General features: G+C 43.2%; 4 protein-coding genes across 5 annotated transcripts; 2 read left to right on the top strand and 2 right to left on the bottom strand.

Annotated features, from left to right (window-relative positions):
* Nucleotides 1-4194: 4194 nt before the first annotated feature.
* On the top strand, nucleotides 4195-6887 carry LOC123448787 (tubulin alpha-2 chain). The gene is made up of 4 exons (XM_045125799.1): nucleotides 4195-4481; nucleotides 5234-5468; nucleotides 5558-5928; nucleotides 6052-6887. Exons 1-4 carry the CDS (start codon nucleotides 4389-4391, stop codon nucleotides 6706-6708), a joined length of 1356 nt encoding a protein of 451 aa, XP_044981734.1. The 5' UTR covers nucleotides 4195-4388; the 3' UTR covers nucleotides 6709-6887.
* A 31486-nt stretch (nucleotides 6888-38373) lies between these two features.
* LOC123417736 (heat stress transcription factor A-4d-like) lies at nucleotides 38374-40436 on the top strand. Its single transcript, XM_045106921.1, has 3 exons — nucleotides 38374-38537; nucleotides 38642-39017; nucleotides 39192-40436. Exons 2-3 carry the CDS (start codon nucleotides 38799-38801, stop codon nucleotides 40266-40268), a joined length of 1296 nt encoding a protein of 431 aa, XP_044962856.1. The 5' UTR covers nucleotides 38374-38537; nucleotides 38642-38798; the 3' UTR covers nucleotides 40269-40436.
* A 398-nt stretch (nucleotides 40437-40834) lies between these two features.
* On the bottom strand, nucleotides 40835-45852 carry LOC123448780 (serine/threonine protein kinase OSK1). The gene is made up of 11 exons (XM_045125786.1): nucleotides 45717-45852; nucleotides 45044-45225; nucleotides 43666-43850; nucleotides 43233-43415; nucleotides 42991-43122; nucleotides 42714-42899; nucleotides 42270-42359; nucleotides 42120-42203; nucleotides 41883-42011; nucleotides 41585-41809; nucleotides 40835-41267 (listed from the first exon to the last, which is right to left on the bottom strand). The coding sequence occupies exons 2-11, from the start codon at nucleotides 45216-45218 to the stop codon at nucleotides 41154-41156; spliced, it is 1503 nt and encodes a 500-aa protein (XP_044981721.1). The 5' UTR covers nucleotides 45219-45225; nucleotides 45717-45852; the 3' UTR covers nucleotides 40835-41153.
* A 3871-nt stretch (nucleotides 45853-49723) lies between these two features.
* On the bottom strand, nucleotides 49724-54349 carry LOC123448766 (WD repeat-containing protein 55). Of its 2 annotated transcripts, XM_045125774.1 has the most exons (16): nucleotides 54151-54313; nucleotides 54037-54069; nucleotides 53412-53476; nucleotides 53082-53169; nucleotides 52915-52987; nucleotides 52431-52537; nucleotides 52011-52053; nucleotides 51814-51870; nucleotides 51635-51711; nucleotides 50958-51003; nucleotides 50830-50876; nucleotides 50652-50725; nucleotides 50515-50570; nucleotides 50194-50437; nucleotides 50069-50093; nucleotides 49724-50000 (listed from the first exon to the last, which is right to left on the bottom strand). In XM_045125774.1, the coding sequence occupies exons 1-16, from the start codon at nucleotides 54243-54245 to the stop codon at nucleotides 49952-49954; spliced, it is 1179 nt and encodes a 392-aa protein (XP_044981709.1). In that variant the 5' UTR covers nucleotides 54246-54313; the 3' UTR covers nucleotides 49724-49951. The 2 variants fall into 2 exon arrangements, with proteins under 2 accessions (XP_044981709.1, XP_044981703.1); XM_045125768.1 differs by having other exon boundaries at nucleotides 49724-50093; nucleotides 54151-54349.
* Between the last annotated feature and the right edge of the window lie 17087 nt (nucleotides 54350-71436).

Here is a 71436-nt window from a genome sequence, read left to right as displayed (position 1 = left end):
GATTAATCGTAGTCCTTTCAATAAGTAAGAGTGTTGAACCCAACGAGGAGCAGGAGGAAATGATAAGCAGTTTTAAGCAAGATATTCTCTGCAAGTGCTATAAGTAAAACTGGTAGATAGTTTTGTAGCAAGGTATTTCGTAACAAGTGACAAGTAACAATAGTAGCAAAGGTGAAACAAGGTAGCCCAATACTTTTTATAGCAAAGGATATGCTTGAAAGTACTCTTATATAAAGCAAGTACCCCCGAGGACACATGGGAATATCTCTCTAGTCATGTTCATCATACTGAGTTGATTCACGTTTGCTGCTTTGATAATTTAATATGTGGGTGGACCAGCGCTAAAGTGATGTTCTTACTTGAACTAACAACCTACTTATGATTAACCCCTCTCGCAAGCATTCACAACTACGAAAGAAGAATTAAGATAAATCTAACCATAACATGAAACATGTGGATCCAAATGAGCCCCTTATGAAGCAACGCATAAACCGGGGTTTAATCTTCTGTCACTCTCGCAACCCATCATCTACTTGTTACTCCACAATGACTTCCTCTAGGCCCATAACATGGTGAAGTGTCATGTAGTCTACGTTCACATGACACCACTAAAGGAAGTAAAAACATACATATCATCAAAATATCAAACGAATGCCAACTTTATATGATTACTTATAACCAGACTTCTTCCATGTCCCGAGGAACAATAGTAACTACTCACACCTCATCAACATGTTCAACATCAGAGGTGTAACAAATATGATTAAGGATCTGAACATTATGTCTTCCACAAAGTAATCCAACTAGCATCAACAAAAAATGTAATTAACATAACTAGCAAACCACATGTACCAATCTGAGGTTTTGAGACAAAGATTAAATACACGAGATGAACTATAATTGGGGATGAGAGGGTGTTGGTGAATATGTTGATGAAGATTGGTCCTGCCATGAAGGAGGAAGCGTTGGTGATGACAATGGCTTCGATTTCCCCCTCCTGTAGAGGAATTCCTCCAGCACAATCGCTCTGCCGGATAGCAAAAGGGCATCTGCTCAGGTTTCCCTCTCGAGACGGTGGCGCTTCATTCCAAAAGTTATGTCTTGATTGTTTCTAGGGTAGAACAGACCATATAGGAGAAGAGAGGTGTCAGAGGACCAGCAGGGGCCCCACAAGTCATCAAGGCGCGTCCTGGGGGCGTGTTGGCTTGTGCCCAGGCGGCTGCCCCTCTACGATGTATTTTTGGCCCGATAATTCTTATATATTCCAAAAAAAATCTCCGTTAAGATTCAGGTCATTTGGAGCAACTTGTTTTTTCTACCTTTTTCTCGGTTTCACGGTCTAGAATTCCAGTTTTCAGATATTTCCCTCTTCGTAATGTACCTTGCTTATTCATAGAGAAAAGACATAAGAATTACATAATAATAGTGAATAATGGAAAATAATAAGACAAATGTCAATAAAGATTCATGATGCAAAATGGACGTATTAGTGGGTTCTATTCAGATTGGTAATCTCCAACTTCCCGTTTGGGATCAATGGCAGACGAACACCGTGGTATACTCTCAACGACAACCACATGTGCAAGGGGAGCAACAATGCAGTGAGGCAAGAGTGCACGGGGAGCAACAAGGCAGTGAGACAAGAGAGCAGGGGGAGCAGCAAGACAGTGAGACAAGCTCACCTGACACAGTGGAGCTGCCCATTGCATTATGAAAGGCTACACGTGAAGCGGCAAGAAAGGATGAAATAGCAAGGAAGGCTCTACCAAAGGATGATGCTTGTCATGATATTGATGTTGGCAATTTTGTGTCTTATAAGGCTTTGTCACCCTCATATAAAGGCGTTTGTTGCCTCCCTTCAAATTGTGTCAATTCCAAAGGACTAGAAGGCTGCAAAGCAACATCCAAAGTGGCGTGAAGCGATGATAGAAGAGTTGGAAACACTAAGGAAAAACAAGACATGTTCGCTAACCACATTGCCGACAAAAAAGAACGCAGTGAGTTGTAAGTGGATCTATACAGTGAAGCAAAATCCTAAAGGGAAGGTCGAACGATATAAGACCAGACTGGTCACTAGAGGATATAGTCAAACTTATGGAATTGACTATGATGAGACGTTTTCTCTCGTGGCATAGATGAACATATTAAGGATATTGGTCTCATGTGCTGCAAACTTTGGGTGGAAGTTGCATCAATTAGATGTCAAGAATGCCTTCTTGCATGGTGAGTTGCAGGAAGAAGTGTACATGGAGATACCACCAGGTTTTGGTACTTCAGAGACTACGGGGAAGGCATGCAGGCTGAAGAAATCCTGTATGGACTCAAGCAATCACCAAGGGCATGATTTGATAATTTCAGACGTGCTGTCTGTGGTATGGGGTATGGTCAGTGTAACGGTGACCACATGATGTCCTACAAGCACTTCGATCGGAAGATCACCATTCTTGTTGTTTATGTGGATGGCATTATCATCACTGGAGATGATAAGGAGGAAATAGAGAGACTAAAGGGTTGTTTGAGCAAGGAATTTTAGGTAAAGGATAACCTAAAATAGTTTCTTGGCATTGAAGTGGCTCAGACAGAGAAGGGAATCTCTTTGTGCCAACAAAAATACACCTTGGATCTCTTGAGTGACGTGGGTGTGATGGGATGTCGTACTGCCCTGACTCCGATTGAACAAAATCACCAAGTGTCAGCACAACCAGGAGAGCTAGTGAATAATGAAGATTATCATAAATTGGTTGGGAGGTAGTTGTACTTGTGTCATACCATGCCCCACATTACATATGCTATAGGGGTGGTGAGGAGATACATGCATGAACCAAGGAGTGGGCATCTTGATACTGTGCACACAATCCCGATATACTTGAAGGGGACTTCGGGTAAAGGGTTGTGGGTTGGGAAGAGTGGACATCTTGAGGTGGATGGCTATAGTGACTATGACTGGGCCAGTTGTTAAGATGATAGAAGATAACCTTCTGGCTACTGCGTGTTTGTGGCAGGAAATTTGGTGTCATGGAGAAGTAAGAAACATCTGGTTGTGTCTAGATCAATAACAGAAGGTGAGTATGGAGCGTTATCTCAAGGGTTGCATGAGATGCTCTGGGTGAAGTACCTACTGAGCGACTTGAAACTTCGGAGGAAGGGACGTTGAAGGTGTGGTGTGAGATCACTCAGCTATAGCCATCGCTAATAACACAACTCAACATGATAGAACAAAGCATGTGGAAATTGATCGCTTTTGATTAAGGAGAACTTGATGCCGGGATCATTGGCCTTACTCATGTCAGCTATAGGCAACAGTTTGGAGATTGTTTTACAAAGGGGTTGGAAACAAAATACTGTAACTTGGCATGTGACAAGATGGGAATGATAGATATCAACCATCCATCTTGAGGGTAAGTGTTGAACCGGTATGGGCCCAACCCATTCATTTATCTCTTAGGGTCCAAACCCATATAAAGGGACTGACCTAGAAGGAGGCTCTCCCGTTCCGTGCTCAACCATCACACACATACACACGGTCTCCACGTACTCGCCTCTCACGATTCAACACTATTCATCAAACAATGTTTTTTAATATAGCTTCGATTTTTTCATTTTTGCCCAGATTACCACAGACGTGATTTCTTCATAGAACTTTATACGCGAGTATATTGGTTGACTATGTATATTACAAAAACAAAATTCAGTTTTTTGGATTTCTATAGCATTTTATTGGATTTATTTTTCATAAACGGTGCGCGTGCATCCATGTTCACCAAATTCGCGTCCTAAAGATAGAGACGTAGTATAAATGATTTTACAGAAAAAATTCCTATGAGATTCAATGCAATGAATTAAAGAATCTTTTGGATTTCATCTTCATAAGAATGGCTGAGTTTTGACGTTGGCTTGTCAAACCCATTACAACCCTCTTCTTTTATCCGGACTTGAGACCGGCTATGTCGAGGCAACATAGACGGAGTTCAATGAATCAAAGAATAAATATAGATTTTTTTTGAAGGATTTCAATTCTTAAAAAATCATGTGAAATTCCTTTAAATCAAACTCGAAGATTTCCCCGGAAAAATAGAGCACGCCAACGTCTCTTTGTACTCTCTCACCGTGCTAATCGCTACTCCCAATCATGCGTGAGGGCGCGGATGCGAAAACGCTACACATACCAACCATACGCGAGGGCGCGGATGCGAAACCGCCCGCCGCTCGCCCGCTCCTCCCGCAGTCCACCCCGTGCCGCTCTATATAAGCGAGCCGAGAGCGGGGTGCCGAAACCCTAAGCAGAGTGGGGAAAGGCGTCTTCGTACTCGCCTCTCTCCGCGCACACGAGCTCTCGCCCCCTTCCTCCAACCCATCTCGCCAGCGGCGCAGCCCAACCACCCGCCACAATGAGGGAGTGCATCTCGATCCACATCGGCCAGGCCGGCATCCAGGTCGGAAACGCGTGCTGGGAGCTCTACTGCCTCGAGCATGGCATTCAGGTACGGATCCGCTCGCCCCCCCCCCCCTCCCCCGTTCACCCGTCATGTTTAGCATCGGATCTGGGGTTTGTGGCGGTCGGCGGTGTGCTCAGTCAGTCGGATCTGGGCGCAGATCTGACCGCGGCCGGCCAGATCTGCGGTTCGTAGAAGGGAAAAATCCGGATCTGGCGAAATGTATGGTCGCTTTAGTTGGTCGATCTGGTGTTTTGAAGATTACAGACATTTCGAATTTGAATTTTTAGGTGTAGATTTACTGGATCTCAGATCCGATGCAAGTCTCGCCCTGTTTTGGAGTGGTTGCTTAGGTTCTCCATGTTTTAGATCTGACCAGTCTTCTCTAAATGGATCCATCGTTTTGAAAAGCCCCTTCCTAGATAGTGGATCGCAGTGTGTATATTGTAATAAGACTTCACATGTATCGTCTGCTACTTGTTAGAACACCACCGATCTGGCACACGCTTGTTTGTTTGATCTGTTTCTGTGATCTACTGTGTAGTTCTGTTCTAATTCTGCTAGATCCGGTGCTATGCGTTCATGCATGTCATTCAATCCTTGCTGATGGTTTGAAATGTATATTGCCTGTTCGTAGAGCAATGGATCTCAAATTAATTACCATACCTCTGTTGCTGTTCGTAGAGTAATGCAATCAATTTCGTAAATGCCTTCAAGATCTTTTTCTTGTCCTGTTGCTACAGAATTTAGTAGTATGTTAAGCTTTGCACCTTTAACAATGTTTAATACCCCTTGTGCAGCCTGATGGTCAGATGCCCGGTGACAAGACCGTTGGGGGAGGTGATGATGCTTTCAACACCTTCTTCAGCGAGACTGGTGCTGGGAAGCACGTCCCCCGTGCAGTCTTTGTTGATCTTGAGCCTACTGTGATTGATGAGGTGAGGACTGGTGCTTACCGCCAGCTCTTCCACCCTGAGCAGCTTATCAGTGGCAAGGAGGATGCAGCCAACAACTTCGCCCGTGGTCATTACACCAGTAAGTGCTGTGCTCTTTGTTTGTAATGATGTTGGTAATCACTCTTGCTGTGCTTATCATCTGGCTAACGTTTGGTGCTGCTATTGCAGTTGGCAAGGAGATTGTTGATCTGTGCCTTGACCGTATCAGGAAGCTGTCCGACAACTGCACTGGTCTCCAGGGCTTCCTTGTCTTCAATGCTGTTGGAGGTGGAACTGGCTCTGGCCTTGGTTCTCTTCTCCTAGAGCGTCTCTCTGTTGACTATGGAAAGAAGTCCAAGCTTGGGTTCACAGTGTACCCATCTCCCCAGGTGTCCACCTCTGTTGTTGAGCCATACAACAGTGTCCTGTCCACCCACTCCCTCCTTGAGCACACCGATGTCTCTATCCTGCTTGACAATGAGGCCATCTATGACATCTGCCGCCGCTCCCTTGACATTGAGCGCCCAACATACACCAACCTCAACAGGCTTGTTTCTCAGGTACAGTCTACATCCTTGTTTCTGCATGGTACATGCTTTCTCTGTTTGATGTATGTTATATGTTGCACTTCCTAAGAATGTTTGACTGGTATCTAATCCATTGGTTAAATAACTAATGTGCAGGTCATATCATCACTGACTGCTTCCCTGAGGTTTGACGGTGCTCTGAATGTTGATGTGAATGAGTTCCAAACCAACCTGGTGCCCTACCCAAGGATCCACTTCATGCTTTCCTCCTATGCCCCAGTGATATCAGCAGAGAAGGCTTACCATGAGCAGCTGTCTGTTGCCGAGATCACCAACAGTGCATTCGAGCCTTCCTCCATGATGGCCAAGTGTGACCCCCGCCATGGCAAGTACATGGCCTGCTGTCTCATGTACCGTGGGGATGTCGTGCCCAAGGACGTCAACGCTGCTGTGGCCACCATCAAGACCAAGCGCACTATCCAGTTTGTTGACTGGTGCCCCACTGGCTTCAAGTGCGGTATCAACTACCAGCCACCTGGTGTCGTCCCAGGGGGCGACCTTGCCAAGGTCCAGAGGGCTGTGTGCATGATCTCCAACTCCACCAGTGTTGTTGAGGTCTTCTCCCGCATCGACCACAAGTTTGACCTGATGTACGCCAAGCGTGCCTTTGTCCACTGGTATGTGGGTGAGGGTATGGAGGAGGGAGAGTTCTCTGAGGCCCGTGAGGACCTTGCTGCCCTGGAGAAGGACTATGAAGAAGTTGGTGCTGAGTTCGACGATGGTGAGGATGGTGACGAGGGTGATGAGTACTAGAGCCTGCCTCCTGGTGCTTTCCCAAGGCGTACTACTGCTATCCTATGATCTGCTCAAGCGGCTTTATCTGTTATCTGTCTGTTTGAATGTTTGCTTTGTGGTGTTTGTTTTACAACCTGTTGTGTTGTAAGAACATATTGGTCTGTCTGAACCTAATGTTATGTGCATGCGGTTATCTATGCCTTGGCCTCTGTCTCCATTTTCCTGTTTCAATATGTGTTACTATCTGGTTATCTATGCCTTAGCCTCCTACTGCTTTGTCTCCATTTTCCTGTTTTCTTGTGTTTTGGCTGGTGGTGGACTGGAAACGCATCTTAATTTCATCTGTTGATTCCAGCTAAGTGGCCTTTACCGACCTAGAGTTGTAACTTGGAATTGAGGAAAGTCACACGAGTCCTGCTCCGTTGATACTCTTTTAATCACACGGTCTCCGATCTGAGGAAATCTTGCAGTTAATCTTGCCTGCCACCCCATCCACCTTACCCCGTCTCGCATCTCCATCACCGCGTGGGCTACCTCCGCCACCAACCTGCTATACACCAGCAATTCCCGACGGGTACAACTGATGCACACGCTGGTGCAGTGTCCCGTACAAGTCTGCTCCATCGAACGCTGCTCTCACCGCCGGCCGCGTCACCGGTCTGGTTCCCCGCCAGAGCCTGGCCCATCATCAAACCCTACCATACCGCCCTGCTATGCCTTGGCTCGGTAAATAAGATGCACTGCGGTAACAAAAATTAGGTTGTTTCACTTTTGATGTGTTGATTTGATTTGCGTTACTTTGGATGTAATGCTTGCTTCGATGAATTTTGTGAGTGTACCTCGATGTGTAATGGATCACTATGTCATTTGATAATTTTGGTTAATCCTTATGCAGATCACAATAATATGATTCTCAATCATGGCGATAATTTTAGTTTTTGACATGATTTCAGAATTCCATGCTTCCATCCAAGTTTACTGTGTACCCAAACTAATATGTTCCTGCTTCTTAGTTCTGTAGTGTGCCTCCAAAGTTCCAATGTGCAGATGTTCTCGGGCAGGTGGGTCATATTATGAAATCAACTTTTTATGTTGGCCAGTGATCTTAAATATGTCGAGATAGTATAAAATTATTGCTTCTTCTAACCTAAGCTGCGTGCTTTTGACATACATATGTCTTGTAGCACAACATCCATATTTCTTTATTCGGTATATGTGCTTCTATGGTACAGTGTTTCTATTGCTACATAATTCCTTTATTTCTCATCTATGTCACCAATACATGTCACATGTGTGATTTTTTTCCCCAGAAATAATGCATACATATTTTCACATAGGCAAAGAGACAACATTTAGGATTCTTTTTTTCTTCAGATATCCATGCTTTCAATCATTAGTATTTATGTAACTACACCTGGTTGTTCACACGTTTTAACTATTTGCGGTTTTACACTATAATATGTATATGCTTCATAATTGTATGCATCTCGACCTTTATCATGATATTACTTTTCGTTAATTTTTCAAATTTCCATGCTTCCATCGCAACTTACCATGTCCATGTGCTTCTTTTTATGCAGCATCCAAATGGCAATATAGATGCTTCTAAACAATATACAATCTAAATCATCTGAAGCAGAGTGCATGCCGAAGATCCGATAGGTTGTCATTTGTTTGCTTCCGATAAGCCTCACATGTGTTGTGATTGCAAGATTTTTTTTCCTACACACATTTGATACTTAATTTTTATCCAAAAGTGCCTGTACGTGCAGATGGATTGGCAGTACAACTACACTTTTCAGGTTTGGCATATTTCCTTTCTATTTTGTTGAATTACTTGGAATGATCCCACAAATATTCGTGCTTCTGCACTTCATAGAGTCTCCGACATTTAAACCATGCTTTCGTTTTTTATACTCATGTTTGACGTCAGATAGCATGAAATTGATGCTCGCAAATACCAATGCTTCCTATGTTGTACTTCAATCCAGAACTTCAGATAGGTTGTGTCGAATGTTCACAATTAGCTTGACAAATTTGTTTGTTTTCCTAGAAGTAGGTGCTTACGCTTAAAAGACAAGTATGTGCTTCCTTGTTTCTCACATAATGCTTCCTTTGTATAGAAACCTGCAACAAAATCCAGATGTGCTTCTTTGTTGCCAACAAGATGTCAACGATGTTGCAATGAAATTAAGTGCGCTATAACCGAGACAAACCAGGCATTGCTCTAAGTTGTTGGTTGTACTGGAACTGCAATGACAATGGAGAGCTCTAGGCACACGCAGATCTTGCCCATGACCATCTTGTAAAAAGTTGTGTTGAAATATGATTTTATATAGTTGCAAAAAAGTGTTGTAATATTTTTCTGTACCTTATTAAATTTGTTTCAACCCTTGATCACTCTCTTTATGATTCCCCATGTTTTCTTTGCTAAAAAAGTCTCCGTTATACAAGAAAAAAAGTTTCCTTGACACAAAAATAAGCTTCCAAATCTTCTACAAACATAAGATAGATCAAATCCGTCTCTTGAACAATATTTTTCCTTCGCACTACAAAGTATATTCTACCATAAGTTAAAGGGAATGCTTCCATGACACAAAAGCCCATTGTCGCATAAAAATACGTCTCGGAGAAAACTTTGTTATTGTATTGGATTTCGCCTTATTTGAAATGTATGCTTCCATCGGTTCAAAGTAATGTCATTATGGCAAAAAGATGCACATTATCTTCTGTAATTAGTGGAAACGAGGCCCATGTCCGCAAAAAAAAAGCCCCACAGGGTCCATGCATGCATAGTTATTAGCATGCAGCAGCCAAATTAATGCTTCAATCCCGAAATCATGCGTGAGACTTTCCTAGTTAATCTGACGACTAGCATGCAATGAATCGGAGGGCTATGGAGTGGTCTGATAGGAAGGAAGCATTAGTAGTTTGATGCTTAGTGCTCTCCTAATATATAAGACCTTCTGTTTTGCTTCTTCGACATTTTTTGCTTGTTTGCCCTATGTAAATTGTTTGTTTACTGATCCATCATATCAGGGGAGTGCCTAATCAGCGCTGCACGCGTGGGAACCCCTAGTCATCGGCGTTGAAGCCAACTGGCGCTCGCAGCAGCATACTATTGGGCCGGCCCATAAATGCTTAACCAAAGTAACACAACGTGAAATCTACAAAAAAAAGAGGCAGCCCTGTAGGCGCCTGATCAGGGGAACCCCTAATCAGCGACACTGAAGCGAACCGGCGCTAGCAGCAGCATATTATTGGGCCGGCTCATAAATGCTTAGCACACCGAAGTAACACAGCATGAAATCTATAAGAAAAAAGGCAGCGTTGCAAGCGCCTGATCAAGGGAACCCCTAGTCAGCGGCGTTGAAGCGAACCGGCGAACGCAGCAGCATACCATTGGGCATGCCCATAAATGCTTAGCACACCGAAGTAACACAGCATGAAATCTATAAGAAAAAAGGCAGCGTTGCAAGCGCCTGATCAAGGGAACCCCTAGTCAGCGGCGTTGAAGCGAACCGGCGAACGCAGCAGCATACCATTGGGCATGCCCATAAATGCTTAGCACACCGAAGTAACACAGCATGAAATCTATAAGAAAAAAGGCAGCGTTGCAAGCGCCTGATCAAGGGAACCCCTAGTCAGCGGCGTTGAAGCGAACCGGCGAACGCAGCAGCATACCATTGGGCATGCCCATGAACGCTTAGCACACCGAAGTAACACAATGTGAAATCTATAAAAAAAGAGGCGCCTACGGGGATCGAACTTACGCCACATTACTGTCGCAAGAGTAACGATACCACTGCACCATGGAATTGCTCATGAGTTATTCTAGCGCGCATTCATTATAAATACTAGCGGCCGCACTATTTGTATCCAAAAAATGTTTATGAAATAAAGTTTTTTCACTAACTTGAGAAAAAAGTTCAGGAATTTAGGAAAAGAAGTTAGTTTAAAAACTTTCATCAATTTTTAAAAATTACACTGAGTTTGAAAAAAGGTCATCAATTTTGAAAAAAATGACAAATTTAAAAAATATTCATCAATTTTGAAAAAAATGACAAATTTAAAAAATGATCATCACTTTTAAAAATTGTTCGTCGACTTTGACAAAAGTTCAGCGGATTTAAAAAAGTTAATCGAATCTCAAAAAAGGTCATCGAGTTTAAAAAAGTTTGGTGAATTTTTAAAAGATATCATCTTTTTTTCTAAAAAGTTCATCGATTTTTTTAAAAATTCATTGGATCTGAAAAAAGTTCAGTGGATTTTTCAAAAATGTCATCAGTTTTTCTAAAAAGTTCATCGAATTTTCAAAAAAAAATCATCGGAATTGAAAAAGGTTGTCAAAATTTTGAAAAAGTTCATTAAGTTCAAAAAAAGTTCACCATTTCGAAAAAAATCACAATTTGGAAGGAAAAAAATTCATCAATCTTGAAAAAAGTTCATCGAATTCTTAAAAAAATTCATTGGATTTGAAAAGTTCATCAAATTTGAAAGCAAAGTTTATCAACATTTAAAAAAATTCACTGAATTCGGAAAAATCAATTTTAAAATTTTTTGGATGGATTAAAAAACCAAACGACTCAATATGAAGGAAAATTAAAAAAAAGAAAACGAAAACACAAAACAGAAAAAGGAAAAACCAAAAATGAAAAACAGAAGAAACGAAAGAAACGATGATAAGGAAAAGAATGACGTATATAAGCACATAAGTATCCGTGATCGGGTGGTTACTAGGGTGGGCACTATAAAACCGAAAACCGAAAAACCAAACCGACCCAAATCGTATTAATCGATTTGTCGGTTTATTTGGTGGTTCGGTGGAAAATTTTAAGGTTGTTTGGTGTTTTGTTTTTGTTCGGTTTTTGGTGTCGAGAAACCGAATAGACCGATTTTTTTTTGATATGTGGGATATCCCATGTAATACTTTGTTTCCGAAAGTGCAACAGTATGGAGGCATCACACATTTCTCCACACATAATACATTTCACGTTTCATGTGCTTTTTCTACTTAATTATGGTTACTAGTTTGCTTGACCGAATAAACCATAGAATGATATTAAGGTTCCTAGAACTTGTGATTATCTTTTTGCATACTATACAATCCAAATCAGTGCTCTCGAGTCATTACACTTATACTGACAAGTGCATGAATTTTGGTTTTTCGGTTAACCAAACAAACCGAATCGATATATTATTGTTAATATGGTTTGGTTTCTCAATTTTGAATGATTATTTCGGTTTTTATTCCTCCAAAATCAAAACTATATAAAATCAAATAAACCGAACCGTATTAACCATATAAACCGAACGCCCAGCCCTACTGGTTACCACTCATCGGACTCGACCAGGAGCTCCTCTGTTCGAATCTAGTTCTAGCCAATTTTTTACGCTTTACAAGCAAGCGACAAGGGAATGGACAAGCGAACGAAATGGGCCGAGCCTAGCTAACGTGGCTGCACGCGCCGGTTAGGTGAAAATCAAAGAAACCGGCGCCTGCAACGCTAAATAGGAAAAGCCCATATCACGAACTCGCGCGTGCAGCAACTTGGTTTTGCGGAGGTCCATTTAGTGCTCGCTTAATGGTTGTATAGACTGTTTGCTGAGTCTGAAGGCATGTGGGTACAAATTTTAAGAAACAAGTATTTGTATGCCAAAACCTTGGCTCAGGTTACTTTGAAATCCAAAGATTCACCATTTTGGAAAGGACTAATAAGAACGAAAGCAGCTTTTTTTCATAGGTCAAAGTTTATTGTTGGTAATGGTGAGTCTAGGAGATTTTGGGAAGATATGTGGCTGGGTGAGACGCCACTAGCCACGCAATATCTAGCCCTATACAATATTTTGCAGCGTAAGGAAGACTACGTTGCGACGGTATTAAAGTTTGTTCCTCTAAACATTAAATTCCGAAGGAACTTATTGGGGGAGAGATGGCTGCCTTGGCTTGATTTAGCGAGGAGGATGATGGAGGTTAATCTATCAGATGAGGAGGATAAACTCCATTGGAAATTATCTAAGAATGGCATCTTTTCTGTCAAATCGATGTACTTGGAACTCATTGACTCTCATCAATCCCCAAATCGATTCATATCTGAAAGATCAACGTTCCCTTAAGAATCAAAATTTTCATGTGGTTCGTTCACAAGGAAGTGATACTCACCAAGGATAAGTTCGCAAAATGTAATTGGGTCGGAAACACAAGATGTAGCTTCTGTGATCAACTTGAAACTATCGAACACCTCTTTCTCGATTGCCCATTAGCAAAAGTTCCGTGGAGATCTATTCATATAGCCTTTAATATTACATCTCCAAATAGCATCCAAACGTTGTTTAGGGAGTGGCTAGATGGAGTAGATAATTTTACGGCAAGACATATTCGCATAGAAGTATGTGCGCTTCTTTGGGCTAAATGGAATAGCAGAAATGATATGGTCTTTAACAGGAAAAACCATATCAATTTTTTGCACGTATTGTACAGGGCAACTTCTTTGATCCGTACTTCGTCGTTACTCACTCCTGTGGAGAACAGTGAGCTTTTGGCTATTGGATCTACCCGATGAGATATGATAGCTCAGGATATCTACAACCGATTTGGCTGGCGGTCAAATAGTAGAATAGGTCGATAGCTTCTGGTCCTATTTTGCGTCGGCTATGGCATCCTTGTTTTATTTCGAAGCTTTTTTTGCAAGCTTTAGCTTGTACTAGACTCCGAATTTTTTGGTCGTTATTTTAATAAAGGGGCTGCATGCATCTACCAATGCAGAGGCCGGAGGTGAATCTCCTTTTCTAAAGAAAAGATGCATGTGCAAATGCAACATCATGCACAAGAGTAGCTGCATATGCAAATGCAACATCACGTGAGTTTCTGGTTGCCACTTTTGCTTACCACTCATATACTCCATTTTTGATTGCCAGTTTCTGGTTTCTGAGCAGATACAGGCATGCAGCACAGGAGAATCAGAAGAGCAAGACCAAGGTGTTCCTGGGCGCTCACCGAGAGGCGACAAGAGGAGCAGATACAGCACATGAGAAGGTGATCCTGGATGGCGAGGCTATCCTGGTTACTGGCCGAGATCCTGGGCGGTGAGGCAATCCTGGCCCCCCTCCGGAGATCTGCAGTACCAGCGGGGGAAGAAAGCATCCACCGCGAGAGAAGCAAGCAGCCACGCGGGAGATTTAATGGGCAAGATTGGCGGCGAGATGGAAGGGGATCTTGGGCGAGCCGCAGTTTGGATTCTTGAGGAAGACGATGTTGTGGAGACAACGATCTGGTAGCGATCCAAATTAGGGGTAGCATTGCCATTTTCTTGCTTTTCGCATGGTCGGAAAGTTTTCTTAAATGACCTATATTTCGGAACGGGGAAGTACAACTGTAGCTCACTAAACAAACTTGTTACGTTGCTCTCTTTTTTAAATGTGCACCTGTAGAGCATACATTACTTGTATTTATAAAAGTAACAATACAGAAATAAAATGCATGCAAGCAACATAAAATGCATACAAGCAACAGAAAACAATGAAGAAACAAGCGGTTGTACTGCTGCATACCGTCTTTCCCACAATTACCTAGCACCCAAGATCTTCACCTTCACCGGAGAAGAAAAGCACCAGAAGCGGGCCCACGTATTGACGCTAAAGAAACTCATTACGTTAGTTGCCTACTCCTATTGGAGTTGGGGCATGTCCCAAGCTTGACGAGTTCTTATGTCATATATTTTGAAGTGTGGTGATGCTAAGAACATCCTCTCGATCCTTTCCATAACTCCAATGACAAGAACAATATCAAGAGATACTTCTAATAACCCACAAGTGTAGAAGATCTATTGTAGAATTTCCGATAAGTAGATTGTCGAACATAACAAGGAGCTACAGGTAGGAATAATATTCTCTCAAGTTCTATCAACCACTTATACAACTCTACGCACTCAAATGTTTTCTTTACCTAGAAACAAGAAATACATCTACTTTAAAAGTATGAAAATATAGCTTTGTGAGATAATAAAGAATGTAAGAATAGACATTAGTAAAATAACAATAACGTAAAGGATTGTCTCTGCGCAATGGGATATGAAACTAAAGTGATAGTCATCTATTGCAGGGTTTTGTTTTTTTGCAAGAGAGGCCAACACTAAGATGCAACAAAATCTATTGACTACGCGTACTTATGATTGGACATATTAGAAATCATCCGCAGATACTAACATGTTCATGAAGGTAAACCCAGCCAAATAATTAAGGTCTAAGGTCCCCTTTTATCCCACATGCAACAACTCATAAACTAGGGTTTAGATGTATGTCACTCCCGCAACTCATCATAAACAACTCAATCATATATTGCAACACCCTGCAGCACGGATCCCACATATGTGCGCAAACAGTGGGCACCACCATAATAACATACAACTCAAACTAACCATAGTATATCATAATTAACTCATAGGACAAAAAGAATCTACTCGGACATAATAGGGATGTAATAAAAAAAATACCAAGTGACACATGTGGTAAGCAATTAATCCAAACCATTTAAAAAGAGATGCAACAGATCATTGGATAATAATATATAACATCAAACATCATGTTTCAATAGATATTACAGTAGGTCGCAGGAGAGTTCTCCTCTGAATATAATGGGAGGAAGGTAATGAAGATTTTGATGAAGACGACAAAGTTGATGGAGACGGTCGTCGAGATGATGGTGCCCCCGGCGGTGCTTTGGTGCCATTAGAAGAAAGTTGAGAGAGAGCCCCCCCCCCTCCCCCCTCCCCCCCTTCCTTCATCTTCTCCTATATGAGGAGAGATTTCCAAATCTTGTCTTTGGCCACCATTTCTTTAATATTTAAAGATCTGTAACTCCAATCAGGTTAAAACTTGAAGGGGTTTATTTTCAATAAAATTAGTTTTCTTGCGACAAAAGAAGGGCCTCAATACACATAGGGACCAGACACCCCAAACCCCATGTAATTAGGAGCCTACCAATGTCGGCTTCCCTTGTGGGGTTCTCCTGGCTCCCCCAGCCTCAATCTTCAGGCTCTCGTGGTATATTACTCCATGAAAAATCAGAGAAAAAAAATCAGCTCATTCTGGATACGTGAATTCTTCACTTTAAACCCCCAAAACGATAGAAAACGGGAACTAACGTTGGATACTGGATTAATAGGTTAATCCAAATAAATATTATTTTAAATATAAAAATAAATCATGTAAATATAGCGCGAATACTTTATAAAATATAGGTACATTAAAGATGTACAAATCTGGTGTTGCAGCCCAGTTGGGCATGCCCCGGGACGCCTTCGTCGGTTGGATGGTGAGTCAGTCTATTCGGCCTCGGCCTATCTGGAGAAGCGAAGCAGAAAACGTACTATCCCATTCTGGCTTTTCCGGACAACGAGATAACCCACACACATGAGATGACCTACTCAGCGTGCAACACGTCGAAGGACGACCAAATGTGCTTGTCACATGACGCTTGCTTCGATTCGCTAGCCAATCGTAGTATTGGGCCTTGCCCCATCCAGATAAGCAAAGAAAAAAGAACAAAGATGAAGAAAAGTTGAAACAAATGTAGAGATAATATTTCAAATGTTGTAGAAAAATAAGTGTTCAAAATTTTAGAAAAGATTGTAAGGAATTATTTGCGTATTTGAAAAATTATTTATGAGTTTAGAAAATGGTCGCAAATTTAGAAAATGTTCTTAAGTTTCAAGCAATGTTCATGAATTTAGAAAATGTTTGCAGATTTTAAAAGAGGCTTTAAGAAATGTTGATGAATTTAAAAAATCACAAAGTAAGAAGATTTTTTAAGAATTTAAAGATTTTTCTATCGATCATAGGAGCGTGAGTTCACATATAAATAGGGCCAATATATGGGTGCTTAGCCAATTCACTTCCTGGCATGTTGGGCCACGAATGCAAAAAATCCCACGATGCACCAGGAGGCTTCATTTCTAGAGAGTTGTGTAACTTTAGAGATATGGGGTGATTCACCAACGCAGTTAGACCCAATTAGTCCATGCTCGCTCTCTAGAAATGAAGCCTATATTATTTTAAATATATAAGTAAATATTATTTTAAATATATATGTACACGCACCTGCTTCTACGTCCGATTCTCTCTGACAGCGTAGCTGACGCACAAGAACCAAAAAACTCGAGTGGTTCATGGGGACAGAGGACATTGAAGCTTCGGTGAGCATAATTCTTGATGACCGCACGCGGCGGTGATTTGTCCACGGCCCCAGCCAGCAGACACGCTGTTGGCTAGTTTTTGGTAGGAGCGCACATGAGACATAGAGATTGCTCAGAGCCCTCCACTTCATCTTGAACAGTTGGACTGACCAAGATGCCTGGCAGATCTAGCACTGCGCGTTCCACTTGTTCATGCATGTGTGTCCTTCTACTAACCGTACCTGATGAACTTGCCGTGATCAACTCGTGCCTCCAGCGGGTCAATTAACCAAGAATGCAAATAGATTAACAAATGTTACTTGTGGATTTGTTAGAACTGAATGCGGGAATGCAACCATAGAGCTTAGATTTAATTAGTTACTGCCATTTGCATCCTCGCACGGCTACAATTGCTTAGACAACTACTCCTTCAATCTGTTTTTGCCGAGCGAGTTGTTTCCATCCAACAAGTCATTGTCTTTGTCCACTTGGTGAAAATTGGCCCTCGCAGATTGTTGTAACGAAGGATCGTTCAGACTTCAGTGTGAATCGACCAGGTTGTTTTCCTATGTTCTACTATAATTGATTGATGCGCTTGGTGTAGTATAGATACATGGAGAGGGTCAAGGATCCCGGTTGCAGTTATGCGCGGCTCGCCGGCTGCCATTCAAGACTTCGCCGGAAATGGTGGATCAAAAAGTGACCTATTGTGTTCTGTTGTGGGCCCTTAAAGCGCTAGATTCGTACACTTGTAATCAGAGGACCTTCTCCCAGGACATGGTGCCCTAGTATTCCGATCTTCATGAGGCAGCTCAGAGCCTATGTCATGTATACTTTCAGGTGGAACAATTTCTTCACGGGCTTCATTCAGCTGATGTCATCTATGTTTACGAGTAGAACATAATAGATACGCTGCAAACATCTTACCGACACCTGTCACACCTAAGGCTATACTTTGCACTACGTTTGTTCTCATCCCCACAGCTACCTTTGTTGCATCGTTCTACTTCTCTTAGCTTATGGATCCATTACTGGTTAGGCCTTATATGTAGTCAGTAGTTGCCAACATTAAAGCAGTCGATGTCAACCAATACAAGATGGTGAGGAGGTCGTTGCTATGTCGAACTGAATGTGAGCAAATGTGAGTGAGACACATTAACACATGCACTAAACTATTCAAATTAAGTAGAGTGCAATGATTTCGCCTTCTCTTTCTACTTCTAATACTCCCCCGTCACGATTTGGATCACTAGAGACTAGAGACTAGAGACTAGTAGTAGTCACCTTTAGTCAGTAAACCTCCAAACACCCCTGACTAATGGGTGGCTAAAACTAGTTTAGTCTCTAGTCACCCCACCCCCAACTAAAAGTGACTAAAGTCTCTTCTCCAATTAATGGCTCATCCTCCCATGCTGGCACGCCAATGGAAGGGAGATAAATGAGAATAATTTAATACAGAGACATTTAATGCTGACTAGTAGTAGTCACCTTCCAAACAGGGCCTGACTAAAAACTTCTAGTCTGACTACTACTAGTCACATGACTAGAGAGTATCCAAACACCCTCTTATAAGGCGTGCATGCAAATTCTCTAGGACCTAGGTGGTTATTGATTGGTTGTGAAATGAGTTTAAAAAATAGCATTAACACTACGCATGCATATAGAAGTAGTACAACAGAGTACTAATTAGCTGCTAGGAGTAAATGCAACGTGCCTTAATCTTTGTCTATTTTAGAAACGCACGCAAGTCTAACTGTGCCTTCTAAACCGTGACGGAGGGAGTAGCAATCAAACAATCAGTGATAAATATCGAGCAATCTCAACAGTGATCACACGTAATGTGATGTGATTTGGATATTCGCATGAAGTCATGTTCAATGCACGGGATTTCTTGCACATTGATTGTACCCAGTACGTGTTGAGTGAGGTCCTAGAGCCCCACAAGTATTCTTAAATTAAGTTACTCCCTACGTTCGGTTTATAAGGCTACTTTTAATGCATTGGTGTTAAGAAGAGGTGCTAAGCACATTTAAAAGTTTAGCAACCAAAGCCTTCAATCATAGGTGCTTAACTTGTTGTAGTAGCTAGCTAAGCATACTCTATTTAATGGTTTAGCTACTAAAGTTATTCATGCATTGCTAAGCTTTCTTTCATTTAAGTATTTTACCTAGGTTCACGTGCTTAGCATCGTTTTTTCCCGGGATCGCCACATCCATCTCTCTTCTCTTAAATATCATGCCACATCAAAAATTTTTGTCTACGTAGCAGCCTTAGCACCTATATAAGGTGGAGCATTGGGAGGGGCCTAAGTCATCTTAGGTTGTGCACCGCAACCAAGACGAAGAGGAAAATCAGAGAAATTAATGTTACTCCTAACTTGTTAATTAATATCATTGCATGCAATGAATTACCACTGCATGTCGTGCTAGTTAGTCTCAAGTCATTAAAAACATACACGCCCCACGTCTCTTATTGGTTGATTCTTTTATTCAAGTTAAAAAACAAAAAAGGGATGAAAGTTAATGCATCGTGCCTTAGTATTTTGAGATTATTTAATTTTCGTAAAATGACCTATGAACCGAGACGGAGGGAGTACACTAGTGGGGACGGGGCCTTTAGCCCCGGCCCGTAAGGGGCTTTAGTCCCGGTTCACCAACCGGGACTAAAGGGGCGTGACTAAAGGCCTAACCTTTCGTCCCGGCCCTCTTACAAGCCGGGACTAAAGGTGCTCCACGTGGGCGTCTCGTAGCGCCCCAGGGGCAGACTAAAGATTTTCAGATTTTGCTGGTTTTTGGGGTTTTTTTTGAATGAAATTATTTTTGGGTTTTAGGGTTTAGGTGTTCGGGAGATTAACGTGATGCCTCGTTTGGTGTTCGGGAATTAGTTTTTATATAATTTAAATAGAAATAATTATGCATATATATATATATAAGATTAACTTATCTTACAAGCGATCATATATATACAATTATATGGAGATCTGAATTATCGGGACTAGAGCCCGTCTATTCGATTACATGGACGAACATCAGTAATGGCCCTTAGCTACATAAATCGTCCTTTCTCTTCTATAGCTTCCGTCCTCAGAAATCCCGCAAGCTCCTCTGCAACAGCAATCACGCGTTGCTCTGGTAGGACCTTCGTCCTCATGGCCGTGTGCTATATAAGAAGAGGAGATGAATATGAATATCAATCATGATAACAAAGAATGACGGGTAAAAATAGAGGTGTGAATGTTCATTGCTTACGTCGAATCTGTGATCCTTGAACTCAGAGGTAAACGTGCGAATGGTCTCGCAAACATAGTATCCACATAGATGCGTTCCCCGTGGCTGCTGGTCGCACTTTACGAGAATAGAATATATATAATTAAAATAATAATCTAGCATCATAAATGTATTGAAAATTAATAGAAGTATATCATACTAGTACTTACCTGAGCCGCTCTAAAGGTCAGCTTCTCAGGAAAGTTACCGGGAGTCACGCACTTGAACCGCTTCCAAACCCTGCCCGACAAGGATAATGATTTGCTAAGTTTTTCATTAATTGATATATCAGAAAATCATCGAAAGAGACCGATAAAGTGCAAGAATGATTAAAATTACCCTTGGAGCATGTCCAGCAGGCTTTGGAACTGTTCCAAGGGTCTCGATAATGGGTCGAAGGCATCAACTCTTTCCTTATCAATTTGAATGTCCAATATATATATGTGTGTGTGTGTGTGCCAGTAACTTATCAATTACACTTATAAGTGAATGGACACAACCGAGTAAAGACCCTCACCTGAAGTTGTATGGAAACAGTATGTGGTCACATAAATTTTGATCTATTGCCGGTCAAAAAAAAAATTGATCTATTAGAAACCTTAGAAGGTTTTCCTCCGTCTCCTTGGGTTTGTCAGTTAGCGTCGCTATATGTATTTTATCTCGGTCAATAAACCCAATATTTAGGATGCTCTTACTTTTACAATCCAGAATCTTCATTCTTCATAATAGAGTACAAGTTATATATAGACAATGAATTGAAATAACTAAACAAGTTATATGTAGACAACGAATTGAAAAACTTATAGACAATAGAAACTCATAAGCGATTTGTCGAGGGCGTCGCCATTGTACATCTGGAAGAGTTCATCAAAGTCGATATGGATTTCTTCGGAGCGGCCGTAGTACCCCTGTGGGACACTCAGCACGATCATCGTTCTCCCATTCTTTGATTCACTTAAGTACCATTTATGCAAGTAACGCATGTTTGTTGGGAGATCATCTTTGCTGACGAAAGGCTCTCCCATGACAAACTGTGGCTTAGGGGCTACCACAGCCTTGGGTATCCTGTCGTCTTGGGAAGCCAGCAAATCTTCAACCGAGATACCACATTCAGCCGCCAACTCCTTTGCTCTTTCAAAAGCTTGCCCCTGCACCGGAGGGGGAACATTCTCGGTTAACACCTTGAGGGGTGGGATCGACTGTTTGGCCTGTTGTCCAAGCTGAGGAACGTCTGATTTTTTCTTGCTCGTAGTTGAACTTGATTTGCTCCCACTTGCACTTGCACGTGAGCTGCTCTTTTTCACTTCCTTCTGTAATGTGCGTGTATAGTCATCAGGCTTATAGTGTAAGTCATACGGTGATGGAAGGGTTATGAAGTCTTTTGCCCATGCTATTTGCTTCTCGGTGTATTCCGGGCGGGGCTCGGGTTCCTTCTTTTTCATCTGCGCATCATGCTGTTCCTTTGCTATCCTGGCGTTTTCCTCGGGGGTACGATCATAAGGTCTGATAGGAAGATTAGCATGAGGTACCTTTGGGAGGGGCGACAGTTTGCGCTTTGGGGAGCTCCGTCGCTTAGAAATCATCGACGGAGCGTTCTTGCTGGCACGCTTCCGCTTAGTATCATGTGCGAGCGGCGGCGGAGACGGACGACCCAAGTCCGGCGGCGGTGATCGAGATGGACTCGTGTTGTGCTGGCCGACATAAGTGGAGGGCTTGGAGGTAATGGAGGTGTAGGTGACCTGCGACGACTCAGAGGCGGTGTTGTCCTTGGGGCCGAGCCTGGAAGCTTGATGTAGTTCTTGTCCCATAGGATGACTCCACCCACTACTTCTCCGAGTGTCCTCTCATCTTCGGGTCCAGCTATGTCGAGCTCCATATCATTAAACCCCGTCATGATTTCATCCACCCCGACTTTAGCAAAGCCAGCTGGAATCTCACGGCCATGCCAGCGTGCATCAGGGCCAGAAGGTAAAGCTTGTCCGACGGCCACCTTCATGGATATGTTCTTGAATTTCTGATGGAGTTCATATGATGTTGACTCCTTGATTCCATCCACGGGGTAGCCGGGACCGTCCTCTATCATTCTTCGTTCATCGTCGGGTGGGGCCTCAGATTCAGCCATGCCGCTTTTCCGCTTAGATGGGGCGCCGGTAATATCAAGTGCATGATCTTCCTGGCGCGGTACTCCTCTAAGCTCATCAATCTGCTTCTGTTGCTCGTTAATCTTGGCAAGCAACTGGTTGAACTTGTCATTCTCCTCATCCTGCTGCCGCTTCTTTGCTCTCTCTCAGCTTGTGTAAGTGTCTTGGTCTTTGGCAAACCCAAGCCACCACGGGTAAGAAGGACCGAAGCCTCGCGTTCGTCCTCCATGTTCGTCATTGCCGAGGACCAGTGTGAGCAAATCTTTATCTCTATCTGCAGTGAACTTTCTTTGTCCCTCCTTAATTTATTTCACTATCCTTTACCAATTCTCCCTGGGTATCCTAAGATCTTCATTGCAGATGAGGTCCCCTGTTGTTTCGTCGTACGACCCACCATGCGCAAGGAACCAATTTCTTGCTCTTAATTCCCACTCATCACGGAGTGGTTTAGGTACGATGCCTTTATCTATCAGATCTTGCTCTTTCTTATCCCACTTTGGGATGGCAGTCTCATAGCCCCCTGGCCCCAGCTTGTGGTGATATTTCTTCTTATCGGCATTTATCTTGTTCTTTTCTGATAATGCCTAGGCATCTTCTGACTCCTTGTACTCTTGAAATGCCTTCCAGTGATTCGCCTGCTTGGCTAGATACCCCTCGAATACTGGCACTTTCTTTGTCTTCAGATAGTTTTTCCATAGCTTCTTCTTCCAGCTACGGAACAGTTCGGCCATCTTCTTCAGAGTCCACTGCTTGACTTTGGCCCTCAGTTTGTCTGCGGCGTCTTCATTCTCACATTCTGGCAGGTTGAAATGTGACATGAGATCATTCCAAAGATTATCTTTACCTTTCGGCGACATAGTCACTATCGGCTGCCCCTTTGCGCTTGTTCCACTCCCGAACGCTGATCGGGACTTGATCCCTAACGAGAACTCCGCATTGCTTCTTGAATGTGTCAGCAGCATTCTTAGGAAGCTTGGGTTCGCCCGTAGGAAATATCACCTCAAATGTGTAATGCGTCCGTGCATCCAACTTTCCAGTCGGGCCTCGTTTCGTAGTTTTGCTCGATGTGGAGGCCTAAGAGGGGGAAACATTCGTCAAATGAATGTATATGTATACAATATAGAGCTATCTCCAATATTTTTCACATATTACAAGTGATTGTCGAACTTCATATGTATACCTCGCCGGACTTTATTATTTCTTCACCGGCTTCTCCATCAGTGGAGCTATCACCTTCTCCGTCATTGGACCTATCTCCTGCCCCATCGGCTTCATCTTCGTGTCGCTCGACCTCCATTCCAACGTCCTGGTTTAGATATGACGACGGAGATTCAGCTGGTTCAACGTCAGGGCCGTCTTTGATTATATCTTCGAGAAGTTCTTCCTCTTCGAGGTTCCTGATATGTGGATCCATAATTCTGCAAAAAAGGATTCTCTTAACCTTTGTACCAAAAAAGAATTATTCTATCACGAACTCCGTTCCAAAACAACTTAAGTCTCGGGTCGTGGCTCCACCCGGGACTCCTAGATTTCTGCATAGTATTCAAAGTAGGAGTACTTTTCCAATTTGAGCATTCAATAAGCAAAACCAAATCGTAAAATAAAGTAGTATTCAAATTAGCATGCATTCAATTATAAGCTAATACATCATCACTTTTGTCCGTACATCGTCGAATATTATCACTGATACATCTAGAACCGTAGCGCCCGACGGGTATCGGCGCGGGCGGTGGACACCCAAAGAGAAGGAACCATCACAGGATCATAGCTCCACTGAGATCCCCGAAGAACCTGCCAGGTATGCTCGAACCTGCCCTCCAACGCAACCATGTAGCGACGGACGTGCTCATCCTCCTCGCTGACACGGTGACGTACCACCTCCGCGGTGTCCGGAAGCCTTGGCACCCTCACTGGCCCACGCGACCGCCACCAAACATGGATCAGGTCAACGACGGGCTGGGTCCTCACCAACCTACGCCCCCCGGAAGGTAGCACCTCCCAATACCAGTCGGGCGGAGCCCAGTACCGGACAGGGCCCCTCTGATCAAGCAGGTGTCCTCCGCCGAGTCGACGACGAGGATGCGGGATAGGCATCGTAAAATGAACTAAAAAAATAAACTAGTTCCATTAATTTTCTTGCTAAAAATAAACTATTAACACTTAAGCATATACAATAGAAAAATTAAACTATTAACACTTAAGCATATACAATAGAAAAATTAAACTATTAACACTTAAGCATATACAATAGCAAAATTAAGCAATAATCTAAGAAACACTATTAACACCTAAGCATATACACTATACAATAGCAAAATTAAATGACAAAAAAATATATTTCTTCTTCTTGTAACCCTAAACTAATTTTTCCTCTTCTTCTATTTCTCCTCTTCTTCTACTTCTACTTCTCCTCTTCTTGAGTACTTCTCCTCTTCTCTTCTTCTACTTCTCCTCTCCTCCTCTGCTAATTTTTTCTCTTCTTCTACTTCTCCTCTTCTTCTATTTTTCCTCTTATTCTCCTCTCCTCCTCTTCTTATTCTCCTTTTTCTTCTTTTCTTCTCCTCCTCTTCTTATTTTCATTTTTCCTAATCTTATTTTCTTATTTTTGTTCATATTTCTTCTTCTTGTAACCCTAACCTAATTCTAAATATTACTAACCCTAATAATCTAGCACAAACCTAATAACAATAGGAATTAAATGACAAAAAAAATCTTTTTCTTCTTTTCTTCTCCTTTTTCTTCTTTTCTTCTCCTTTTTCTTCCTTTCTTCTCCTTTTTCTTATTCTCTTCTCCTTTTTCTTCTTTTCTTCTACTGGCCGGAGTGTTGGGGAGGAGGGGCAGGGGGCTTACCGGCCGAAGGTGTCGACGGCGCGCGGCGAGGAGGACGGAGCGGCGCGTGGCGAGGAGGACGGCGGCGCCCGGCGAGGAGGACGGCGGCGCGCGGCGAGGAGGGCGGCGCACGGCGAGGAGGACGGGGCGGCGAGCAGGACGACGGCGACGGCGAGGAGGACGGCAGGCGGCGGCGAGCAGGACATCGGGCAGCCTGACAGCGTCGTCGAGTTCGTCGTTGTGCCGCGCCGGGCAGGAGAACGAGAGGAAGAAGAAGAGAAATGGACGATTTGGGTTGGAATTTTTCGAAGTCCCGCTTATATAGGTGGATCTTTAGTCCCGGTGCATGGCTTGATCCGGGACTAAAGACCCCCTTTAGTCCCGGGTGGAGCCACGGCCCGGGACTAAAGCCCCTCGTTTCCCGCCTCCTCGCCTGCCGAAAAGGGGTCTTTAGTCCCGGGGCGTGGCTCCAACCGGGACTAAAGGGGGTCTGTAGTCCCGGGGCGTGGCTCCACCCGGGACTAAATGATGGGGAACGTCGCATGGGAAACAAAAAATTTCCTACGCGCACGAAGACCTATCATGGTGATATCCATCTACGAGAGGGGATTTCCGATCTACGTACCCTTGTAGATCGCACAGCGGAAGCGTTAAGAAACGCGGTTGATGTAGTGGAACGTCCTCACGTCCCTCGATCCGCCCCGCGAACCATCCCACGATCAGTCCCACGATCTAGTGCTGAACGGACAGCACCTCCGCGTTCAACACACGTACAGCTCGACGATGATCTCGGCCTTCTTGATCCAGCAAGAGAGACGGAGAGGTAGAAGAGTTCTCCGGCAGCGTGACGGTGCTCCGGAGGTTGGTGATGATCTAATCTCGACAGGGCTCCGCCCGAGCTCCGCAGAAACGCGATCTAGAGGAAAAACCGTGGAGGTATGTGGTCGGGCTGCCGTGGCAAAAGTTGTCTCAAATCAGCCCTAATACCTCAGTATATATAGGAGGGAGGGGGAGGGAAGAGGCAGCCTCAAACCCTCAAGGTTTGGCCGAAATTGGAGGTGGAGGAGTCCTACTCCAATCCTAGTTGGAGTAGGATTCCACCTTCCCACTTGGAAACTCTTTCCACCTTGTGTTTACCTTATGGGCCTTAGTGGGAACTTATTCCAGCCCACTAGGGGCTGGTTATCTCTTCCCATAGCCCATGAGACCCCTTGGGGCGTGACACCCCTCCCGATGGTCCACGTCACCCCTCCCGGCACTCCCGGTACACTACCGATGAGCCCGAAACTTTTCCGGTGACCAAAACAGGACTTCCTATATATCAATCTTTACCTCCGGACCATTCCGGAGCTCCTCGTGACGTCCTGGATCTCATTCGGGACTCCGAACAACATTCGGTAACCAACCATATAACTCAAATACGCATAAAACAACGTCGAACCTTAAGTGTGCAGACCCTGCGGGTTCGAGAACTATGTAGACATGACCCTAGTGACTCCTCGGTCAATATCCAATAGCGGGACCTGGATGCCCATATTGGATCCTACATATTATACGAAGATCTTATCGTTTGAACCTCAGTGCCAAGGATTCATATAATCACGTATGTCATTCCCTTTGTCCTTCGGTATGTTACTTGCCCGAGATTCGATCGTCAGTATCCGCATACCTATTTCAATCTCGTTTACCGGCAAGTCTCTTTACTCGTTCCGTAATACAAGATCCCGCAACTTACACTAAGTCACATTGCTTGCAAGGCTTGTGTGTGATGTTGTATTACCGAGTGGGCCCCGAGATACCTCTTCGTCACACGGAGTGACAAATCCCAGTCTCGATCCATACTAACTCAACTAACACCTTCGGAGATACCTGTAGAGCATCTTTATAGTCACCCAGTTACATTGCGACGTTTGATACACACAAAGCATTTCTCCGGTGTCAGTGAGTTATATGATCTCATGGTCATAGGAACAAATACTTGACACGCAGAAAACAGTAGCAACAAAATGACACGATCAACATGGTACGTCTATTAGTTTGGGTCTAGTCCATCACATGATTCTCCTAATGATGTGATCCCGTTATCAAGTAACAACACTTGCCTATGGCCAGGAAACCTTGGCCATCTTTGATCAACGAGCTAGTCAACTAGAGGCTTACTAGGGACAGTGTTTTGTCTATGTATCCACACAAGTATTGTGTTTCCAATCAATACAATTATAGCATGGATAATAAACGATTATCATGAACAAAGAAATATAATAATAACTAATTTATTATTGCCTCTAGGGCATATTTCCAACACTAAAGCCCCTCCTCGGTTGTACGATAAGTTTAGTCCCACCTCGCCCAGCGAGGGGGACTGACACTTGTTTATAAGCCCCGTCGCAGCTTCTCCATCGAGCTCCTCTCTAAAGCAGGCTTACGGGCCTAAACTCACTGAAAATTGAAACTATATTAGAAATTATAGAGAAAATGCAATCTAAATTCATATGAGAATTTAGATTAAATTTTCTCTATGATTTCGAATATAGTTTCAATTTTTTTCTTTTTTCATAATTAATAATTTTGACTATCCAAACTATTCTCTATTTTGTTATTTTTAATTAAAAACTATGTTTATTAAAAATTCTTTTTGCATATTTGAGAATTTGACAAAACTATGATAATGAAAAGTGTTTCAAATTGAATAAATAATGCAAAACTATTTTTTATTTTCATAATTAGTAATTTTGACTATCCAAACTATTATCTATTTTGTTATTTTCAATTAAAAACTATGTTTATTAAAAATTCTTTTTGCATATTTGAGAATTTGACAAAACTATGATAATGAAGTGTTTCAAATTGAATAAATAATACAAAACAATTTTTTATTTTCATAATTAATAATTTTGACTATCCCAACTATTATCTATTTTGTTATTTTCAATTAAAAACTATGTTTATTAAAAATTCTTTTTGCATATTTGAGAATTTGACAAAACTATGATAATGAAAAGTGTTTCAGATTGAATAAGTAATGCAAAACTATTTTTTATTTTCATAATTAATAATTTTGACTATCCAAACTATTATCTATTTTGTTATTTTCAATTAAAAACTATGTTTATTAAAAATTCTTTTTGCATATTTGAGAATTTGACAAAACTATGATAATGAAAAGTGTTTCAAATTGAATAAATAATGCAAAACTATTTTTTATTTTCATAATTAATAATTTTGACTATCCAAACTATTCTCTATTTTGTTATTTTCAATTAAAAACTATGTTTATTAAAAATTCTTTTTGCATATTTGAGAATTTGACAAAACTATGATAATGAAAAGTGTTTCAAATTGAATAAATAATGCAAAACTATTTTTTATTTTCATAATTAATAATTTTGACTATCCAATCTATTACTATTTTGTTATTTTCAATTAAAAACTATGTTTATTAAAAATTCTTTTTGCATATTTGAGAATTTGACAAAACTATGATAATGAAAAGTGTTTCAAATTGAATAAATAATGCAAAACTATTTTTTATTTTCAAAATTAATAATTTTGACTATCCAAACTATTATCTATTTTGTTATTTGCAATTAAAAACTATGTTTATTAAAAATTCTTTTTGAGCTAGTTGACCTTGAAACTGAAAAGCACTACAAATGAACTGTGAAAATGTTGAAAGTTGGCATGCTATCATCATTTCACCCACATAGCATGTGTTAAAAAGTTGAGAGCGCTACGACAAAAACTGGATGCAGTTCGTGTACAAAACGGACAATCTCTCTTGAAGTAGCAGGGTTTCGAACGAGAACTCATCTCTTACAAAGGGATTTCATTTTTTTGAACTTATTTGAACTCCATACTTTTTGTGTGTTCAAAATGCACCATTCAAAGGCACATCACAGAATGGACAACAATTTCTGACTTCATTTGGTATTCTTCGTGCATTTACTTATTTTTTTGAGCAAGTTGACCCTGAAATTGAAAAGCACTACAAATGAACTCTGAAAATGTTGAAAGTTGGCGTGCTATCATCATTTCACCCATATAGCATGTGTTAAAAAGTTGAGAGCGCTACGACAAAAACTGGATGCAGTTCGTGTACAAAACGGACAATCTCTCTCGAAGTAGGAGGGTTTCGAACGAGAACTCATCTCTTACAAAGGGATTTCATTTTTTTGAACTCCATACTTTTTGTGTGTTCAAAATGCACCATTCAAAGGCACATCACAAAATGGACAACAATTTCTGACTTCATTTGGTATTCTTCGTGCATTTACTTATTTTTTTGAGCTAGTTGACCCTGAAATTGAAAAGCACTACAAATGAACTCTGAAATGTTGAAAGTTGGCATGCTATCATCATTTCACCCACATAGCATGTGTTAAAAAGTTGAGAGGGCTACGACAAAAACTGGATGCGGTTCGTGTACAAAACGGACAATCTCTCTCGAAGTAGCAGCGTTTCGAACGAGAACTCATCTCTTACAAAGGGATTTCATTTTTTTGAACTTATTTGAACTCCATACTTTTTGTGTGTTCAAAATGCACCATTCTAAGGCACATCACAAAATTCAACAATTTCTGACTTCATTTGGTATATTTCGTGCATTTACTTATTTTTTTTGAGCTAGTTGACCCTGAAATTAAAAAGCACTACAAATGAACTGTGAAAATGTTGAAAGTTGGCATGCTATCATCATTTCACCCACATAGCATGTGTTAAAAAGTTGAGAGGGCTACGACAAAAACTGGATGCAGTTCTTGTACAAAACGGACAATCTCTCTCGAAGCAACAACGTTTCGAACGAGAACTCATCTCTTACAAAGGGATGTCATTTTTTTGAACTTATTTGAACTCCATACTTTTTGTGTGTTCAAAATGCACCATTATAACGCACATCACAAAATTTCAATAATTTCTGACTTCATTTGGTATTCTTCGTGCATTTACTTATTTTTTTGAGCTAGTTGACCCTGAAATTGAAAAGCACTACAAATGAACTCTGAAAATGTTGAAAGTTGGCATGCTATCATCATTTCACCAACATAGCATGTGTTAAAAAGTTGAGAGTGCTACGACAAAAACTGGATGCGGTTCGTGTACAAAACGGACAATCTCTCTCGAAGTAGCAGCGTTTCAAACGAGAACTCATCTCTTACAAAGGAATTTCATTTTTTTGAACTTATTTGAACTCCATACTTTTTGTGTGTTCAAAATGCACCATTCTAAGGCACATCACAAAATTTCAACAATTTCTGACTTCATTTGGTATTCTTCGTGCATTTACTTTTTTTTTTTTGAGCTAGTTGACCCTGAAATTGAAAAGCACTACAAATGAACTGTGAAAATGTTGAAAGTTGGCATACTATCATAATTTCACCCACATAACATGTGTTAAAAAGTTTAGAGGGCTACGACAAAAACTGGATGCAGTTCGTGTACAAAACGGACAATCTCTCCCGAAGTAGCAGCGTTTCAAACGAGAACTCATCTCTTACAAAGGGATTTCATTTTTTTGAACTTATTTGAACTCCATACTCTTTGTGTGTTCAAAATGCACCATTATAACGCACATCACAAAATTTCAACGATTTCTGACTTCATTTGGTATTCTTCGTGCATTTACTTATTTTTTTTGAGCTAGATGACCCTGAAATTGAAAAGCACTACAAATGAACTCTGAAAATGTTGAAAGTTGGCATGCTATCATCATTTTACCCACATAGCATGTGTTAAAAAGTTGATAGGGCTACGACAAAAACTGGATGCAGTTCGTGTACAAAACGGACAATCTCTCTCGAAGTAGCACGGTTTCGAACGAGAACTCATCCCTTACAAAGGGATTTCATTTTTTTGAACTTATTTGAACTCCATACTTTTTGTGTGTTAAAAATGCACCATTCAAAGGCACATCACAAAATGGACAATCTCTCTCGAAGTAGAAGCGACCCCCACAATAAGAGACGACATTCTTCTTCTCTCATATATGGTGGACACTAGCTCACCTGATTTTTCAACCGTCGATGATGGTCGCTACTCCTACTTCCCCTAGTGCATAACCAATATCTAGCACAAGGAGAAGAAGGAGAAGCGACCCCCACAACAAAAGTGGTTCCGCGGCACGCCACGTGGTTCCGCTGCACGCCACGTGGTTCCGCTGCACGCCACGTGGGACTAATGGTCTTTTATTTTTAAATGACTGTTTTAATCAAAAACAGATCTGTTACAAAAGGTATTTCATTTTTTGAACTTATTTGAACTGAAGACTTTTTGTATATATATGTGGTCGAAATGCATGATACCATGAAGTTAGAAAGGGCTAAACCATTCAAAAGTAGCAAATGAAGTTAGAAAGGCCTAAACCATTCAAATTTGGAAACTATAATGGCACAAACAGAAACTAGACATATATAAATTGGTCCAAGAAGTACATGATACTAGTCCAAACAGTACATAATAATAGCTACCATAGATATATATACAAGTGTTCGACGTTCAGAACACTACTCGTCTGAATCATCTAAATCAGAATGTCCACCTTCCTTGAGGTGACGCTAGCCATAGTGGACGACTCGAATCTTGCGGTACAACTCGTATGAACGTATGCATCTTTTTCTGCACACTCAATGTTGATATCATCAAGTGAGCCCTTCTCCCAAAGTTTGTGCTGATACTTTGGGAAACTGGTCTTCATATCACTATATCCCTCGTCGATCAAGGCAACTGCCATATGAGTCATCGAAGTCCTGTCATGTCGAAGCCTGAATACCGTTTGGAGATCAACAAGGCAACCAGCAGGTATCTCAATACCGAAGCCGTGCCTCATCTTCAGCTTGTCGTTCCTTATGTCAACGGAAGAAAAAGTGATGTCGCTGCGAAGGAAGTCCATGAGTTCTGGACAATGCTTGTCACTCCTGCAACAGAAACAAATTAAAATGGAACAAATGTTACATACTGCTGCAATAAGGAAACATGTTTCACTACAACTAAAGAGAAACTTATCTTTAGGATTCAAATAGAACATATGCAATGGAACCTAGAGAGATCACTATAGCTATCCAATGGAACCTAGAGAGATCACTAGCTATATGCAATTTTCATGACTGTGACATATCATATTGCTATCCAATGGAACCTAGAGAGATCACTAGCTATATTCAATTTTCATAACCTTGGATCAAAGAACACCGCATAAAATTGTATCACTACAACTATGATTTCAATGAAACATATTGAACCAATCAGATTTTTCAGATTATGGAACACTATTCCAATCAGATTGTGTTTCCTTCAACTAATCAAAATTGTTTCACTACAACTATTTGAAGCGAACCAACTATGATTCCAATGGAACATATAAAACACTAGTTGATTCTAATACGATTTTTCAGATTATGGAACACTATTTCAATCAGATTGTGTTCCCCTTCAACTAATCAAAATTGTTTCACTACAACTATTTGAAGGGAACCAACTATGATTCCAATGAAACATATTAAACACTAGTTGATTCTAATACGATTTTTCAGATTATGGAACACTATTCCAATTAGATTGTGTTCCCCTTCAACTAATCAAAATTGTTTCACTACAACTATTTGAAGGGAACCAACTATGATTCCAATGGAACATATTAAACACTAGTTGATTCTAATACGATTTTTCAGATTATGGAACACTATTCCATTTAGATTGTGTTCCCCTTCAACTAATCAAAATTGTTTCACTACAACTATTTGAAGGGAACCAACTATGATTGAAACAAATAAACTTACAATGTCATTATCTTGGATCAAAGAAAGCCTCAAAACTTACCTCGCCCATTGGAAGATCAAGACATGGCGTGCGAAGCATAGTTGGATGACGGCAACACCGCGTTGATCGGCCGTGTACTCCAGATCAAGCCCCAAGAACTTCTCATGATCCACTGCGTTGTCAAACCATTTTTCCTTCAACTGTTGAAGAAAAAACGGCACCTCCCTGTTCAGGTTCGTGTACACGACATCAAGCTTGATCGTGCCATGTGCGAGCACCTCATGAAAGATAGTTGGCATGGTGGAAGAAGAGAAGGGAAGAAGAGAGGAGAAGAACAGAGAGGGAGAGCGAGAGAGAAGAAGAAACAGAGAAATGGCGACTGTACGCTTCGGTTCGTGCTTTTCATCGTCCGAAAACGCGGGATGCAAACCGTTTGGGTCTTTAGTCCCGGGTTGAGCCACCAACCGGGACTAAAGAGGTATACCAACGATCGCCGCCACTACGGCAGGCCACGTGTTAGTCCTTTAGTCCCGGGTTGAGCCACCAACCGGGACTAAAGGGGGATACGAACGGTTGCCACCACCACTGCCCGCCGCGTAGCCCTTTAGTCCCGGTTTGGGACACGAACCGGGACTAAAAACTCCTTACGGGCCGGGACTAAAGCCTCGAGGGAGGCATTGAGAATTGGGGCGACGTGGCCGGGCCTTTAGTCCCCGCCCAGAGGCAGGCCGGGACTAAATGGTCCCGGCCAAAGGCCCGTTTTCCACTAGTGGTAGTATTTCCATATCTCTTTGGTTAAAGTAGTCGATATTATTCTTAAATTTGTGCAAGAATTTCCCCATTCAATAGATGTCCCCCCACTCATAACATATTGGGTCCGCACTTGATTGAGAGTATGAGACCCTTGAAAATTTAATATTTAATATCCTCGGCGTCGAAAAAAAAAAGAAAATTTAATATCCTCACCTACCCCATGATCCCGCTAGGCATAGTGAAAATGTCTCAAGAGTACATTAGGCATACTGTTGTCCGCACACAAAGATTGTTTTTTCAATAGACAAAATACACTTTGGGGATCGTTCAATGAACCATGATACATTAGTAGAAAATGGATCTTTTGATCGGAGCAGAAAAGATCATTAGTCCCGGTTTAAATTAAAACCGAGATCAATGCCAATGCTGGGCATTGGTCCCGGTTCGAGTTGTGAGGGCAATAGTCCCGGTTCGTTTCGTTTCATTAGTCCCGGTTCGGGGAAAAAAGGGGACTAAAGATCCAGCGACTGCCACATGGCGTGCCGCGGAGCATTAGTCCCGGTTTGTGTCCAGAACGGGACTAATAGTTAGTCTTCTGTCCCGGTTATGGCCACAAACCGAGACCAAAGAGATGCCTATATATACGCCCCTTTCCACCCTCTCTTCAGTTTTTTGTTTGTGTGAGGTGTGCTTGCCATGCTCTTGCCACTCTTCTATATATGCATGCACAGAAGGTGTTCGATGAAATGCCCGAGCCACACTACTTAAGCTTTCTCCTCTCTAAGCTCGACCTCCAAGCTCTATTTTTCTCAATATTTGTCTAGATTTGACGGTGCATCAACTACACAAGTGTTCTAAAAGGTTAGCTACTTCATCCTTTCATCACTCACTGTTATTTTGATTTAGATGTAAAATTTGAGCTCAAATTAACTTCTTAGAGTCTGCATATGTGTAGGGTGTCGTCCCGTGCCCGTCCTCACCGTTGTCGATCGCCCGCGCCGATCTCGTCGCGAGCACCACCGTGGTGAGCCTCTCGTTCTTATCTTGTTTTTAAAAGAAAAAATTCTTACTTGTATGATTTAGATAGATACTTATATAAATTACTTACTTTCATTATTTTTTGATATTATATAGTGCGATGGTTTTGGTATCCGCCTCCGTCGGCCCTCGTCCTGTCTATGATTCGGATGTGGTATATATTATCTTTTATAACTATTTGTTTTATTTCGTGTTTATGACAATTATGACGACCAACGTGACATATATTTTTTAATCTAGGAGGTATGTGAACCGGAAATTTCAACCCACATAGAAATTCTTGTCGAGAAGTTAAATTTGGTTGAAAAAGAAAACAATTACTTGAAGAAAAAATTGAAAATAATTGAGGAGAAGAATATAGAACTGGAGTTGCATGTTGCCGATGTCGTCGATGATCGCAAGATGAAGATGGATGCAATGCGGTTGAAGACGGATGCAATGCGCTTGAAGATGGATGAAATGCGCTTGAAGATTGAGAATATTAGAAAATATGCCAGAGGTTTGGTATCGTTATGTTGTTGGGTCAATTGTTACCTTAGTTGCGACTTTGATCCCATTTAAATGTTTTACATAGTTATATGTTGTTTTATGACAAAACTTTACGTAATTATTTTTGCAATAATAACATTCGATCACTGTTGTGGTTTGGTTTTAATGTGATGATGAACTTGTATTAATTTGGTCATTTCTCTATTCATGATGTTCTACAGTGGTTTTTTGTTATACTTAATTTCATTATACAGATGAACCGTCAATGGATGTACGGTGACTGACGCACTTCAGAGTACATTACGAACTAGGACTAATGCCCGAGTCACACTTAAGTTCACACAAAATGGTATCCTCGACCGAGGTTAGCAACCTTATCCTTTTCATCTGTAATTGATACAAAAAATATTGCATGTGTCCATGTACGGTGGTCATTTCACTATCCATGTATGATGCAGATCGATGCACGGAAGCGATGAATGTACGACGAACGACGTGGTTCCGTATTTATTGCAGGCCTGCATAAATTTATTGATGTCGCTGAGGCAAACAAAGTGGATAATTTTATGCCTTGTCCATGTGTTGACTGTCGAAACGTGAAGGAGTACTCTAGCTCGAAAACCATTCAAGACCACGTGCTTCGGAGAGGTTTCATGCCCACATATTATTGTTGGACCATGCACGAAAAAAGAGGGGTTATGATGGAAGACAATGAAGAAGAAGATGATGATGACAACTATCCTATGTTCACTGAAGAATACGGTGATACTGCAATGGAAGACAATGAAGAAGAAGGAGGTGAAGAACAACTGGCATCAGATGAGTCCGCTGATGGTCTTGATCGGGTCATTTCTGATGCAACGACAAAATGCGATACAGACAAGGAAAAGTTGAAGTTGGAGGCATGCTAAAAAATCATAAAAATTTGTTGTATCCAAATTACGAAGATGGCAGCACAAAGCTCGGTACCACACTGGAACTGTTGAAATGAAAGACAGAAACTGGTTTATTTGACAAGGGATTTAAGAAGGTACTGAAAATCTTGTCGACACGGTCAACAGGCATCAGATAGCACAGATTGTACGATGACACTAAGTGCTATCGGCGATCCGAAGGGCGTCGCACGCGCAGTTGAGACCAGTATAGTGTTCTAGTTTCAATACAACCCCACAATAAGTTGGTGAGTTTCTAGATGCTCCGATACAGCTTGCGTATACATACGCAGGGGGAGCGTACGCACAGGTCGCAGTCACACTACAGGATAATGTGGAAACAAGACAAGAGTTTCCCGTGCAGATACGGGGTGAAATCGCCAAGAAAATCAAGTGCTGGTACTATCTCTGTCCAAGTATATAAAGCATGCACGTAGTTTTAAGTTGTCAATTTAATTAGCTAAATATATATTACATACAATAAAAATTACATATTTAGAAATTACACCCCATATAAATCTAATGACATATTATTTATTACATATAATACATAATTAAGTAGTTAAATTAATGACATAGAACTACGCGCATGTCCTATACATCCGGACGGAGGGAGTACATACATGCACCTGGCTAGCAGGGCCGGCCGTGGTGTATGGGGGAGGGGCGACGGCCTAGGGCCCAGCCCGGGAGGGGGGGCCTGTAAGATAACTAGTATATAATACAGCCCAACAAAAAATAGGTAAGAAACAAATTATACAAGAGAGAAGAGAAGAGGTGGGCTAGGCCCATAGCTAGGTAGCGATCGCGATGCGTCACCCCAGTCAGCCGGCCGCTCGTTCCACTTCTCTGAATCTGAAATAAATCAATTGAAGATCTAGTCGGTTTGTTTTCGTGACTTCATCTTCTTCTCGGTCGTTCAGCACCTCGGTCGCGGCTGGTTGTCGCCGCTGCATGCGCCGGCAATACAATACGTATCACAGTACGTATCCATCCATCTACATGTTCCTGTTCCATTCCCCGATTCCATTCAAAGCCTAATTTCAGTAGTTTCTTTGATTCTTTAGTACGTATTCAACCATTCATTTATGATCCATCCATCCTAAATTATGGTCGTGTTGTGTAGATGTCTAGGGTTTCAATCATCCGGTGTATAAATTTTTAATTATTTGTATTCTTTTTTCTTCATAATTTTCGGATATTAGCCTGTCATGTTGTCTAAGAAGAAGCATTTGTTGGGTGCTGATAAAAGAAGAAAAAATGATCTGAAACATTCAGGCCATGTCATCGAGTTCGCCTAGGGCCTCCCGAAACATAGGGCCAGACCTGCTAGCTAGCTACATGTCGATGCGCACGCAAGGACTCTACTTCCTTCCACCATGACCATTTCCCCAAGAAAATCAAGCCCATGCACTCTACCTAGCTAGATGGATGTCCATGCACGCGCACGCAAGGACTCCGCTTCCACATCTAAGACGACGCACAAGACAGTTGCGGCGATTTGATTCCTGTGGACAGGCAGAGAACGGTACACATGGATGGATTGCGGTCTTGCGGAGCACACACGCTCGCCACCTGCGGCAGGGAAAGGCTAGCTGTGGAAAATTAAACGTCGCTGTTGGCAGATCACCGCGGTGATCTTTTCCACGCACGCGCCGGCGCATGCATGCCGGTGAAACTTCCCGCACGCTAATTAACGATCGCCGGTAGATCGCGTCCACACGGGCGCTGCATGCGGAGACTCGTTGACTAGCTTGGTTGGAATTTCTACGTGTGGTTTTTTTTTCTTCCTCTACTCTACGTGTTCTTCTTCATGTGCCGCTGTACGAACGAGTAAGTATAGTTTCGTGCAGTGCAAGCCAGGCCATGCAGACTAGTAGTATTCCAGCAGGGCCGTCCGCTTCATCTTGAGCGGTTCATGGACCGCACGTAGGATTCCCGTACGTGTGTCCAGCACTCCAGCTAGCTTAGATAGCTAGTCCTGCTTGACGTGGACTCCAACCGTCGTTGTCGTGAGAGCATCTGAGGGAAACAACACTCGCTTGCCCGCTGTGTCCAAGGGATCGATCAACCGCGATCTAGTATTCCGGTCGCCGGACGAGTGGAAGCGGAATCGTGTGCGCTGACTCCGACGACCGGTTCGCATCTAGAAGAGGGACACGCCACGGAGTACGGCTGCGCCATGCGACGCTCAGTCAAACGTCACATGCAACGACCAGCCCGTAAGATGAGCGCAACCACGTCCACGTCCACGTCCACGTCGCGCGACGACGGCCGCCCTATAAATGCCGCCTTCGCGGCACTTGCACCGGTGGCGCCGCCCGCCTTTTCCACCCCGGTCCCTCCTCTCTCCTACCTCCGGATCCGCCGCCTCCACCATCTTTTCCCTCCGGAACCGCCTCGTAGCTAGAGCTTACCCCAGTCGACGTCACCACCGGCCGGAACGGAAGGACCTCGCCGGTGTCTTCGCCGCAGGTGAGCCGGAGTTCTCCTCCCTTTCTCCCGTCAACTGTTTCCCACCCTTGCTTGTACGGCTACGCTTGCTTAACCGGCCGTGTTGCTTCCGCCCGTGCTTGCAGAGCAAGCCGATCCGATCCACGCCAAGTCGCTGTCTTTGCCCACTTGGTGACAGAGAATTTTCCGCCGCACGCAGCCTGATTCATGTGAACAAAGAGCTGCACCGAATCGAATCCAATCCGGTTGAAGACTTTCTCGCCGGCCGACCGACGGACGGGCATGGAGATGGAGGGGGGCTCGCAGGGCGCCTCGCCGGCGCCGTTCCTGATCAAGACCTACGAGATGGTGGAGGACCCGGCGACCAGCCGCGTGGTGTCGTGGGGCCCCGGCGGCGCCAGCTTCGTGGTGTGGAACCCGCCCGACTTCTCCCGGGACCTGCTGCCCAAGTACTTCAAGCACAACAACTTCTCCAGCTTCATCAGGCAGCTCAACACCTACGTGAGTTCCATTTTCATCCACAGCTTTCATTTCCAAAATCCAGTTCTAGCATGAAGTTTCTTCCTGCTTGGTTCGTTCATACGCAACTTCTCCACATGATAGGCATCCATGGTATCGCTAGATAATGTTTTTGTGATGTCTTGCTGACGGCTGGTTTCATGTGCCATCTCGCAGGGTTTTCGGAAGATCGACCCAGAGCGATGGGAGTTCGCCAACGACGACTTCATCAGGGGACACATGCACCTCCTGAAGAACATCCACCGGCGCAAGCCGGTGCACAGCCACTCGCTGCAGAACCAGGTGAACGGGCCGCTGGCGGAGTCCGAAAGGCGCGAGTATGAAGACGAGATCAGCCGGCTCAAGCACGAGAACAGCCTGCTCGTGGCAGAGCTCCAGAAGCAGGCTCACCAGCAGTGCGGGATTGGCTGGCTAATGCAGTCCCTGGAGGACAGGCTGATGGTGATGGAGCAGCGGCAGACAGACGTCGTGTCCTCTGTGCGTGACATCCTGCAGAGGAGACGGGGTGCTCATCATCCAGGGCAACAAACCATGCTGGAACTGGAGCCAACTGACCGTTTCAGCAAGAAGAGGAGGGTCCCCAAGATCGACCTCTTCGTCGAGGAGCAACGGGTGCCGTATCCGCGGGCGATTGGCGACGAAACACCGGGCATGATCCAGGTGAACGCCGAGCCCTTTGAGAAGATGGAGATGGCCCTGGTTTCCTTGGAGAAGCTCGTCCAGAGGGCTGCTGCCGCTACACCTACACCCAGCACTGATGATCCAGCTCTTGGAGATCTGCAGGCAGCACCAATGGAGGCTGGGGTAAACCTTGAGCTCTCTCCGCCCAACATTAGGCATGTCCATTCACCTCCAGAGCTAGCAGTAGCAGAGTCTCCAGGCTATGCTGTGCAGAGTCCAATGCTACTATTCCCAGATATTCAACAAGACAAGCACAAGACCATGTCCGAAGCCGATCTGAGCTCTGAGGCCAGCACCACAGACACTTCACAGGACGAGACGACCGCCGAGACCGGAGTTCCCCGTGAACCGGCCGTGGCGGCGAACGATCTCTTCTGGGAGCGGTTCCTCGTGGACACGCCCAAGCCGCAGTGCGGCTATGCCTTCCAGGAAAGCCATGAATCAAAGGACGATGTAAAGATCGGCATAGACTGCAACTGGTATGGTCACCGGGACAATGTTGATCAGATCACTCAGCAAATGGGACACCTCGCTTCTGCTCAGAAGACCTGATGGCTGGCCTACCATTTCCACTGATGTATGGTCCGTCTGTAAATTATAGTTTAGCATGTATTACATGTCCACATACTCTATAGGAATTTTCGTTCTAGATGCATTTGTATATATAGTTCTTCGTCACTGTACAGCTAGTCGCGATGATATAATTCTGTTGCCCAGATTTGTTGTGTGTACGCTTCGTTCCTGCTGAAATTTCTCTCTGACTTGTTGCGGCGGTCTGGTGAGTGATCCGAGTAGCCTCTAATTAACAAACTTGTGTTTTTGTTGCAGCCAAATCATAAGCTTTGGAAAACAAAAATCATGCGTTGAAAAGAACGTAACTCGGCTTTTCCTAAATGATGTCACAAGATTCTAGAATGCCGCCTTCTCTGACTTGTAACTCAAAAGGACTCGTGTTACCATTTAGAGCTACAGGTTGCCTTGATTAAAGTGTTAAAATCACCATCTAAAACTCTAACAAACTGTTGAACTCATCCAGAAGCAATCTATGGCTATATCCAGAAGCAGGTTGGGGTGAAGAGTTCATGTCAACATCACAACTTGAGTTGTAACAAGGGAGGTTATTCGGAGGCCGGCATTATGCCAGTAAAGAACATTACCAAGCCAAAAACGTCCAAGGACTAAATATAGGTCTACAAGCGTCATAGAACACCATTGGTGACAGGCGGACGAAGGAATAGGTTGCCTCTTGCCCGTCACCTCTGGTTTAGTAAATAAGTCCTGAACCATCAAAACAAAACCACGTGGTTCTCTAGCGTCTACATACCCCAGGAGTAGATTCTACTGGAGGATTATGATAGCTATGTACACCTTGACTGTAACTTCGCACTCTGCAGGAAGCTGCGGGGCTTTGCAGTTGGGAAGTCACCATCTTCAGGATCAAAGGACTCTCAGCTGGGTTAGAAAGGCAGAACACAGGTCCAGAAAGAGGAGCTGTGGTCCACTAACCCTTTGCAAGTCGAGAAGATACTTATCATCCCTTGTTTTGTACAGCTGCAAAGAGCACAAGTGTATCAGCGTCAGGCACATCCTCGGAGAAGTAACTTTATGCAAGCAAAATAGAAGCATTATATGAACGAAAATAAGACCCATTATGAACATAGTCAACATACCCCGTCCTTACCTGAATATGATAACTGTTTTACATAATCTTGCATGCAAAAGCACTTTGCTTACTCATCACACAAAGAGTAAGGGAACATGTAAATGTTGAGGCTTATGCATTAGATTGTTCACGGAACTACATGGCAAATGTGCAAATCAGGACAAGCTCCTAAACTAAGGGCAGATGGTTAAGATTAGGAGGGTACCTGAATTTCAAACTTCACGATGTGGGTTGATTTGTCACCGAGGCCATCAGCTTCAATTATAGCAGACTCCACACCGAATCCATTGTTGTTATGCATCATATTCTCAAAAAAGCCAGGACTCCACCTGCACTTCATGTTATAGTGCCCAATCTTCTTCCAGCAAACATTTAGCTCTTGCAGAGCTTTAAGCACTTCAGTTATGATTTCTCGTGGATGCGCTCGAGACTGTCAAATATCATGAATTAGAATAATTTAAGCATTTCAATTTCAGTTATAGATGAACTTTATCCAAAGTTACCTGAAGACCGAGAGCCCATTTCCTCTCAGCTGCAAAATGTTGCCTCAAGCCAAACCCGGGAGAACCATACTGCCTAGCTTCAGAAGCTGAACTTGGTGTTTCAGGTGAAATTTGGGAGAAAGATGAGTCCTGCAGAACACAGAAAGCACAGCAGTAAATCAGTAGCAGTACAAGTACAAGAGCGTTTGAAATCTACAAGGCACAAGCTATACTAATGAGAGACAAACTCCAACAGACCATTGACTCTTGATACTCGGCTCCAAGATAGCCACTGGTTGTACGAAGTTTATTGTCCAAGAGTAAATAATATGCAACTGTCGCCTGCACAAGTAGAATTTAGTAATGGTTCCATTAAGAACAACCAAAAAGAGCAGAGTAATGTAATACCTCATTTTGCAATCTCTTTTGAAGAGATTCAGTTAGCTGATTCTTGTCAAATCCCATTTTGATGACATCATTCAGAGTTTCATCGTCAAGCTACAAAATTCACAGTGAAGTCAAAATTACTCCTGAACATGCACTAAGAAAGTGTACTAATGGAGAAAGGGCTGCCATTTTGTACATGTATGAATACACAAAGATAAAGAAAAATACATAGATTCGCCGCTATTATTTTCTTCAAGAAAATGCAAAAGACTCTTTGCGTTTCATTTCATTGAAAAGATGGAAAGTACAATCCTCCTAAGAGGCTGGTTATACATGGGTCGTGCGCCCCGGTCAGTGTACATCCCAGGATGTGAGAGGACAACCCGCTATTATACAATACCAAATAAGATCAACGGTAGCAAAAATCTCAAATATTCATGTTGATACACCGTATCATCAGCATACCTTTTTAACTTGTTGAGCAGTGTCTGGAGGAGGCACGGCCAAATAGCGTGGAAGTCTAGCTTTGAACCATGAATGTTCACGAATTTCACGTATAGTAATCCTCTTCATAGGATCAACAACCAGCATTCTTGGGATCAAATCTCTTGCTAAAGGAGACAAGTGACTAGGAAGGGTGTATATTCCACCCTATAATGACAAAACAGATAACTTATTCACTGGATATCAAGATGAAATGGTATAGCACATTTTTCAGTAACTGGAGAAGCTAGTTACTAACCTTTATTTTCTTAAAAAGGTTTGGTATATTCTCATCGTCAAATGGAAGAGTGCCACAAAGAAGAGCATAAAGAATAACTCCACAGCTCCAAACATCAACTTCAGGGCCAGCGTACAGTTTACCTGATATCACCTAAGCAAATGGAGAAAACATTGCCGGGTATCAGAGTTGTGACACATTAGCACGACATCAACATTTATTAACCCTGTAAAACTGTAGAACAAGTGATTCTAGAGATATACCTCGGGTGCTGCATAATTTGGGCTACCACAACTAGTCTTCAGAAAGTGTCCGTCACGCATAACATTACTTAAGCCAAAATCTGCAATCTTAACATTACATTTCGAATCCAACAGAAGGTTCTCTGGCTTCAGATCACGGTGAACCACCATGTTTCTATGGCAATATTCCACACCAGATATAATCTGTATGAAAGGTGAAACTAATAAATAGCCTACCATAAGCAGTGAATAATGTTCATACATTACATAATGATATTATGATAGAAGCAGACAAAAACCAAGTATCTACAGTGAAAAATACAGTTAACAAACATGACAGGTACTTTATATTAGCTTATGGCAACATACTGAATTTGTTATGGAGTATATAATAAGTCAAGAAAGGGCTTGACGCAATCTTTACAATGAACTCAGGGAAGTGGAAGGAACATACTTGCTGGAAAAAGCGACGAGCTTCTTCCTCTTGTAATCTTCCCTTCTCAACAATATAGTCAAATAACTCTCCAGATTTAACATACTCCATAACAACATAAATATCCGCTGGGGTATCTATGACCTCATAAAGCCGTATGATATGAGGATGCATAAATAATCTCAGTATCTTGATTTCTCTTTTCACTGTAAATTAGCAAACAAAAAAAAACTGAGATTTGAGCAAAGTGCAAAACAACAAAAGTTGCAAGAGTACGAGTATATATCAATAAACTAAGGCCCTGTTTGGAACCACCCAGATTATATAATCCAGTTTTTATAATCTATTCTGTCTCCAAACAGGACAGATTATGGTGTAGATTATAAAAACTAGATGGACAGATTATTAAAAACTCATAATCTACTCTACACCAGCTAAAATCAGATTATGGATCGCTAATGACCCATTACCCTTGTAAAGTTGAAGATAATTACATTCCTACCACCGCCACCCTCCTCTTTAAAAAAAAACAGAGGGCGGACAGGTCATTATGCAATGTAAAACCTGGATTATAGTTTATATAATCTGGCCTCCAAACATGCCCACGTAGATTATTTTTATAAATGAGATTATATAATCTATCTTCATAATCCAGATTATCATAATCTATTATGGTTCTAAACAGGGCCTAAGTAACAAACAGTTTATTTAAACGTTAGAAAAAACTATGGACGGCGAATTGTGAAATTTGTACTAGACTAGGCCCATCAACCAACAGAAATTTGCAAGATGATTACCAAAGGTAGGCTTATAACACAAATAAGCATAAACAAGTTTGAGAATCTGTACTTTCTACCTTACACTAGAAACATACAAATCAAACAGTGTAATTGAACAACTCTCTAGTTTTAACATACTCCATATACCATAAATATCCGCTGGGGTATATATAGCCTCATAAAGCCGTATGATACCTAGATACATAAATCATCTTAATATATTCATTTATCCTTTCGATGTAAATTAGCCAACAAAAACTGAGATTTGACAAAGTAAAGAACAGCAAAAGTGAGAAGAGCACGAGTAAATGTTGATCAGCAACGTCAGAAACAGTAACCTCTATAACATAACAAATCCAATAAACTATGGGTGGGGAACTGTGATACTTATATTAGATAGGCACATCTCGAAAATTTGCAAGTTGATTTCTAAAGAATTACAGGCTTAAAACAGAAATAAGGATGGACAGTTTTGACACTTCCTATTTTCTACTACCTTACAGCAGAAACACGCAAATGTCCCTCCGATGTGCTTTTCTCAATGGGCGGAAATCTACGCACACTCTACGGACTTCAGAAAACACAAACAAGCTTTCGGAACAGAGTGAGCGATGACCGACCTTTCTCTTCCATCTCCATGCTCTTGATCTTGCGGCGATTGAGGATCTTGATTGCGACCTTGTGTCCCGTAATTATATGCTCGGCGATCTTGACCTTGCCAAAGGACCCGATGCCGAGGGTTTTGCCGATCCGGTAGCCGGCCAAGGGGTTGGCATCCCTGCCTGCTGCGTCCATCGTCGACCTAAATCACAGCCAAACAATTAGGGGGCCAATCATAAGGAACTAAAGCCGTCATCGCCGCTTGCCCAGTTTGGCGGAGGAGAACCGCGGTCGGATCTAGACCGGACTACACTCTGCGGCAGAGACATGAACTATGCACACGTTAATTCCGCGCGGAAGCGCGAAGTGGAAGGAGGCCCGGGTCGCTTAGCCCGCCGATCCCACGCAACGCAAGTACGCAACATTTCTCATCCGGAAAAACTAATCCGGCGCGATCGGATTAGCGAGATTGCGGCGCGGCCACATGGCCATGCACGCAAGAGGGGGGCGCGGGCTCCCGGATCTGGGGCGCGGCGGCATGAGCGGGGCCCCTTGGATCGGCGAGCGGCGCAGCGGGCGCGGGGCGGAGCGGAGCTTGGCTGGTCCAGCTAACCCCAGACGGGCGGCTGGGTTCGACGGCGGCATAGGGGACGGCGGAAGAAGGGATGGAGAGGGGAGGCGGTGAGGGCTGACCTGACGGGGGCGGGCGGGCGGGCGGGAGGCTGCGTGACGGAGCTCTCGCCCAAGGGCGCGGGCGGAGGCGGAGGCGGTGCGGCGACGGGGCGGGGAGGGAGGGGGAATCGAATCGGGGGACGGCAGAATAGATGCGGCTGTCACGGGGAAGGGGAGGGGGGGAGGGGGGCAGGTGGGGGCTGGGTTGGGGGATCCACGTCGGATGCGGGGCCCGCGCTCCAGCGGCTCGTGGCGCGCGGAGATTCGCGCGCGATGGGCTCGCTGAAGCTGCCCCGCCGGAGCGTGGTTGGCTACTTGGGTGTGGCAACAGCTCGCGTTCACCTCGTGCGTGCGTGTGTGTGCGTGTGACGCGTACTCCGCGAGGACGAAGGCGGCGAATCCGTTGGAGGATTTTTCGCCTGTCGCGTCGCCGTTGCACCGGTAAGTTGGGTCGACGCTGTTTTTTGTTTTTTATATAATTTTTTATTGGAATATCCTCCTCGCGTGAGCTGTAATGAGACCATTCGAGGCCTTTTAGACAGCCCAAAAAAGATGAAGAAGTTCACTATACATTAGGGTTATGATCTATGGTCATTTTGATCTTTACGCATAAATGGATGGGATGCTTTATCCTTTATCCAGCAGTCATCACCTAGAGTGATGAAAATCAGTTCAGTCTTCATCAAAGAAGAAGAGAAAAATATCAAGTGAGAAAGGAAAGAAGAGAAAGGTTAAAGAAAAAAAAAGCAAAGGGAGCTCCTCCTCAAGGTTATGATGATGTAGATCCACTAACTTGTCTCCTTCAACCTATGGTTCCATCATCTTTGATGAGATTGTTTCAATCCCTAGCTCTTGAGCCCTAAATCTTGATGTGTTCATCCAAGATTCAGAAGTCTTAATGTATGGGATTCTGTGGTGCTATCTAGAGAAGAAACTTATTGTATCCCATATTTGATAATTGTGGAAGAGGATTTGGGTGGCTTCGACTCGTATTTTTTTCTTTCACGTTGAGGGGTTTTCCACGTAAAAATATGGTGTCTTTTTTGTTGATGATTGTTATTGTCTAGAAAGTTACTCCTCCAGCAAGACACTTGTCTAACGAACGTATTGTTTGTTGAATAATATTTTTTCTTCTATATATGTTGCTGCATATGTTTCTTTCCGTGCTAAGCAACGATCCTTGAGTTGGTACATAATGTGGCGCTGAGGTTACTTTATTTTCGTTTTAATTTTCAATTAATCACAAATGCATTTGTGTGCTAATTTTCAAAAAAAAACATAATACTGCCAATACAGATGCATGCGCTCGTACATACGTACCTACATACACTAAACAGACAATTGTCCTCAATATTCGTTGGTGAAATGACATGGGGAATAGTGACGCATGGGCTCGTATAAAAACCTTATGAAGGCATCTCCACCGCCAAACCAAACGAACACGCTATACGTCCATTGATTGATCCAGACCAGTTCGCGCATAGTTATATATATGAGGCCATCCAACCATGCTTGCAAACATTTCAAAGTAAATTTCAACAAATCCAACGCAATGCATGCGAAACAGTGATTTTCATCCAAACCATAGCACGTTCATTACATTTCACACATATTTCATTGAATAAGAATGACTGACCTAAAACTAGTCTAAAACTACGGTGGTGGATGTCCTCCAAGAAATTGGTGTTTTCCTACCGTGTTGGTCGTATCCATGGTTGTCACGGCTGAGACCGCAAGGTGCGGCTGCCAGCGAGGAAAATTAGGATATGGAACACGAATCGGCCCACTTGTGACTTGAGCCCTCGCCGCCTCCCATTCACTACTCCTTGTCATGGTCCGCGACCCATCCGTCACAAATGGACGTGAGATCGATGATGCATGTCGGCAGGTCAACCTCGTCGTCGTAGCTACGCCAACAAAGGACAGTTGGTGGCGCGAACCACGCTTAGCTCCCCACGTTCTCGTTCATATCGCATGTGACGTCTGCCCGTTCGACTGCCGCGCCCCGAGCATATTGTAGTGATATGGTGATTCATAGCTGATCCATTGGGGTGACTCGAGGAGAATACGGCGAGCAACTTGGTCAAAATAGGGCAAGGCAGGATGAGCACAATAGATTGATGCTTAGTTGTTTTGGTCAAAATAGGGTGTTTGCACCACGAAACTTTCTACATTGGTTCAGGATGGCTCCAGATTTGTTCCACTGCATTGCCAATCATGTGAAGCGGCATGATCAGTTCTTAAGTAGAGGAAGAACCGCGTCGGAGAGCTTGGACATAGCACTATCCAGAAGGTGACTATCGCATTGTGTGCGCTTTGCCTTATGGTATTCCTACACATTTGATTGATGATCGCTTGGCAATGGGAGAGAACACTTCCATCAAGTGTGTGAAATAATTTGTAGAAGGGTGTGTTTGAAGTGTTTGGACGAGAGTATTTGAGAGCACCCAATGCTCAAGATACTCATTGGTTTTTGGAGATGAATAAAGCATTGTGGGGTTCCCAGGTATGCTTCACTAAACTAATTGCATACATTTGAAGCGGAAGAACTGCCCAGCAGCATGACATAGACAGTTCAAAGGACATAAGAAGAACTCGTCGTCATTTTTGAAGTTGTGGATGTCAGGAGACATGGTCATGTCATGCATATTTTGGGATGGATGGATCTTGTAATGACATCAATGTGCTTCAACGATCATCACTCCTTAACGGTTATCAAATGGGGAATCACCATCGGTGGAGATTGAAGCAAATGGCCACACATACAACATGGATTACTGCCTAGCTTATGGAATATATCTGAAGCAGGCAACCTTTGTGAAGCCAATCCCCCCCCCCCCCTTCATGTAAGGAAAAAACATCAATTCCATAATGCTCAAGTAACTGCTAGAAATTATGTGTAGAGGATATCTGAGATTTTTGTAAGTCCAGTTTGCTATTGTGTCAAAACCGACTAGACTTTCGGATCAAGAAATCCTTTCGTACATCGTTACAGCCGACATGGTCGTACACAACATAATCATTAAGCATGAGCGTGAAAAGATTTGGACTACTCATTCTATGAATTAATGGGAAAACCGATACAACCGTGTAGAAGGGAAAACCGCATCCGACACTTGCTTCAAGTTTACATAACATTCAAGGTGCGGATATTCACCGGTTCGCCCCCGTCATCAAATGTTCAAACGCATGGCCACATAACATCGCCGTCGTTGGTTCATGTCACACGAGCACGTTGGATGGCCGTTGTTCGTTGGTGGGACGGGGATAATTTTCGTGTTTTGATCCTTTTGAAGAAGTTGATCCAGATCTGACCTCAGTTTGCGAAATTTTTGGGATTTGACCCTTTTCTTACCGTCGGATCCCTTGACGGTAGGGTACGACAACCTACCGTCAAGGTTCGTGGTGGTAGAAAAAGGACCTACCGCCGCAGTGGTTGGCGGTAGCATCTGTAACCCTACTGCCTAGGGGTCCGACGATAGGCACGCACACACACTGTACTTTGAATTTTTGTACGATAGACATGCAACGCTTTCGTCAAGGACCTCGACGGTAGGTTGTTATACCCTACCGTCATGAAGTAGGAAAATGGATAGATCCTGAAAGTTTTACATACTATGGTCAGATCTGGCTAAGCTTCATCAAAAGGATCAAAACACAAAATTTATCCATGGGACGGCGAGGGAGCAGTGTGGCATGGGCAAAACCGGGTGTCTCTTGGCAGCACACAAAGTAGCATACTAGAGTAGCTTTCTTTAAACGGTGCAGGCCAGCCGGCGGCCGGCCACGAATAAGATAGCAGCCATCTTTGCCGCCGATGCGGGCCACACCGATTTCCTGAAAGCCACGCGTTCAAGCTGGTTCCTTGTCCTGTCCGTTCCGCCTGAGACTGATATAAGGTATGATCAAACTTTCGGTGAACATGTCACGGCACAAAAGCTCGCCGCGACAGGACAAAGGTATACTACTAGTACACTACATATGCTTCACATTCTCAGACAAGCGCCACCCGAACGGTTCACGGGTCATTTGCATCCCAAGTAGAGTACACGTTTGATTTTATTTTTTTTAAAGTAGAGTACACGTTACTACGGCATATCCAGTTCACTCACCGCCACACCTTAAACACACCTCACCACTAAAAACTAGAGATTCCTCCCCACCTCCTACGACGACCCAAAAATGCTTCAACCTAAACATCGAAACCTCGCAAAGTCAACCCGACGCGAATTTCAAGGGCGGTGCGTCTGCCCGCCCTACAAATCCGCAAAGAAGTCCGGCGCGAATCCGTTCAGCTTCTTGCCCGGCGGTGCGTCTGCCCGCCCTACAAATCCGCAAAGAAGTCCGGCGCGAATCCGTTCAGCTTCTTGCCCTTGCCTTTCTTCTTGCTCCTCGACCCTATGCAACACCACCCACCACGCACAAGAGCAAACAAGAATTAGAACCGCCATTCAGCAATTGCGCGCGTGCTTCGATACAATGCAGTCACAGTGTTTACCGTTGGAAGAGCTCGGCTCCATGTCCACGTCCATCCCATCGTCGTCGCTGTCGGCCTGAGCCGTCAACTGGTCGTCATCGACGGCGGCAACGTTGGCTTCAGGCAACTCCTCGTGTTGGACAGCGTTGGCGGCGTTGGCTTCAGGCAGCTCGTCGTCGTGGTCAACGGCGACCGCAGTGGCTTCCGGCATGTCGTTCTGATGATTCAACTGCGGGCCGCCCAGGAGTTCTTCCATGTCCCAGAGCTGCATACATAAAACGGGGGCGCCTGGTTAGATGGCTACCAGTACATGGATGCCGGGGAAGGTCTGAGGGGTCTCACCTTTATCATTTTGTCATGCGAAACGCTGCCTAGATACTTCCTATCATGCGAGAAACCTGCAGGGCATAGATAATAACTGACAATGTGGCACCCCTTGGAGTTGCTTTTAGCGAGAAAAATGACGGGAGCGGACGTACCAAGCGCCTCGATCGGAAATTCTGAATGCTCGGCCAATGGCTGGATTATCTGATTCGGTAGGATACCCACCAACCTGAATGCGACGAGAATATGGAGGGCATGATAAAATGACGAATAAGATTACTAAGCAGGTGACAGAAGTAGTAGGTCATAAAGGCACCATGGTAAATTCTAAACCTGATCACGCCATCTGCTGCAGCAGATATCAGAGTTTCTTCGTCCAGCTAAAACACAAAAATACACCATCTTAAACGACGATTGGACAGAGGAAAAGGAAGGCAGAAATATAAGGTATTCATTCTAACCTTCAGCAAGTTATCAACAGACTGTGCGTGCCCCAGAAAACGGTCACTGGCCACAAAAGTGTATGTTAGTACACAACTACCGACAAAATCACTTGTAGACTTGCTTGATCTACCATCACATCATATAGATTGAAATAGGCAAACTAGTTTAAGCTGCAACATTTTCAAATTAGTCTGCTTATCACATGTGAAGATTATTCTCAGGCTTTGTCGGTAAGAATACAGTGAGATGAGCATTAACAGCTAATTATATTGTAGGAACTAATTACACATGAGATAATAACTGAATAAAGCCTGCTATTTACCAATAAATGGCTAAGGCCGTTATTGTTTAACCATGAGAAAAAAGAGAGAAGTACCACTCACAAACATTATGCTTACTAGCAATGTACATTACTGGGGGAACACACAACTATTATCTCAGCCTCCCAACTCAAAAAAGGAAACAACAGTTGTATTGCTAGCATTTGAAATGAAATCAGAGAGCTAGAGAAAGTAAGGAGTGTTTTCATGGGTGCCCTTCGGAATATAATCCATCATAGGTGGATAGCTATTGGGTACATCTTTCTTTACATTTTATAATAGCAACCATTCGATAAAAACAAATTGCAGTACATAACGTAAATCAAAGGATGCCTTTTATTCTGCTGCTGGTGCAGTCATGAAAACACATTTACCTGCAGTCCTTAAAATGTCCCCACGAATACAACAACAGGGCTCCACTTGGAGTTCCACAAACAACTTTTTGGCCATTCTGAGAATCGCAAAGAATAAACTTTTGTTCAGTAACCATAAAGTCATAGATGAAGCCATGAAGGGTGTCAATAAGTAAAAGTTGTTGAACAAAGGCAATTACCTTCATTATCACCAAAGATAGGAGTTCGTCTTCTGAAAATTCAGATTGCGATTTTACCTATTAGCAGATTAGGCATGACCATGGTTATTAAAGATTGAAGGTAACTTATAATATGGAAGTTCTTAAAAGCAAACTTGGAACAAGGGTTCATCTAATACACAGGGATGAAATTTAATGTATTTGGAAAGGCAACTCACTCTGTTACCCCGGAGACTGTTAACAGATAAAGTTCCATCACCACTGCAAATAACAAGATCAATTTAAGCATTTATTACCATAATGTCAAGGCGAAAAGCTATCCAAAATTTGAAAGGTAGAACTGCAAAAAAAAATGAAGAACTTCAAGGATCCATAAAACAATGGCCTCATACATATAACATCATGTACTAAATAACAGTGTTATTCTGCATCACAGTGAAGTAAACTAAAGAGTGAAATAGTTGCAGCCTCTCCATGATGTCGAATGGTCTATGAGCAAGAGAGATTGGTAGATTTGTTGCCATGGAAACACTAGGTTTGTGCTTGCATACAAATAGTCCACTCACTCCTATGAAAATAATGCTCAACAGTATGGCACTTGTGCAGCAATCAAGATTGCAGGAATGCAAATTAAGTACCTTGTGGCCAATATTTGATCTGAGCCAGCTACATAGGTCATATCTGATATATAATCTTCATGGCGGTGAAAAGTGTTGCAGCAAGATCGTTGTCGAGTATCCCACACCTAAAATTGAAGAAGTATCTTAAACTGATTGTATTAAAAAGATTATTACTGTTATTGAAAAAGATAAGAACTACAAACATGGAAAAACTATAAAGCGTCGGCATGTAAGTGTCGCTGTGTCAGTCCAAAACATATGCAAGTGGTCATTAAATAATGGCAGCTATTGTGATTTATCAACCAAGCATGGATGATTTTTTTTTTACATGAAGCATGGATGATTAAGTACTTAGAGCAGGTCTCCATGGATAAATAAGCTGGGGGTGCAATTATTTTATGTACACCCATAAAATGTTCAGGAAATGATAATCAATGGTGAAACCGGACTACATTTGAAAGCTATACAGCTGGAGCCAGTCAATCAATACAATATTAAATACCTTAATGCAACCCGCATCATCGCCTGAAGCAACTGTAGTTTCAGTAAGACACACAAGGCGGTTTATGGCGTCACTGAAAATAACAACAAGAATATGAAATGAGGAAACATAAATATTTAGTTCCACAATAAAATCAATAGCAACACTGATAACTGACAGAAACTCACCCATGTGCATCATCCAAACGGGCAATGACTTTGCCTGTTTCTACATCAGAAGCGACAATCGACATATCAGCAGACCCCGTCAGAATCACTGCAACAAGCCACAACATCAACCGACAGGACCTGGTTAGAGTATCTAACATGATGATTGGAGGTGTATTAACCTCAAACATAGGCTGTGATTGCCAATGCAAGCATAAAGTAAAGCTGCTAAACTTTTAGCACAATGCTTAAGCAAATAAAACAGCTGGTGAAATATGAAAATCACAGATAAAATGTAGGGACGTTGATTCACAATCCGGGAGGTACTGGGATTAATAGGGGAGTCATTACCAGTTCCCGAGTCCACAAATCGAACAGCCCTGCATGAGTCCTTGTGGGGTTTTTCTGCGAACAACCTTAAAAACATAGCAAGAGTACGTTTTCATCAATCTCTGTCAATATGAAAACCACATAATAATTATAATAACACAAAGTCAGCTCCAGCATCAAACAGAAAGGATACCCATCAAACAGAAGTGCATACATCATTAGTAACATAACAGAGTCAGTGCAATGCTTAAATTTTGAACTCACATACGCCCATTCAACTCAAATGCCCACACGGCCACCAACAATTCAAGCTTTGCTGCACATACTATCATTGATTGCAAAACCAGGCAGAGGAATTTAATTATACGAAAATCGACAAAACAGAGTTAACCCCTACACGAACTACGCAGTAACCACCTGAACTTGTCCACCTCGTGCAATCAGCATACAACCAATGAGGCCTGTACGGCTCCAAACGTGAAGTGAGAAAGAGCCTAAAGCTGATTGACAGCTTAAGATAAATCACATGAACAATAATCCGAGACCGGAAGCAGTGATAGCAGTAGCAGTACTATGAAACAAGAGCAACTAGCAGCACGGTGTGCAAAATTAACCAGGCGCGAGGAGCAGGGGCTGTGGCGAGAACCTCTCGAGCGGCAGACCGTCGGCGTAGCGGAACCTGCGGAGGGGCAGCGGAAATCAGAAACCGGTTAACCCTCCTCGGAAGGGGGGAGCGAGAGATTGGTGAGGGTGTGCGCACATGTGGAGCTCGCCGGTGATGAGGGAGGTGGCGACCAGGGGCGACGAGGGGTGGAAGGAGAGGTCGAAGGGCGTCTCCTCGTGGAGGGCCTCCATCGCGGGCGGCGGGCGGCGGACGGCGGGCGGCGGCGAGGCGGCTGGGGGGAGAAGAGCGGAGGAGGTTTAGGAGGCTATACTAGGGCCGTCGGGTGAAATCGGGTGGAGGCGTCGTGGCTGGGTCAGAGTCAGACTCGTGTAAACGGGCTCTGGGCTGGGTCAGACGTGAAAACGGCCCGACATCTGGCGACGGTGCGGAGGATCGGGTGTGTTTTTTTTTTTCGGGCCAGGGCATTTTTTTCTTTTTTGAGTGAGAAAGAGAGAAAGAGAGATATGACACTACTGTCATGGGATGTAATTTATTTCTCAGGTGTCTAGCACTGATTAATCCTCAGCTTCATTATTTTGTTATTTGAACACTTTGAGTAATGTGATTTCTATAGAATCTATGTGTGAAGTTATGTTGGTATCTGAAAGTTGTACAACTATGTAATTGTTCTTGAACATTCTAGAACAGTGCAAATTTTGTGAAATATATGTGTATCTTTATCATTATTTAATTAACATTTTATTTCTTCATTTTATTTCCTAAAAAAAGATTTAGGTTATTTTTGTGTTTTCTCATTTGCGCTAATATTTTTGGCTTTAATTGTTTTGGCCTAGCCGGCTTTCGATTATTACATTTTCTCCTATATTTGCACATGTGGTAGTGCTTTATTGTTGCAATGGTGTGACACTATTTCATTTCGTGTTAAAAATCCAAAATGAATATTTTTTTAATTAATTATTTAATTTGATTCTTATTTAAGATTAATGTTTGTGGCTCCAATTTTTTTTCTTGTTGCTTAAGTGATTTTTTCTCTTGCCAGATTTTCTCGTGTATTTGTGCATACATATATGTCATGTGGTTTCTTGTTAGTATTTTCTAATAACATAACTATAATATATATTCTCATGCAAAGAAAACTATAATACTTTCAAGACATATTTTTGTGTACATGTAATTTTATTTCAAACTTCCCTAAATATCACCTGCTTTAAACTTCCCTAGAAAACTTCCTAAAAAATCGACTTCCCTGGAATACATATTTTTAACTATACAAAGCCAGTGAATCAGGGACCTCGTACTCGAGGGGCGTTAGGTAGCCACTCTCCCTGACGACTACAGGCGATGACAGATAGTGCGGCCTATATAAGAACATACAAAAAATGTTCATATATAAAAACAGTTATGGAAAATGAAAACATTTCCTAAGAAATTGTGAAAATTTTGGAAAATGTCGAGTTTTTTAAGACACAAATAATTTACGAAATTCAGAAAAACTATTTAAAAAATGTGTCACAATTTTCGAAAATCTGAAACATTTTTCATAGCATGTGAAAAACCGTTGGAACTCTGCACATTTTTTGACAAATGTGATTCTTTTGAAATCACGAACAGTTTTTAAATATCAGAATAAATTTTCAAAATCCCAAACATATTTCTCTAAAACACAAAATGAATGAATTTGTGCCAAAAATAGAAAACATGAACATTTTTTAACTTCCAAGTAATTTTAGAAATGCAGGAAAAAAAATTAAACTGCACAATTTATTTTTGTGGTATAGTGGGCCGGCCCAAATCCTTATCCGTCAGAAAAGCATGTTATTCCGGTCGGGATTGTTGTATTTCCGGTGTGTCAAACAGGACCAGAGTCGAAATAAACGATGATTATAAGTTTACCAAATTTCGGGACTTAAAGTTTCGAGTTTGACTTACCTTTCGTCTACAACTATAAGGCAGGGGAGATAAGGGAGGCGAGCGTGGGGACCGACACGTGTGTACCGTCCGAAGAGGTTTACGCAACGTAGAAAGCAGGCGGTTTCTAAAAAAAAAATGGTGCTAATACATCCGCACAGCTATTTTGCTCGGGTAGCACAAACATATGCATAGTAGCAGGCACAGGCCTTGTAAATAAAACGCAGAGACGAGCTATCGTCTCAGGTAATGTCCATGCATGCATCTCCTTGACAATGCCAATAAACCGGAGGGCAAGGGATGGCACCCGCAGGCTATGGTATGAGTGGAGCCTCTCCATACCCCTACACGTTCCGTCTGGTATTATCTATCATTCTTATTCATATCCGTTAACGGGTATAATTTTTCCTCATACCCGTTATCCGATAGGGTTGACGGGTATCCACGGGTAAAAATTATCAATATTTGCAAAACATTAATTTAAACAATTTATAGTTATAAATTGCATTGTATCATATAATCCTTCGGTCTTAAAAATTTTGTTTTATGTTTGTCTATAAATAGATGTATCTAAATACTAAGTTGTGACTAGATACATTCATATATAGACAATTTTAAGACAAGAATTTTGAGACGGAGAGAGTAGTTTACAAGGATAAATTATAACTACAACACATACTTATAAAACAACATCATATAGTCATATACAACAACACAAAAGCATACACTTTCAATTCACAAATTATTGACATAGTGTAGATTTTATATATTTTTTGAGGGGTTAGTGTAGATTTTATATGGGTATGGGTTGTTTGATCCCATACACGTACCCGCTCTACCCGATGAGTTTCAGATTTTTATATTTATATACCCATGAATAAAAAAAATCTAATGCCCTTACGTTAATAGAGTTTTTATCCGTAAGATATGTGTGTAATGGATACCCATTGCCATCCCTAGTCCAAAGTCACCAAAACACCACATGAAGAATGCACACGCGAGTCAGGCTCAAAAGGCACACGAAACAAGACATCCACCCATCAGCTCGCCGTCTCCTTCATGTAGCCCCGCGCCCTGCCCGACGCCACTGCGCCCGCCATTCCCCTGCCCCTGCCCCTCTACTCCGTATGAGTACTCGTCCACGACAAAATTGACAAAAATGACCCCTCGGGGGAAAGAACTCACGGAGTGACCCCTCGCGGAAAATATTTCACCCGCCTGACCCTTTTGTGTGGCGCCCGACACCTAGGCGCCACACTACACTGTGTGACGCCTAGCCCTTCGGCGCCACACAACTCGACCACCTGGCAGGGAGGGCCCACCCCCCAGGCCGTGTGACGCCTAAGCCTCAGGCGTCACACATTGTAATGTGTGGCGCCGAACGCTTAGGCGCCACACATTGACTTAACTGGCCACGGGCCAGCCCCCCTCCCCACCCCCTCCCCATTCCCCTCCCCCAGCCCCCTCTCCCAGCCACCGCCCCCTCCCTCAAATCCTTCTCTAAATCACCAAATCTGAAGGTTTGGACCGGGCATTTGTTGTCCAATCACTCCCCTAAAGTTATCCCCACCTCTCCCCTCATTCTCATCCAAAGAAAAATCTTTTGTGGTCTTTTTTTTTTGCAAATTTGAGGAAACCCTAGTTTTTCATGAAATGTGGGATGTATATGATATTGTTGTATTTGTTTGTATGTTAGGATAAGGGGTATGATGGGGTTAGGATTAGGGTTGTCTGGATGTTTGCATTATGGTTGTTTTAGGGTTAGGCTATGGTTAGGCTAGGGTTAGGGATGTTTGGTTGTCTTAGGGTTATGATGGGGTTAGGGTTATTTGGAAGTTAGGCTAGGGTTATTGTAATTGTATGATTGCTTATAAAAAAGGTTCTATGTTTTGTTGTTTAGGTATGGGAAGAACATATGTTTATGTTCATCACGTGGACAAGGATGCCTTTTTAAAAGGCAATATTGATCCGGACCCGGATGAGCTTGACATGGTGTTCGATTTGTGTCCTAGCTATGGTGAATTGTTGGAACAAGTCCGAAAGGATTTGAATTGGATGGACCCTAGTGATGTAGTTGAGTTTGATGGTAGGCATAATGTGGGATTCGGAATGCACATTCGTTGGAAGACCATGCGTGTCAACTCCGAGCAACGTTGGCTTGCATACAAGGATACTGTGGCCGAATCACTAGACAAGGCTCTAGAGTTATTTGCCATCAAAACAAATGTTCCTAACTTGTTGGATTTGAACCGGGTTGCCTCTTCGATTGTTGAAGCTATTCCTGCACCCATCAACGAAGAGGCCAACATTGAACCTCTTTCTTGTGTCGATGAGGCCAACGAAGAGGTCAACATTGAACATGAACCATTGGTAGAGGCTAATGATGAGCACGATAATGATGAGAATGATGGTAATGTTCTTCATGACAACAATCTTGGTGATTTGGACAAATATAATTTGCAAGAGACAATGGACCATTCTATTCCGTACTCACGTGGCTATGCCTCTGAGTCTGACGATGAGGGTCCCGATGAAGAAGTTGATGAGGAAGGGTTCACGGCAAAGGAGGCTGAAGCTTTCACGAAGGTATTAAAGCGTGATCACCGGACACCATTGTTCGAGGATCTTAGCCTTGCGGATGAAGCCGTGGTTGACAGAGGCGAAGGCATATTGTTTGGAGTTAGGCCACCTTCTCATCGGGACACACATGGGAAGAATATTATTTTGTCGGGGTCAAAGTTCGAAACATTCTTTAAACTGAAGATGTGGTTGGATGAATATTCTGTTACGCATTATAGGCCACACAAAGTTGTTCATTCAAACATGAAGCTGCGTTACACGGTTGCATGTAAGGATAGAGGTTGTCCTTGGATTGTCCATGCAAGACCATGGAAAGAAGGGCCAGGATGGAACATTGTCAGTTTATGCCTCACATGTGTTGAGGCAAGAGGGTTGATGGTGCCCTTTCGTCGCAAAGCCATAGACAACTCACCTCCGAGTTCATCGCTTATAGGCTTTCCAACTCCATCTCCTCTCTTCCTACAATGAGCATAAAAAGCGTACAAGACCTTGTGAAAGCCCTCTTTCACTACGAGGTGAAATATGGTAAGGCATGGAAAGCAAAGCAAGCCGCATTCAAGATATTGTATGGTGATTGGGAGGAAGCATACAACCGCATACCTAGGTTGTTGGGAGCTATTGCCCACACTAACCCGGGCATGGTTCATGTGGTCGAGCCGTATGGGGAGAAAACAAGGATTCTGAATGGAAATAGGGTCCGCGTATTTGGCCGTGCATTTTGGGCATTTGAGCAATGTGTGAGGGCTTTCCAGCACTGTCGTCCTGTCATCTCCATCGATGGCACGTTTTTGACCAGACAATTTAAGGGCACTTTGTTGGTTGCAATAGCAAGTGATGCCGATAACCGGTTGATGCCTTTGGCTTTTGCTTTGGTTGAGGCAGAGAACAATGTTAACTGGGAATGGTTCTTGCATATTTTGAGAACCAAAGTATTACCGTTTGAGAGGGAAATATGTGTCATATCGGATCGTCATCAAGGCATACTTAACGCAGTTGACATTGTCATTCCCGGCCATGCTCCTTTGCATCATCGATGGTGCATGAGGCATTTCTGTGCAAACTTCTACCGGGCATGTGGTAGCAAGGAGTTGGCGGATGATCTTCAAGATTGTTGTCAAGCATTTTCTGACAAACGATTTGCAAGATTGTATAATGCTTTGCTTGTAAACAAAAAACTTGATGCAGGTGGGCTTGAGTTTCTTAACAGGCACATTGAACTTCGGGCCAAGTGGGCACGAGCTTATGACGAAGATGGCCGAAGATATGGTCAAATGACAAGTAACATGGCAGAATGCTTCAACCGGGTGTTGAAGGGTGTCCGTGCGTTGCCGGTGACGGCAATAGTTCAATACACATTCGACAAGTTGAGAGCATACTTTATAAAGTACTCGCAAGAAACAGATGATCAGATTGCCGGAGAGAACAAGAAAAAGTATAAGTACCAGTTTCCACCAAAGGTTGACAAATGGGTGGTATTTCAATCACGGAAGGCTGACTCCCAAACGGCTACCGTGTACAACAACGAGGATTGGACATACCAAGTGAATGAGCCCGGAGGAACGACAAACGATGGCCAGCAACACGGAAACAGGGCGTTCAAGGTTTCTTTATCCTTGTGTGATTGCTCGTGTGGGAGGCCAAGGTTGCTTCATCTCGCATGCTCGCATTTGTACACGGCAGCTCGCAGTAGGAATGTGGACGTCAACCATCCACTAACCGTGAGGGAGTCCGAGTTCTCGATCATGACCATGAAGCATACATGGTCTCCTAGATTTGAACCATACTTTGACCAATCACAATGGCCGGAGTATCATGGAGTACAACTATGGCCCGACCCAGAGTGGAAGGTTGTGAAACTGGGAAGACGAAAGACAAAGCGTTTTAGAGGAGACATGGATGGATGGGGCCATGGTGGTGGCAGAGAAATGGAGAACAACCAATTCCAAGAGCCTACTGAGAGATCACAATGTGGAGATTGCGGTGTAACAGGGCACAACACAAGAAGGTGTACGACGCGAAAGAAGAATTCCAAAAACAATGATTCCAGATCAAGCCAACCAAGTCCTAGCCAACCAAGTCCTAGCCAACCAAGTTCAAGCCAACAAGGGACGGGTCAAGGAAGCACGAGCCAACAAAGGACGGGTCAAGGAAGCACGAGCCAACAAGTTCCTACTCAACATGTTCCTAGCCGACTTGGGCTTACTAGAGGACGTGGTGCTAGAGGCAGTGGTGGTGGTAGAGGCAGGGGTGCTGCTAGAGGCAGGGGTGGGATAGGTCGTGGTGGTGCTAGAGGCAGGGGTGGGATAGGTGGTGCTGCTGCTAGAGGCAGTGGTGGGATAGGTGGTGGACTTACTAGGATTGGTATGTGTGGATACCTACGAGCACCATTTCCGTATGTCACATATTTGACTTATCTTTATCATGTTGTTTTTCATGCTCCTTTGTGTGTTATTTTACTAACTATGAGCTTTGATGCCTGTTTTGTAGGTATGACCGCTTCTCAACCCAACAAGGCAGAAGCGGAGTGGGGGAGGAGAAGGATGCAGCCAGTGAGGAGCAGCGGTTGATGGAGAGGGCTGCAAAGAAGTTGAGAGAGGAGGATGCAGCCGAAGCACGAAAGAAGAAGGATGAGGAGCATAAGGCAAAGATGGATGAGGAGTGGCAAATGTTCCTTGAGCATAAGCGATATGAGGCTAGGATAAAGGAGAATGACAGGAAGACGCTAGAGAAACGTAAAAAAGAATATGAAGCTAACTTTAAGAAGATGTGGGCAGAGGGCGCAGCAAAGAGAGAGCGGGAGCATCAACGCTTCACGGAGAGGGTTAAGGAAGAGGCTTCAAAAATGCGCAAAAGGAAAGAGGAAGAGGAAGAAGAGAGGAAGAAGAAGAAGGGAAAGGGACCTTGCTCGACCCAATAGAGTCAGATGCTTCTATTCTCATGCACGCTTTCATCTTCGAACCCTATGTGTTGTTGAACCTTGTTCGCTTGCGCGCTTTCTTACTATGAAACTCCACTATGTATGCACTTTTGGACGTATGTTATTTAAGAACCCTATGTATGTTTGAACTCCACCCTCTTTGTGTTGTATGTTTTAACTCTAGTATTATTGTGTTGTATATTTGTGCATATTTGTGATGTATATTTGAACTCCTCCACCACTATGTGCTGCAGTTTTCAGCATGACAGAATGTGTGGCGCCTAAGCCTTGGGCGTTGCACATGTGTGGCGCCTAAGGCTTAGGCGCCACACATATGAAATAGAGTAACAGAAAGTCGACATCTGGGATGCCAGTAGGTTTTCAATTGTGTGGCGCCTAAGGCTTAGGCGCCACACATGTGCAACGCCCAAGGCTTAGGCGCCACACAATTGAAAATCTATTGGCATCCCAAATGTCGACTTTCTGTTACTCTGTTTCACATGTGTGGCGCCTAAGCCCACACATGTGCAACGCCCAAGGCTTTCACGCATAGTGGATTGAGCTCGAACGTGTGTGCATTACCAAAGTTTGGCCCGACACCATATGGCTGCCATTCCACCTACAACACAACATAAAAGGCACAATTCATTTTACTCACAACATAAAAGCTGGAAGTCAACTCTGAAACCATCTTACCTGCTCGGGGTTAAGCGAATCCATCTCGTTGGTGTATTGCTTGTACAATAGGTTCACTTCGCTTGCCACCTCCGATACCAAGTCCCACTTGTAAGCCCATGTAGGTTGCCGTACAGGGTTGCCGTGGTCATCCCAGGTATTCCACTGTGAGCTTTTATGGCGTCCAACAGGTAGGCGTTCCCAGCTCCATACTGAAAGTAGGAGCATACAACCACCAACTCCACCATCCTTTGTCGTCCTGCGACAAGCATCGTCCAACTACAAGTAACAACAAACATGCATCAGTTTAGCAGAAAAAGATAACAGAGAGTACTTAATACTAACAATTTATTACCTGTCGATACAAGTAAGCCAGTGCGGCCGAGCCCCAGCTGAACTTGTTGTCGAAAACAGTCAACGCCTTCAGCCACATCCATGGAGCATTCTTGCCTGTGCCGTCAGCAAAGATAGTCCTAGGGATGACGTACCACATGTACACGCGAGCATACCTCTGGATCACCTCGTCATCTGCGTCCTCAGGACAATGAGCAAAGTTCGCGGCAATCCAAGTGAAAGGAGCACCGGCCCGGAGTCTATCTATCTTCCCTCCATCTTCTACCTCCGGCTCCTGCGGCGACATACCAATAAGAGCCTCCATTTGTTGCCGCCATCCCTCGGAATCAGTGCTCATACAAAGAGGCTTCCCCTCGATCGGAAGTGCGGTGATCATGGAAACATCTTGAAGAGTAACCGTCATCTCTCCGGTCCGGAGATGAAAACTATGTGTCTCCGGCCTCCAACAATCAATAAGTGTCGTGACTGCCGCAACGTTCAGATTGGGCGTTGACCGACTCACAAGCTGCACGAATGGAAGGAGTCCTGTCATCTCGATGTATGGGGTGTAGCGCTCATCGTACTGCATTACAGACGATGCACCATGAGACCGGATCTTCAAGGGCGTAAGCTCCTGCAAACAGATAGGAGAAGAAGATATCAAGTGCTTATTACATTTTCAAAAAATTACTCATCTACTAATCATTTTCTACTTACCATTTTCTTCTCCGACATGAAATAGGCCCGGTGTTCAACGTCATAAACATTATTCAGAAGCCACACCATCCTACAAATCACAAAAAAATAATCATATTAAAAAAATTACTCATCTACTCATATACTAACTAATATTCAAAAAATACTCATATTCAAAAAATTACACCATCCTACAATCCACTAATCTACATATCCTAACTACTCAAATCCTAAGAACTCATATGAACTACTACTACTCATATACTCATATACTAACTACAAATATGAACTACTACTACTAATATACTCATATACTAACTACTAATACTAACTACTAATACTAACTATTAATACTAACTACAAATATGAACTACTACTACTAATATACTCATATACTAACTACTAATACTAACTACTGATATGAACTACTACTACTCATATATCATATACTAACTACTAATACTAACTACTAATATACTAACTCCTAATACTCATATACCAACTACTAATATACTAACTACTCAAATCCTAAGAACTCATATCCTAACTAGTCAAATCCTAAGAACCTACTCAAATAAATCTACTCAACAAAAACCTATTACACTTGGATAGAAGGATGGGAAACGGAAGGGATGGAGGAGGAGATTACCTTGGGGGATCAATCCAAAGAAGAAATCACCAGATCTGAAGGAGATGGGGGAGGGGATTAGGGATTCGAAAAGAGCCAGCCGCCGCCGTTGCAGTTTCTGTTTGAATGAGGGAGGGGAATGGGGAGGGGGTGGGGAGGGGGGCTGGCCCGTGGCCAGTTAAGTCAATGTGTGGCGCCTAAGCGTTCGGCGCCACACATTACAATGTGTGACGCCTGAGGCTTAGGCGTCACACGGCCTCGGGGATGGGCCCTCCCTGCCAGGTGGTCGGGTTGTGTGGCGCCGAAGGGCTAGGCGTCACACAGTGTAGTGTGACGCCTAGGTGTCGGGCGCCACACAAAAGGGTCAGGCGGGTGAAATATTTTCCCCGAGGGGTCACTCCGTGAGTTCTTTCCCCTCAGGGGTCATTTTTGTCAATTTTGCTCTCGTCCACATGAGTCCGTAGCAGAGGCAAAGCACGCACCGCTAGCTCGGTATTTTGTTCTGAACCTCGGCCTGCCCGTCCCCATTGCCTGTTGCGCGCACGAACCGCGTCAGAGCCGCTGTGCCACTCGTCGCCATTTGCGCCTACGCCCGCCTGTGCGATGGAACGTGCCGCGCGCTGAACTAGCCCGTGGCGCCGTGACAACGGACGCGACTGTGCCCGTGCGTGGCAGCGGTAACTTGGAGCTGGACAAGACAGGCGCAACAATGCGGCACTGTGCGGGCTTTCTTTTCTTGCTCCTGCACCGCCCTGCACCACGTGTGCTGCTTGCCTGGCACGCCGGTTCATGGCTTTCATGCAAAATTGACAAATTTAATCCCTCGACCTAAAAAAAAACTTACAAACTGAACGGCGTGTAAAAAAATTACGTACAACTTACCCTGTTGTGTGACATCTGACACTTAGAAGCGCAAATGGCAGTCGCGGTCACAAATTTAAGTGACAGTGTGACCCCTGCGGCTTAGGCGTCACACTGTCGGAAGATGGGGTAGGATTGCGACGTCTATGTGTCGAACGCCACACAAAATGATGAGCTGAACGATTTTTTTTTCAAACGCAGTTCTGTTTATGAATTTTTTATGTATAGTAATCAAATTTATCGACTTTGCCTGCCTTCCGCGTCAAAGTGGCACAGACGCACGCATGCACTCCCGGTCTCGCACTGTATTTGCTACTGTGCGTGTGATGTGCGTCGTGCTTGCCCGATCGGATCGTGGTTGATTGTTCCTTGACTACTACCGTAGACCTCACGCTCTCTCCTAAGAGAAAAAGGGAAAGAGCTCACGAAAATTGCTAGATGTGCACGGGCACCATGGTCCCCCGTTACAAAAACATCATTTTCTACTGTGCAAAATAAGTCTTTATCTTTACCTAATAATAAAGAGGCTATTGCTTCAGTCGGAAAACCCGTCGCTGTCGGTTTTTTTTAAAAAAAACTGTCTTTTAGGTAATTAAACCCGCAATACCTTTTTATGTGTTACGAACAGGAAAACGTTTTATTTTTGCAGAGAGCCCCCTATGGCATTGGATAAGAGAAACACATTTGGCATGGCAGAAAACGCACGAGAGGGCTATCGCTTCTGCCCTCATAATCCCACATCGGTACTTCATAGATAATTTCATCACTTTATATACACGCGCCTCGGTGATTTTACAAGAGGCAACGGAAATCAACAGAGGAACAAATTCGAGAAGAAGAAATTGGGATGACGCGAACAGAGGTGGAGCCGCGACACAGAGGGGGCTCGGGGCGAAGGAAAGGGGCTGGCGCCGGCGATGCATACGTGGAGGTGGGGGCGTCGGGGTTAGAGGATTCTGGCAACCGGCGGGGTAAGTCTTGCCGGAGACTGGCCCCGTAGGCCGACCTCGCAGCAGCACACATGGGAGGTGGTCGCGAGGTGCAGAGGTGAGAGGCGATGGAGGAGGAGAGGAGGAGGGGAGTGCCGGCGCCATTGGAAGGGGGAGTCGGGGAGATTGGGGATCCTGTGGGGCTCTCTCCCCTAGCGGCGCGAGGTGGACGAGAGGAGGGGGGCTGGGGATCGGGCTAGGTTAAGGGATTTATGAGTGGGTAAGGCTGGGCCTTGGCACGCCTAATGGGTTGTGCACTACTACTCTCTCTCTTTTCTTTAATTTCTTTTTCTAAATTCTTTAATTAAAAATGTTATGACCGGTACAACGTACCAACGGAGGAGGCCCAATGGGCAGGGTTAATTACGGGCTTAGCCCAAGTTATCTTACCTATCTTAGAGTCCAAGTTATATTAGAGTCCAAGTTAGAGTTCAAGTTATCTAGGGTTTAGTGGAGGCTGTCCTCCTATATAAACACATGTACCCCTTCGATATTAAGCAGACAATAAACAGTATATTCTATTGTCGTCTCCCTCAGGAGACGAGAGCCCCAAACCCTAGCCACCTCTCTCTCTCTCTCTCACGCCGCGACGGCGCCCAACCGCCGGCGCCGGCATCCCCAACCTCGCAGCCCGCACTTCCACCCCTACAACCTACGTCCGAGACCTAGTAGAACCCTAGCCTCTACCAATTTGGTATCAGGTAGCTTGGGTTCGATGAGTTTGTCGGACCTTCCCACCACCACCGCCGCCACCACCACCGCCTTCCCCGCCACCTCGCAGCAGCCGCCGCCGCCGCACCACTCGCCGCTGCCGCTCACCTTACCTGGGCATGGGTGGAGGCCACCAGATCAAGGTACCATCAAGATAAATAATGATGGCAATGTGGCATCTCAGCATAGCAGAGGTGGAGGTAGAGGGGTTGCTCGCTCGGAACATGCCTTTATCGCCGTCTGGTGCAAACCTTTTGGAGGAGTGACAGATCCGTTGGTAGCTGAAGCCTTGGCATTGCGGGAAGGTGTCCGTTTTGCTCGCGTGCGAGGTTTTTCAAGAGTGGTTTTGGAGACAGATAGCTTGGAACTAGTCCAGCTATGGCATTTGCGCGACAATTCTCGTTCAGTTGTGGCGCCTATCATGGATGAAATAGGGGAGAACGTAGCTTTCTTTTCTTCTTTTTGTATTCAGCATTGTTATCGTGCAGCTAACACGCCTGCCCACTTGTGTGCAAAACATGCTAGCACTCGAGAGGTGACGGAGTGTTGGATGCATATGCAACCTAGCTTCCTTGTAACTTGCCTCCAGGCAGATTTTGCCGGGGCTTCTGCTGAATAAATCCCCATATTTCAAGCTAAAAAAATAGCTCGGTATTTTGTTCTGAACCTCGGCCTACCCGTCCCCATCGCCTGTTGCGCGCACGAACCGCGCCAGAGCCGCTGTGCCACTCGTCGCCATTTGCGCCTACGCCCGCTTGTGCGACGGAACGTGTCGTGCGCTGAACTATCCCGTGGCGCCGTGACAACGGACGCGACTGTGCCCGTGCGTGGCAGCGGTAACTTGGAGCCGGACAAGACAGGCGCAACAGTGCGGCACTGTGCGGGTTTTCTTTTCTTGCTCCTGCACCGCCCTGCACCGCGTGTGCTGCTTGCCTGGCACGCCGGTTCATGGCTTTCATGCAAAATTGACAAATTTAATCCCTCGACCTAAAAAAAAACTTACAAACTGAACGGCGTGTAAAAAAATTACGTACAACTTACCCTTTTGTGTGACATCTGACACTTAGAAGCGCAAATGGTCACAAATTTAAGTGGCAGTGTGATCCCTGCGGCTTAGGCGTCACACTCGGAGGATGGGGTAGGATTGCGACGTCTATGTGTCGAACGCCAGACAAAATGATGAGCTGAGCGATTTTTTTTTCAAACGCAGTTTAGTTTATGATTTTTTTATGTTTAGTAATCAAATTTATCGACTTTGCCTCGCTTTCACGTCAAAGTGGCACACACGCACGCATGCACTCCCGGTCTCGCACTGTATTTGCTACTGTGCGTGTGATGTGCGTCGTGCTTGTCCGATCGGATCGTGGTTGATTGTTCCTTGACTACTACCGTAGACCTCACGCTCTCTCCTAAGAGAAAAAGGGAAAGAGCTCACGAAAATTGCTAGATGTGCACGGGCACCATTGTCCCCAGTTACAAAAACATCAGTTTCTACTGTGCAAAATAAGTATAAGTTAAAAGTTTATGTGAGAACACGCACATGTATATTATGTATGTGCAAAATTTGACAACATTGTACTTTCACATTGACGTAAAAAAATGGACAAATATGCATTTTCAGATGAGCCTTTTTTTTCTGTTTTTGGGCCGAATTTTGTTTGTACAGCTTACAATGTACATTTAAAAAATTACAGATCCATAGTGAACACATACAAGTATCCATAGAATTTGTTTCCAAACTTTTTTGGAACGTCTAAATATCTTCTTTTATTTTTTGAAAATAAAGGGCACCATGGTGCCGGTGCACGAGAACTTCACACTCAAGAGCTCCTGCCATTACGAGTGGATGCATGGCTATTCCGGCACCCTCTGGGTGGAAATGGAATTGTTTTGGTTTGAACTTTGAACAGTCGTTTTAGCTTGAACAATGCACAAAGGAACAGAATTTTTCCAATATAATCAAAAAAGTTGAACCGCGATCTGCAGAAGATATAGTTCGACTGTGCCATTTGATATGTAGTAATATAATGGTATGCACAAGAAGACATTCTTGAAGTAACTTGCAAAACCGTTTTATCTAGCGGACACAATGTTGGGAGGATTGCCAACTCGACTTATAAGAGAAAACAACTAGAAGAAATTGGTTCTATTTAGTTTGGGTTTACTTGGTGAGAGTGGAATTTTGTCCCTTATGTTAGCTAGCCGCATCTATATAAAAAAATAACTTTGGAAGCTCATGGTTTTGAAGCTCCCCAATCCTAATAGACTGGTCTTGCTAAGGACAAACAAGCACACACAAAACATCATACATTTAAAATACTCATCGATCCCGACCTACCCAAAAGGAAATGAGCACACAAATTTATTATATTTTCAATAGATAGCATAACCTCTTACCTACCAAAGGATCAAACTCATAACAAAACATTATTAGATAATAGTAAGTAGGGCCTAGTAGAACGCCCATGAAATTTCTCATCAACTTGATGAATTAATTTGAAGATATAGGACTTCCCTACTGGAACAGGTTGCTCAAAGGGGTCGCCTTATCTTCCATCACCTAACCCAAAACAAATGACTTCATGTCACTACCTCAAGTCTTTCATAAGGAATACGCCTTCACTAGCTTATTCCTCATCTTACTTCTATGTGTTGGAATTGTTTATTCTCACATCATGCATCATTTGTTTCATCCATGCATACTAGGGATTCAAACTTCATAGACGTAAGCATAGGAGACACCAGGAACCATCGGTGGATAACCAAGATTAAAACATGCACATGCCTCTCCCCCGTACCCTACCATTTCATCTATTTCCCCTGTCTCATCAGTCGTCATTGTACGTGCTCGTCTAATCCAGTCTTCACGTATCCTACGCCCCCGTTCAATCAACTGGAACAAACAGTAGAATCTGGTGATGCACCACGAGGATTGGCCGGATATCGGAGGTTGGTTCGTATCACCATCAGCCTGAAGAGAAAAGACCAGCATGTTCAGTCGGTTATGGCTACATGGGGGGAGGGGCCACTGGTGGTACAACGTTGAAATAGCACATGACGAAGTCGACTAGGTTGTGCATTATGAGTACCCGGTCTTGAGCTCTAGGGTGAAAACCCTAGGTCTAACATCATTTTTGGTGTCCTTACCGTGATGAAGGCATTACTCGAAGTTTGCCTAGACTTGATCATCAGGGTGAAACCCCATGATCTAACTTTCGGGTGTTGCATCCTGCGACGACGTCACTTATGTGTCCTTCCTTCTTGGAGGAGTCCCTTTTGAAAAACCTTTCCGTGGTCCTTGTGTTCTCATGAGATAGTTGGTGCCGATGGTTATCGTTTTACATTGTTAATCATTGTTTGCATCGATTCATGACTTATTTTCTTTATTTTTCTCTCCACTTAGCAATAGCTTTGGTCTCGTATTACTTAATTCTTTGCCGGCCTAATCCTATGTTGTGTTTGTGTTGGCACTTGACTGTGTGAATCCTGGCTATATAGAGGCCATGTATGGCTCATTGTAATTGTATCCCTCAATACTAGATTATGAGTCAAAACACCCATTTATCGAAAAAAGGTAGTGCTTGATGCGTTTGGTTAGGATGGCTCACATGGCAGCTCGGTATTGTAAGGACCGAAGAGCCTCCAATTTAAGAGCACGTCATCCTGGTTCCATGCTACAAATGTGAAAAAGGCATTCATCGTTTTTGATTTTTCTCTCTCTGGGGAAATATCATTTTCCCTATTTATCAATATAATTTATTAAAATACATACTGATTTGTAGGCAGCACTGAAAAGACAATACTCTGGCCTATCATGGACAACAAAAGTAAGCCCCTTTTGATACAGAGCAATGTTACATCTACGTAATTATTTACGTAAGCTTACGAGGTGATCTGACGTGGAAGCATGTGGTTGGATTAAGAGGGAGGATGAGGCCCACCCCACCTGAAAATCAGGGGGGAGGTGTTTAGATTAGTTGGAAGTTTACGTAACAGGTACGTATGTGTTCGTAGGTCTAGGATTTTCGTTTGATACATATATTGAGGAAAATTTGTCTGAATATGTTAGTCTAGCAGATTAACTCGTGTTAGACTAGTACGGCCTAGAGTATTAATGTGCGTGTTATATTAGTCTAGCAGATTAATCTAGATCAAAAAAAACCTGTCAAGCTTGTTTTAGTCTGAATTTAAAGATGTTTTTGTATATCTTTTTTAGCTGTGTATGTTTTTCTCTATCATGTCAACATATGGCTCTGAATATGTTTTATATATCTCTTCCTTGTGTCTCGTTTATTTTTAGTTTTTATTTGTGTGTGGGTGTGTTTCACTTTTTTATGTGTGCGTGTGTTGGTCTACGGACTGTGGGTGTGTGAGGCTTGTGCATGCTGAGAGAGATAGCACCACGATATAAGATGCAATTTATTTTTGCTATGTTAAGAGACGATTAACTTCAATGTTAGTATTTTTTTAATTTGAACACGGAGTATAACATGAATATATGTGTGCACATTATCTTAATTGGTCTGAATATAACACTACATTTGTGCACATAATGTCCTTATTTTTATTTTATTTTTGAATTTTCTTCTTCTTAAGGGGTAATACAAAGGCCAATAATTCATTCTTCCTTAGAAATTCATTGTCACGATTTTGTTTTCATTTTTATTTTATTTCCTTTCTATTGAGGGTAATACCAATACTAATTCATAATTTCTTAGAAAACTTCTTTTTTCGCGAACATTCCAGTATTATATGCTTATTCTTGCATATTATTAAAAAGTGCATTTTTCTGTAAATTACGTGCAAATGTTTTCATTTTCGTTCTTTTTAAAGGATCATACACATACCACTAATTCATTTTTTATTAGAAAACTTCCTTATTTTGATTTTCTTTCAGTTTTCATTACATTTCTTTCTTTCTTTCTAAGGGTAATATCAATATTACTAATACATTCCTTCATAGAAAGCTTCAATTGTTTTTCATAAATTACACTATTATATGCTTATTATTGCATATTATAAGAAAAATACAACTTTTTAAATATGTACCATTTTAGCGATTATTTATTTTATTTGTTTATTTAGACTCTGCTTTATTTATATTTTAAGGGTAATGCCAATGT

The sequence above is a fragment of the Hordeum vulgare genome, chromosome 1H, assembly GCF_904849725.1.
Source record: "Hordeum vulgare subsp. vulgare chromosome 1H, MorexV3_pseudomolecules_assembly, whole genome shotgun sequence".
Classification (NCBI taxonomy): domain Eukaryota; kingdom Viridiplantae; phylum Streptophyta; class Magnoliopsida; order Poales; family Poaceae; genus Hordeum; species Hordeum vulgare.
Note: the sequence above shows the minus strand (reverse complement) of the source record. Positions and strands in the feature narration are given on the sequence as shown.

What these genes read in the sequence shown, in the direction of transcription:
- LOC123448787 (XM_045125799.1), top strand. Translation starts at nt 4,389, where the DNA reads ATGAGGGAGTGCATCTCGATCCACATCGGCCAGGCCGGCATCCAGGTC. An exon ending in GCCTCGAGCATGGCATTCAG is followed by an intron (nt 4,482 to 5,233) that starts GTACGGATCCGC and finishes CCCCTTGTGCAG; the next exon opens with CCTGATGGTCAGATGCCCGG. An exon ending in CGCCCGTGGTCATTACACCA is followed by an intron (nt 5,469 to 5,557) that starts GTAAGTGCTGTG and finishes CTGCTATTGCAG; the next exon opens with TTGGCAAGGAGATTGTTGAT.
- LOC123417736 (XM_045106921.1), top strand. Translation starts at nt 38,799, where the DNA reads ATGGAGATGGAGGGGGGCTCGCAGGGCGCCTCGCCGGCGCCGTTCCTG. An exon ending in TCAGGCAGCTCAACACCTAC is followed by an intron (nt 39,018 to 39,191) that starts GTGAGTTCCATT and finishes GCCATCTCGCAG; the next exon opens with GGTTTTCGGAAGATCGACCC.
- LOC123448780 (XM_045125786.1), bottom strand. Translation starts at nt 45,218, where the DNA reads ATGGACGCAGCAGGCAGGGATGCCAACCCCTTGGCCGGCTACCGGATC. An exon ending in CATGGAGATGGAAGAGAAAG is followed by an intron (nt 43,851 to 45,043) that starts GTCGGTCATCGC and finishes GCTAATTTACAG; the next exon opens with TGAAAAGAGAAATCAAGATA. An exon ending in TCGTGAAGTTTGAAATTCAG is followed by an intron (nt 41,268 to 41,584) that starts GTACCCTCCTAA and finishes TGCTCTTTGCAG; the next exon opens with CTGTACAAAACAAGGGATGA.
- LOC123448766 (XM_045125768.1), bottom strand. Translation starts at nt 54,245, where the DNA reads ATGGAGGCCCTCCACGAGGAGACGCCCTTCGACCTCTCCTTCCACCCC. An exon ending in GACGGTCTGCCGCTCGAGAG is followed by an intron (nt 53,477 to 54,036) that starts GTTCTCGCCACA and finishes TATGTTTTTAAG; the next exon opens with GTTGTTCGCAGAAAAACCCC. An exon ending in GCAGCAGATGGCGTGATCAG is followed by an intron (nt 50,726 to 50,829) that starts GTTTAGAATTTA and finishes CGTCGCATTCAG; the next exon opens with GTTGGTGGGTATCCTACCGA.